This window comes from Oncorhynchus keta, chromosome 1 (genome assembly GCF_023373465.1).
Source record: "Oncorhynchus keta strain PuntledgeMale-10-30-2019 chromosome 1, Oket_V2, whole genome shotgun sequence".
Classification (NCBI taxonomy): Eukaryota; Metazoa; Chordata; class Actinopteri; order Salmoniformes; family Salmonidae; genus Oncorhynchus; species Oncorhynchus keta.
Window position 1 is genome coordinate 37,974,676 of NC_068421.1, and position 61,734 is coordinate 38,036,409.

At 46.6% G+C, this 61,734-nt stretch overlaps 1 protein-coding gene across 1 annotated transcript; it reads left to right on the plus strand.

Annotated features, from left to right (window-relative positions):
* The first annotated feature begins 5,556 nt into the window (after nt 1–5,556).
* LOC118396334 (zinc finger protein neuro-d4-like) lies at nt 5,557–59,655 on the plus strand. The gene is made up of 12 exons (XM_052524042.1): nt 5,557–5,681; nt 21,952–21,981; nt 22,588–22,748; nt 23,629–23,736; nt 24,037–24,164; nt 27,050–27,145; nt 29,877–29,955; nt 30,517–30,648; nt 53,704–53,823; nt 54,108–54,220; nt 55,689–55,770; nt 56,129–59,655. The coding sequence occupies exons 1-12, from the start codon at nt 5,569–5,571 to the stop codon at nt 56,197–56,199; spliced, it is 1,233 nt and encodes a 410-aa protein (XP_052380002.1). The 5' UTR covers nt 5,557–5,568; the 3' UTR covers nt 56,200–59,655.
* The last annotated feature ends 2,079 nt before the right edge of the window (nt 59,656–61,734 follow it).

A 61,734-nucleotide genomic window follows, 5' to 3' on the forward strand; every position in this document is an offset into this window, starting at 1 on the left:
TTCAGGCCAAGTAGTTCAATCTTGGTTTCATAAGACCAGAGAATCTTGTTTCTTATGGTTTGAGAATCCTTTAGGTGCTTTTTGGCTAACTCCAACTGGGCTGTCATGTGCGTTTTACTAAGGAGTGGCTTTCGTCTGACCACTCTACCATAAAGGCCTGATTGGTGAAGTGCTGCAGAGATGGTTGTCCTTCTGGATGGTTCTCCCATCTCACAGAGCTCTGGAGCTCTGTCAGAGTGACCATCGGGTTCTTGGTCACCTTCCTGACCAAGGCCCTTCTCCCTGGATTGCTCAGTTTAGCCGGGCAGCCAGCTCTAGGAAGTGTCTTGGTGGTTCCAAACTTCTTCAATTTAAGAATGATGGAGGCCACTGTGTTCGTGGGGACCTTCAATGCTGCAGAAATGTTTTGGTACCCTTCCCCAGATCTGTACCTCGGCACAATTGCGGTGGATGGCAGCAGCCAGGAACCACCGGCCTGAGGAGGGAAACATAAAAGGAGGGTGAGATCCGGTAGTTGGTGGGGAGTTCCAAATGATAAGTTACCTCATTGACCCTCGGGAGGACCTTGAAGGGTCCCACAAACCGGGGGCTCAGCTTCCGGAGGTTCCTGGTGGAGAGCCAGATGCGGGGGATCAGCCTCATGTGGGCGGCGGTCCGGGATAGTCTTTGGAACACTGGACACAGTGGATGGGAGTCATGGCCTTCCGCCCGGAAGGCCATGGCAGAGTAGGACCTCTCCACCTGCCCGTTAGACTGAAGACCTGCTGGAATAGTGCCTCTGCGACCTGGAGAGCGGTAGGTAGACCAGAGAGAGGGATAAAGCACCAGGATTTGGAGAATCTGTCAACAACAACCAGAATAGTGGTAAAACCATCAGAAAGGGGAGATCCATTACAAAGTCTATGGACAGATGTGACCAAGGCCACTGAGCTACGGGAAGCAATTTACCTGCTGGAGCGTGCCGGGGAGATTGGATTGAGTACATATGGAACTTGAGTTGACATAGTGGGCGACGTCCTGCGCCAAAGTGGGACACCAGTATTTATCGGAGGGGGATTGGATGGTGAAGGTGATACATGGGTGTCTTTGTGTACAGGTGCAGTGATGAAGAAGGGACGGCTTTCCTGGTGCTTGGGTGCTGTGACGTGAGTAATTGTACCGGATCCCAATGGTCACATATCCAGGATTTGGACAGGAAAAGGAGAGGAGAGCGGGTATGAGGATAAGTTCAGGGAGGAGGCTAGGGCCTGGTTGATAAAGTTCCCTGGGGCGCCAGAGTCAACTATAGCTATAGAGACAACTCTTGAGGGACAGCCAGCCAGTGAAATGGGAGAAAGGGGTTGGCGGGAAACGATGATAATGGAATACTCACGCCTACCCTGGGAGACAGAAGGTCACGGATCCACCCCCCTTCTCTAGTGGACCCCGGGTTGGGATGCACCGGACACCACTGGACACAGCCCCAGCTGTCTCCGGCGACACCACTCTACCACAGAGTCATACCTCCATGGGTTCAAACTCTGCCTCAGGACAGCCAAAGGAGGGAGGTGAGTGGCGAGATGCACGCTGACGCTGCGGAGAAGGTTATCGAGACGGATGGCCATCGCGATGAGAGCGTCTAAGGATATGTTGTCATCCCGACATGCCAACTCCGTTTGCACCTCTTCGCGCAGTCCACTGCGGAATAGAGTGAGGAGCGCCGGCTCATTCCATCTACTGGAGGCTGCCACAGTCCGAAAGGTGAGGGCGTACTCCGCAGCGGTCTGGTACCCTGCCGGGGTTGGAAAAGTAATTTGCCACCCTCTGTGCCCTCTGGAGGATGGTCGAAGACCGCCCTGAACAGAGCCATGAATGAACATCTCGTAGGAACCCAGCTCTTCTTCTCCCAGACGGCCGTAGCCCACTCCAATGCCCGTCCAGTCAACAAGAAATGACCGTGGCAACCTTGGACCTCTCGTGTAGGGGGCTCCCGTCTGATAGGCAAAATAGAGGGAGCTCTGGAGTAGGAAGCCATGGCATTTTGATGGAGTTCCGTCATACGGGACAGTCGGGCACCGCTGACATGGGAGGACGGTTGGGTATGCTGGGGGACTGGCTCACTGTGACCACCCGTGGTAGGAGACCCTCCATCAGAGGTATGGAGAAGCTCGCTGGTGGTGTCGAGACGGTGGAGAACGCGGAGGACCACCTTCATGGTTGTACCCAGTAGAGTCAGCTGGTCGTGGTGTGGGTGGAGTAGATGACCCTGTTCCTCGACCTTCTGGAAGATGGGTTTTATCATCTGCTACTTCCATAATTACTTGGGCAGTATTCTATAACGAAGACGCGGGGAGTCAGGAAGCAGGTGCAGATGGTGAGTTTAATAATAATGAACATAGAGAGTTACAAAACAAGAGAAGCGTCTGGACATGGAATCAAAACTAATGGTTGCCAGGTGTACAAATGTGGGTTGCCAGGACTGGTGGTTCGTAGACCGATGACGTCGAGTGCCGGAGGGAGGGAGCAGGAGTAGACGTGACACAATTTTAGAATAAGGCAAAATGTAGAAAAAGGTACGGTGTCTGAATACTTTCCAAATGCACTGTATGCATGCATCTCGTGCATGTATTTTGTATCTTGTGCGCATGTTTTCGGTGGTAGCAATCTGAACAAACTACCAGTGATTTTGAAAAGTTGACTATACTAGTAACTATACTTTCCTGTGAATATATCGTCTCACAATCCTACCTCCAAAAGGACCGACCGCACAAACAACAGGTAAAGTACATTAAAATATAATTTGATTAAACATTCTGGCTTGCTGAGGTCGTGAGAGGAAACTTTCCTGCTTTTTGCCCGACCTAGAATTCAATGCAATTCCACATCGGGTTTCCAGACAATGCCCTACCAAAAGAACAGTAACTACTAATTGAGTAGAACTGAGGGATCATTTTTTATTGTCCAGCCAAATAAGTTGTAGGCATCTGTTATCTTCTGTCATTTTTTATTCATTTTGACCCTGACCTTTGAGCCAAAATGGTAGTTACTGCCTTCTTTCTTGGTACACCCACTGGAATATGTTTCCATGACAACATTTTTTTTAACACAAACTTGTGTTCATAGATTTATTTGTACATGGCTGTCAGTTTCATATACACTATATATACAAAAGTATGTGGACACCCCTTCAAATGGGTGGATTTGGGTAATTCAGCCACACCTGTTGCTAACAAGTTTCCGGTCAACTGTAAATGCTGTCATTGTGAAGTGGAAATGTCTAGGAGCAACAACGGCTCAGCTGCGAAGTGGTAAGCCACACAAGCTCACAAAGCGTGATTACCGTGTGCTGAAGCGCGTATAAATCGTCTGTCCTCAGTTGCAATACTCATTACCAAGTACCAAACTGCCTCTGGAAGAAACATCCAGCACAATAACTGTTCGCCAGGAGCTTCATAAAATAAAAAGCAGCCGCACACAAGCCTAAGATAACCAATGCGCAAAGCCAAACGTTACCTGGAGTGGTGTAAAGCTCACTGCCATTGGACTCTGGAGCAGTGGAAAGGCGTTCTCCGATAGTCCGCTTCACCATCTGGCAGTCCGACGGTTGAACCTAGGTTTGGTGGAGGCCAGGAGAACGCTACCTGCCCCAATGCATAGTGCCAACTGTAATGTTTGGAGGAGGATGATGGTCTGGGGTTGTCTTTCACGGTTCGGGCTTGGCCCATTAGTTCCAGTGAAGGGAAATCTTAACGCTACAGCATACGTTCATACATTCTGGACGATTCTGTGCTTCCAACTTTGTGGCAACAGTTTGGGGACGGCCATTTCCTGTTTCAGCATGACAATGCCCCAATGCACAAAGCAAGGTCCATACAGAAATGGTTTGTCTAAATCGGTGTGGAAAAACTTGACTAGCATGCACAGAGCCCTGACCTGAACCCCATCGAACACATTTGGGATGAATTGGAATGCCGACTAGTGAGCCAGGCCTAATCGCCCAACATCAGTGCCCGACCTCACTAATGCTCTTGTGGCTGAATGGAAGCAAGTCTCCACAGCAATGTTTCAACATCTAGTGGAACGTCTTCCCAGAAGAGTGGAGGCTGTTATAGCAGCAAAGGGGGGGACCAACTCCATATTAATGGTCATGATTTTGGAATGAGATGTTCGACGAGCAGGTGTCCACATACTTCTGGTAATGTGGTGTAGTTTGATACTTGTATCAGCAAAGAACAATCAATAATACCAAGTTAAACCGTAGACACTGCAGCCCAAAGATCGGTGAAAACCAAGGTAAAAGGCAGTAACTGATGTGAGTAACGGCTGTTGCTGCTTTTTTGCCCTTGGTTTCATTGTAACTTTTTTTTGCAGTTAGTGCAAACATGACCCCACATTTTCTCCATAACACAACACAATATTAGGCAGGATATTTGTCTGCATGTATTGAATTGTGTGAAAAATGCCAGTACCATATTTTTGACCAAATGTGCAGTTACTGCACTTTTGCTTGTTATGTATGACATGCACTTTTCAGTAAATTCTGAACATTTTCTGCCTGGGTATATTCTATTGGAATAATCCTTCCATAGAATGAGCTTGCTAATATTCATTAAATATTTGTGAGCAGAGATTTATAGAGAGTGGCTTCAGTGGCACCACTGCTGCTAAAATGACATGGAGAGAAATTCCATCACTGCTGTGGCCACTGTCTCGGTTCAACAGATGAAGAGGCAATTCCTAAAATAATCAATTATCCTCCCTACTCCACTGTCCCCCAAAATGATAAATTATTCAACCTCTTTGGCATCGGCTCACCTAGAATAGATTATATCATTATCAATTGGCCTATCAACACATCTGAGTTATCTGAAGCCCCCCTCTGTCTATATGAAATCTAACAAGATAAAGTAAAGGACCCTTTAGTGTATTCGAAAGTCATTCAAAAAGTACTACTCAAAATGATCTTGGATTCAAATTCTTGGAACATTTGGGGAGTGAAGATTATCACTGATGTTATTGTGGGAATGAGCCCAGCTAGTATAACCTTGCACAATAGATTTAAGAGAAAGAAAAAAACGTGAATACACAAACAGGTAATTCACCTTTACATTCCTACATGGGCACTGTCCAAGACAGGATGCAATTCTGATTTTGGTGAAACATAAATCTACAATTTAACATCCTATATTTGAAACAGTGTATCAAAAAAGTTGCTCTTGTTACATTGAAACACAGAACAGAAACTCTTTGTAGCATCCTCACTGGGAGATGGTGCGCGTACAGCCTCGCCCTTAAAATGTATTTCTATATCTGCAAGACAAGCAAACAATGCATCAGTTGGAATGGCACCTACAGACTGACAGTCCAGTAGCACACCAACCTTGACATTACAGTAGACGGTTTGGTTTACCCATAGAAGTCCAAGGCGGGACCGTTATACAGTTGACCGCGATACATACTGGTAGTTGTAGTGCATTGACTCTCAGCATGTTACATATTGACATGTGCAAAAACTACATTTCCCCAGACCTGTCACTGAACGTTCCCGCTCCTATTGGCTGGCAGCCCAGCCGCAGCCCCAGAGAATGAATGAAATTGAAATTGCTGGTATATTACATGTGCAATACCGGGATCTGCAGTGTTACATTGTATCTATCATACTATATCAAAATGGCCACAGTGGTACAGAACCCCCTGAAATCGTAAGTGCATACATTTGATATTTTACATTTTTAGGGATACATTTGTGGATGCTGTCAGTCCATGTAGCCTAGGTAATCGTTGACAATGTTATGCATCGTAAAGAAGTATCCTGCCTATAGGCTACATAGCAAGCATATAGCAAGCTACATATATTTCAATGGTAGTGTAGTAGCGATGGAAAGGTAAATATGAAACGGCTTCATTTTCTGCCGGGTTATGTTCCAAAATGCAGAGCTGCCTATGCATGCCTAGAAACAATTTCACTGAGCCATCAATTGCATGAGGACGCTATGGTGGAATGTTGAGGTACAATCTATAACCCGGTATCCTTAGTCAATAGACAAGATCGCGGCCAACTTGCATGGCAGATCGGGTAGCGCTTTTCTCTCCAAGCAGACTCTATAATAATAGCGAATAATAGCGAGTGGCAGCGGTTTTGTGAAAAGTTTGTGCTTGATACCTGTTCACATTATTGTGGTTGGCATAACCAAGCCGGGGGTAGCCTGCGACGGCTGAAACCTAATACCTTTAGGATATAATTTTCTTGTAGACAGACCTCTTGGCAAAATAGCCTACGTGCTTTCGGTTATCATGGCAGCAGTGTTTACAGGCAGCGCATCTTCGCTCCGACACCTGATAAAATAATGTGCAGCCTTGCATCATATAAAATGGTTAACTTATGTGCCGGGAGTGGTTGCTTTTATTGGACTGGTGTTGTCTCTGCCAGTCGCGTTGAACACTCCGTCAAGTTTCCATTCGATTCCTTTGTGCAGAATTGACACAAGAACATGTCAACGTGCAGAATGCAGCCTGGGCTGGTGTCCAAAAGGTGGCTGTGCGTCTGTCAGCTTGGTCAAATGTACCCGAGAGACCTTTTCAATTAGAAATCATGGAAAACATAATACGTTGACTCTCGAAAATGTATTTCAGTGTTCTTAGGTTAAATGTAGGCATTTGCAGCCTGTCTAACAAAGAACGTGGTAGCTTACTGTAGCGCGGAACACATTGGATGTTACCTGAGCGGGAATGTAGTTGCGATGCTGTGCTGTCAGCGCTATCTGAAATCCAGACAGGCGACATTTCATGTAATTCATAACGAACTACCCTAAGTATACGAATAGCCTATTACAAGAAACAGTGAACTGCTTTAATTAATGTATTTGTCTATAACACAATTTATTTGACTCAGTCGATGCGCGGCAGTGATGGCATTCTACGTATTGGGGAAACTAACACAAGTTAGGCTATTTCTTGCCATAGGATATGGCCAACTAGCCTAAAGTATGCATAAATAAAATGGCAAATCGTGTGTGAGTTTTAGTAAGGCAAAACTGCACCTCTTAAAATGTAATTAAATCAGCCTATTGCCTACCGATAGTGATCGTGCACAGCACAGAGACCTGTGAGGTGAACGGTGGCGCTGGAGGCATCACCTATGCCGCTCATTTTCTCATTATAATATTCTCTGTTTAGGCTACCCCGTTGTTGTAGGAGAGCTAGAACGTTTTTATATGAATTTGTTGCTTTTGTGTTGCTGTTTTTAAATACATTTTAAGATGCCCAGTTTCATCTGGTTCTGAAAGCAGATAGAATACACAGTCACAAACTGTTTAGGCCAACCAGCCATTTAGTAATTTATCAGTTATTCTTTGGGATTTAGCAACCCTCTGCATATTCTGTGCTCCCAGTGATGGGAGCGGCCGAGTGTCTTGCTGCTGTCCTCCTTGTCTCTGGTTCCTCAATTACTGGGAACAAGTGGGGACATAGATGCTCCCAGAGGCCTTTGCAAGGCCATGTCAAGGAGATTCGTTTGACTTATTTGCATGAAAATTAGAAATGCAAGGAACAAAGGGAATTGCATAGGATAGGAGCCATCAGTGGACTAGGAACTGATTAATACTGACTTGAATGTTTCTCAGTAAGGGTCTAGTTAATACCCTCTACCACTGCTCCCGCTGCTTATATAATGCCATCTAGCCTACTGATTTGGAGTATTCGGAGCTCACCACTCAACTGTTGTCCCATGCATCTCAGAGGTTCAAAGAGTTCAGTGTATGGAGGCAAATCCTCAGAGAACCAACACTCTACTGGGCATTCCCCTAACTTCTCCACTAGTCCGCCTTTAATCTCTCTCTCTCTCTCTCTCTCTCTCTCTCTCTCTCTCTCTCTCTCTCTCTCTCTCTCTCTCTCTCTCTCTCTCTATCCTTCCATCCATCCATCCACAAACCTACCTCTCTCTACCCCTTGCCCTTATCATGTCTCTTGGATTTGAACTCTTTCTCTCTTCCTCCACTGACTACCTTTTTCCTTCTGTCCCCCCATCCTTTCCTTCTGTCCCCCATCCTTTCCTTCTGTCCCCCCATCCTTTCCTTCTGCCCCCATCCTTTCCTTCTGTCCCCCATCCTTTCCTTCTGTCCCCCATCCTTTCCTTCTGCCCCCCATCCTTTTCTTCTGTCCCCCATCCTTTCCTTCTGCCCCCATCCTTTCCTTCTGTCCCCCATCCTTTCCTTCTGTCCCCCATCCTTTCCTTCTGTCCCCCCCCATCCTTTCCTTCTGTCCCCCCATCCTTTCCCCCATCCTTTCCTTCTGTCCCCCCATCCTTTCCTTCTGTCCCCCATCCTTTCCTTCTGTCCCCCATCCTTTCCTTCTGTCCCCCATCCTTTCCTTCTGTCCCCCATCCTTTCCTTCTGTCCCCCCATCCTTTCCTTCTGTCCCCCCCATCCTTTCCTTCTGCCCCCCCATCCTTTCCTTCTGTCCCCCCATCCTTTCCTTCTGTCCCCCCATCCTTTCCTTCTGTCCCCCCATCCTTTCCTTCTGTCCCCCCATCCTTTCCTTCTGTCCCCCCATCCTTTCCTTCTGCCCCCCATCCTTTCCTTCTGTCCCCCATCCTTTCCTTCTGTCCCCCATCCTTTCCTTCTGTCCCCCATCCTTTCCTTCTGTCCCCCATCCTTTCCTTCTGTCCCCCATCCTTTCCTTCTGTCCTCCCATCCTTTCCTTCTGTCCCCCATCCTTTCCTTCTGACCCCCATCCTTTCCTTCTGTCCCCCCATCCTTTCCTTCTGTCCCCCATCCTTTCCTTCTGTCCCCCATCCTTTCCTTCTGTCCCCCATCCTTTCCTTCTGTCCCCCCCCATCCTTTCCTTCTGCCCCCCATCCTTTCCTTCTGCCCCCCATCCTTTCCTTCTGTCCCCCCCATCCTTTCCTTCTGCCCCCCCATCCTTTCCTTCTGTCCCCCCATCCTTTCCTTCTGCCCCCCATTCTTTCCTTCTCCCCCCCTCCTTTCCTTCTGGCTCCCCCATCCTTTCCTTCTGTCCCCCCATCCTTTCCTTCTGCCCCCCCATCCTTTCCTTCTGTCCCCCCATCCTTTCCTTCTGTCCCCCATCCTTTCCTTCTGTCCCCCCATCCTTTCCTTCTGTCCCCCATCCTTTCCTTCTGTCCTCCCATCCTTTCCTTCTGTCCCCCCATCCTTTCCTTCTGCCCCCCATCCTTTCCTTCTGCCCCCCCATCCTTTCCTTCTGTCCCCCCATCCTTTCCTTCTGCCCCCCATCCTTTCCTTCTGTCCCCCCATCCTTTCCTTCTGTCCCCCATCCTTTCCTTCTGTCCCCTCATCCTTTCCTTCTGCCCCCCATCCTTTCCTTCTGTCCCCCCATCCTTTCCTTCTGTCCCCCTATCCTTTCCTTCTGTCCCTCTACTTGGAGGAAGAGGCCATAAGCTGACTGACTGTTGTGATAGTTATTTTGCCATGCCTGACTGATCCGAGGGACATTAATTCCACATAATTCTGTGTTCAGGCACTGTTTAAACGAACAGCCAGGCCTACCGAGTTCACTGAAGCCTGAGCATCCTCTCTCTAGCTCGCTCTCCCCTCTCTCTTTTCACTGTCTTTTTGTGAGGGCATTTCTTTTCTGGTTTATTGCCATCATTCCCCCTTTTTTTTACACATAGACCTTCTTCTCTTTGTCTTCATGGGAAGACGAGAGAGAGACACATAAGTATTTTTAGCTCTATGACCTATTTCTCCATTGCTACCTAACCGACTGTCAGTCACTTCCCTGTGCTTTGGGATCCAATATGGTCGCCAGCTGTAGTCTCGAGTTGTAGTTCAGGACAGGGAGAATAGGAACTACAACAGCCCTTTACAGTAGTGGCCAAGTAGGCTATTTGAATAATTCACTCTGGAAACCTCCATAGAATGTGCAAGAAATACACAGGAAGTAGGCCTAGTATGCCATCCACAGCAATGAGGGCGCTATGAGTCATCAGCCATGTGTTCCAACATAGTTTGACTGGTGCTGGAGTAGTAGGGCCATTTGGATAGGGCATACGACCGTGGGGGACGGTTGGGACATGGACCTAGCTGTGTGACTGGGAACATTCAGAAGAGCCCCTTAAGGAATCTGATTCAGGCTGACTGAAAGGAAGACAGACGTGTAATAATGAGGGTAATGAAGGGTAATGAAAGGGTTGAATGAAGAATAGAGGGGAGCGAGGACGTCATTCCAAACATACATGTATTTGGATGGATGCCTATGGGCAGCTTTTGTTTTGTGTGCATAAAATGCTTTTGGGGATATAAACGTGGTACCTTTGCTTTGAATGTTATTGCCTGTGACTCTGACAATGGCAGGTAGGGATGGAACGAACAGGGCGATGCAAGGTGTCCGCTGACAGAAGATGGGCTTGGTGCAGTGCATGCACTGCAACTGACTGCACAGAATAGGCTGCAGCAATAAACATGCTTGAATTGCATTGCACAGTTGCATGGCACAGACAGAAGGTCCCAGCTCGCATTCATTATACATCACAGGGAAAGAAAATCCATTGGAAGAAAGAATGTCACATAAGGTTTTGAGTCCGTGGCAAAGGGAGTGTTGTGTACATCCACATGGCATAACAATCTACTTCTACCGGCATCCTTAACAGTCCTACTCTGTAATAATCTATAATAATCTCCAAATATTCCTGCTCTTCCTCTCCAGAAACATTCCTCTAATCCCACTCTCTGGACATTACTACAATCCTATTCTCTGGCAGACACACGTGCCACGTGCCATGTGCACACACACACACACACACACACACACACACACACACACACACACACACACACACACACACACACACACACACACACACACACACACACACACACACACACACACACACACACACACACACACACACACACACACACATAGGCACGCGCCCACACCGACACGCGCGCTCACACAAACAAGTCTATACATTCTGCAGTACACTTCCCTCTGAGGTAATTCCTCTGGTACCATTGTCTCGGGCCAATGGTATGGATTTCTGCTAGAAATTGGTGGGTGGAGTCATGTAAAGCAAATTAGTATTTCCTCGTGCAGCAAGTTAATAACGTTAGAGAGAAAAAGGGAGAGGGAGAGAGAGAGGGAGAGAGAGAGAGAAGGGAGGAAGGAAGGATCCATCCACATAATAACAGCAAAAGTGCAGAGTCAATAATCTTACCTGAAGGACCAGTGTTCAGCCACGCCAGTTGGATTGCCATGCACTGATGTACTGCCCGAAATGCACACTCAGACTCCTGGAACACATACACAGAATATACAAACACATACACTACCGTTCAAAAGTTTGGGGTCACTTAAAAACTTCCTTGTTTTTGAAAGAAAATTTAATTTTTTTCCCCATTAAAATAACTTAAAATTGATCAGAAATACAGTTTAGACATTGTTAATGTTGTAAATTACTATTGTAGCTGGAAACGGCAGATTTTTTATGGAAAATCTACATAACCGTAGCCGTGCAGAGGCCCATTATCAGCAACCATCACTCTATTCTGGTTAGAGCCAGTTTGCGCTGTTCTGTGAAGGGAGTAGTACACAGCGTTGTACGAAATCTTCAGTTTCTTGACAATGTCTCGCATGGAATAGCCTGCATTTCTCAGAACAAGAATAGACTGACAAGTTTCAAAAGAAAGTTATTTGTTTCTGGCCATTTTGAGCCTGTAATCGAACCCACAAATGCTAATGCTCCAGATACTCAATCAGTACAACAGTTTTCAGATGCGCTAACATAATTGCAAAAGGGTTTTCTAATGATCAATTGGCCTTTTAAAATTATAAACTTGGATTAGCTAACACAATGTGCCGTTGGAACACGGGAGTGATGGTTGCTGATAATGGGCCTCTGCACGAGCTACAGTAATGTAGATATTCCATAAAAAATCAGCCGTTTCCAGCTACAATCGTCATTTACGACATTAACCTCTTAACAATGTCTACACTGTATTTATGATAAATTTTATGTGATTTTAATGGACAAAAGGTGTGCTTTTCTTTCAAAAACACGGAAATGTGTAAGTGACCCCCAAACTTTTAAACAGCAGTGGATATGTAGAAGCTCCAGACACACACAGGAGTAATAGGTATTGTGCATAAACAGACTCCTAGCATCAGCTACACCCATGTATAGCAGTGTTTCCCATCTCCATCCCTTGGCTACCCCCAACAACACACGTTTTTGTTGTGGCCCCAGACAAACTAACTTGATTCAACTCATCGAGGTCTGGATGATTAGTTGACAAGTTGAATCATATGTGTGCTGGTTCAGGGCTACAATAAAAATGTGTACTGTTGTGGGTACTGTGGGACTGAAGTCGGGAAACACTGTCCTATAGAATACAGTCATATAGGCAGACACACAGACATATGACACTTTATGCAAAGCCAGAGGCCTGTAACATGGCAACAAGGTAGTTACGGTAACATGTAAACTCAGCAAAAAAAGAAATGTCCCTTTTTCAGGACGCTCTCTTTCAAAGAATATTCATAAAAATCCAAATAACTTCACAGATCTACATTGTAAAGGGTTTAAACACTGTCCCATGCTTGTTCAATGAACCATAAACAATTAATGAACATACACCTGTGGAACGGTCGTTAAGACACTAACAGCTTATAGATGGTTGGCAATTAAGGTCACAGCTATGAAAACTTAGGACACTAAAGAGGCCTTTGTACTTACTCTGAAAAACACCAAAAGAAAGATGCCCAGGGTCCCTGCTCAACTGCGTGAACGTGCCTTAGGCATGTTGCGAGGAGGCATGAGGACTGCAGATGTGGCTAGGGCAATAAATTGCCATGTCCGTACTGTGAGACGCCTAAGACAGCTCTACAGGGAGACAGGACGGACAGCTGATCGTCCTCGCAGTAGCAGACCACGTGTAACAACACCTGCACAGGATTGGTACATCTGAACATCACACCTGCGGGACAGGTACAGGATGGCAACAACAACTGCCCGAGTTACACCAGGAACGCACAATCCCTTCATCAGTGCTCAAACTGTCCGCAATAGGCTGAGAGAGGCTGGACTGACGGCTTGTAGGCCTGTTGTAAGGCAGGTACTCACCAGACATCACCGGCAACAACATCGCTTATGGGCACAAACCCACCGTCGCTGGACCAGACAGGATTGGCAAAAAGTGCTCTTCACTGACGAGTCGCGGTTTTGTCTCACCAGAGGTGATGGTTGGATTCGCGTTTATCGTCAAAGGAATGAGTGTTACACCCAGGCCTGTACTCTGGAGTGGGATGGATTTGGAGGTGGAGGGTCCATCATGGTCTGGGGCGGTGTGTCACAGCATCATCAAACTGAGCTTGTTGTCATTGCAGGCAATCTCAATGCTGTGTGTTACAGGGAAGACATCCCCCTCCCTCATGTGGTACCCTTCCTGCAGGCTCATCCTGACATGACCCTCCAGCATGACAATGCCACCAGCCATACTGCTCGTTCTGTGTGTGATTTCCTGCAAGACAAGAATGTCAGTGTTCTGCCATGGCCAGTGAAGAGCCCGGATCTCAATCCCATTGAGCACGTCTGTGACCTGTTGGATCGGAGGGTGAGGCCTAGGGCCATTCCCCCCAGAAATGTGCAGGAACTTGCAGGTGCCTTGGTGGAAGAGTGGGGTAACATCTCACAGTGAGAACTGGCACATCTGGTGCAGTCCATGAGGAAGAGATGCACTGCAGTACTTAATGCAGCTGGTGGCCACACCAGATACTGACTGTTACTTTTGATTTTGACCCCCCGTTTGTTCAGGGACACATTATTCCATTTCTGTTAGTCACATGTCTGTGGAATTTGTTCAGTTTATGTCTCAGTTGTTGAGTCTTGTTATGTTCATACAAATATTTACACATGTTAAGTTTGCTGAAAATAATCGCAGTTGACAGTGAGAGGACGTTTCTTTTTTAGATGAATGCAACATAGGTAACACAGACAGAGAGAGACACCTACTGTACAGATGCATTCTCTCTCTCCACTTCATTCACATGCACTCACTCACTCACTCACTCACTCACTCACTCACTCACTCACTCACTCACTCACTCACACACACACACACACACACACACACACACACACACACACATAGTGATGGGGGAAAAATCGATACAGTTACATTTCACAATCATTTCTTTGTGTTAGTTGGCTGTACCTGCACCAAAACTCCAGTATTTTTCTTTCATAGCTCGTTCTCCATCTTCTTTATAAATAGGGAGCCAATTTCAGCACTTTTATTTCCATGACTGATCAAAACTCATTTTCTCATGGCTCGCTTTTGTCCCTCTGCAGCAGACATGTGAGCAAAATGTTTGGAACATCAAATCGCAATAAAATCACAGTATCAAATCGCAATATATATATAGAATCATGAGAATCGCAATGCATATGGTATCGGCACCTAAGTATGGTGATAATATTGTATTGTGAGGTCCCTGGGGATTCCCAGCTCTACAAACACACTATGCCAAGCTGTATTTGTCTCAGGGACATGGTACTTTAACAGATGAGCTGGTCGATAGTCCTACAGTGGTGCAGCTCTCTGTGTTGCTGTCTGTTGATGTGTCAGCATCAGCTCAACATCAGCACTGTGTGTGTGTGTGTGTGTGTGTGTGTGTGTGTGTGTGTGTGTGTGTGTGTGTGTGTGTGTGTGTGTGTGTGTGTGTGTGTGTGTGTGTGTGTGTGTGTGTGTGTGTGTGTGACCACTCTAGGTGAACAATGCCACAGCCCCTCAACAGCCCAACGTGTTCCAGCTGTTAGACTGGCAGATGCTAGCTGCCACACTTTACTGTACACACACACACACACACACACACACACACACACACACACACACACACACACACACACACACACACACACACACACACACACACACACACACACACACACACACACACACACACACACACACACACACACACAGGCCTGCATGCACTACCACACGAACACCCACACATACGCACCCCTGTCATCACAGCCTAGTCACTGACGGGCATCCTAGCCATGAATACACTTATGTTCCACGCTACATGGCTCCGTCAAAGCCGTCTCCCAAAGTGACAAGAAGTTGGTGTACTTGTCTGTGAACGGTTCTTTATTATGAACAAAGTTCACTGTCAACAGTTGGAGAAATGAAACATAAACAACAAAACATTGGGGAATTTGTGTGGATGCAATACATACAGGCTATAATAGATTATGTTTGGACGGAATGATTATCTTTCCTGGACCACGTATTACATTTCTTTGCCCTCATCTGGTTTGATAATACTGCTAGTATGTATTTTCTAGAGTGTGTACATGTCTGCCCTCATTTTCAGGGTCTGGTTGGGCGTGTGAGGCAGTAGCTGGGTTTGGTCTCTGTGCTGTTCAGTTCTGGGCTGTTCTGCTCACTCTACCAGGCCTTATAGCTTTACATCTCCTAGTCTTCAGCTGCACTGCAATCTACTGAGAGTACTGGGAGACCAAGAAAAGGCAGTCACATCTGTAGAGGGGGAAAAAAACAAAAAAGATAAATCATTTCTCTGGGTACTGAGAAAGAGAGGGGGGGGGGAGTGATGGAGGGGGAGAGGAGGAGGGGGTTGAATGGTTAAGGGTATTATTGCATAGTGTGTGGGGGGATGGGTACACAGATTGCCTTTCCTCCACCAAGCGAGGCAGAGCTGCCTCACACTGCTGTGCTGTGTGGGCCAGAGCAGTAAAGCATCAGTACTGAAGGCCTATGGCCATGGTCAGATGGCTAGTCTATGGAGGCTGTTCACCACACTGCTGACTTCACACACACACACAGGTCTACACATAGGTCTGCATACCTGCCTGGCACACCTGGCCAACTCAGCGTAGGCCATCTGCACACACACACACACACACACACACACACACACACACACACACACACACACACACACACACACACACACACACACACACACACACACACACACACACACACACACACACACACACACACACACACACACACACACACACACACACACACACACACACACACACACACACATGCATATGTCTCAGTCATAGAATATGCATAAAGAGCAGACAGACCCTCCACACAACCCACTACCCCATGTGTGTGTGTGTGTGTGTGTGGGGGATATATTGGGACTACTATACTGGATGATACCAGGTTCGAACCTCATAGATATAGTGCTTTTAGGAAAATATGATTTAGTGTACGTAGCGGTCTCCTAAAGGCCTACTCCTTGATAATCCATTAGTTAAATACCATATAATTTATCTTGCAGGGTCATTATGTACACATCCCCTTGTTAAACAAGTTAGAAATCACCATTCGAAAGTAATCCCTTTTCCTAATTGCATTTTGTAATTGTAGCTTTGTTTTTTTTATGGTGAGGATTCATTTTCCAATGACCCGACTTTCCCTCTAGGTGGAGCCCTCTGTTTCTCTTTCATTCAAGCCACTGCTAATTGAGGCTAATTGGAGAGTGGTCAGGGGTTGGAGGTTTTGGTCCTGTAGTTAGGAAATTGCAGTCGTGGCATGTACCGTGTGTAGATTTGTCATTCTGTGGACTGCAGTTTATTGCGATTGCTTCCAATGCATTAGATAGGGGGTTAGGGTGGGGGTTGTGCTATCTTGGAGGGTTGTCTGTCTGTCTGTCTGTCTGTCTGTCTGTCTGTCTGTCTGTCTGTCTGTCTGTCTGTCTGTCTGTCTGTCTGTCTGTCTGTCTGTCTGTCTGTCTGTCTGTGTGTGTGTGTGTGTGTGTGTGTGTGTGTGTGTGTGTGTGTGTGTGTGTGTGTGTGTGTGTGTGTGTGTGTGTGTGTGTGTGTGTGTGTGTGTGTGTGTGTGTGTGTGTGTGTGTGTGTGTTTGTGTGTGTGTGTGTTTTAGTGGGTGTGCTCCCAGCCATATGCTTTCTCTTTGCTCTGCTTTTGTTTGGACCAATCACTCCCCTCTGTTTGCCTGGTGTCGAGACGCTCTGTGGGTTTAAGACTGTTAAAAAGGCACTTGATGCTCCAGGCTTTTTCCTATTTTCTCCTCCTTTGTGTGTTTTTGTGCATGTTTGTATCTGTTTTGTATTTCTGGCTTTATCTGGGGCTCTGATTGTGAAGGGCTGCTGCTGTATGATCATCTCACACTGTCCACCTTATCTAGTGGCGCTGTACTCCGCCTGTTTATAATATCACACTGTCCACCTTATCTAGTGGCGCTGTACTCCGCCTGTTTATAATATCACACTGTCCACCTTATCTAGTGGCGCTGTACTCCGCCTGTTTAGAATCACACTGTCCACCTTATCTAGTGGCGCTGTACTCCGCCTGTTTAGAATCACACTGTCCACCTTATCTAGTGGCGCTGTACTCCGCCTGTTTAGAATCACACTGTCCACCTTATCTAGTGGCGCTGTACTCCGCCTGTTTAGAATCACACTGTCCACCTTATCTAGTGGCGCTGTACTCTGCCTGTTTAGAATCACACTGTCCACCTTATCTAGTGGCGCTGTACTCCGCCTGTTTAGAATCACACTGGCCGCAGAGTTATGCTGCTGAAATAGGTTCCCTCTTCCCCACTATCTGAAACATAGCCTGGCCTTCCCTGTCCACCTTTGACTGCCTCATAGAGTCCCTGCTAAGACCCTGGAGCTGAAAGCAGGCCAGACCACCAGTAGAGTCCCTCAGCTCCTCCAGGTTGTAGTAGGCCACAAGTAGAGGCCCTCAGCTCCTCCAGGTTGTAGTAGGCCACTTGTATAGACCCTCAGCTCCTCCAGGTTGTAGTAAGCCACAAGTAGAAGCCCTCAGCTCCTCCATGTTGTAGTAGGCCACAAGTAGAGGCCCTCAGCTCCTCCATGTTGTAGTAGGCCACCAGTAGAGTCCCACAGCTCCTCCATGTTATAGTAGGCCACTAGTAGAAACCCTCAGCTCCTTCAGGTTGTAGTAGGCCACTAGTAGATGCCCTCAGCTCATCCGTGTTGTAGTAGGTCACTAGTAGAGGCCCTCAGCTTCTCCGTGTTGTAGTAGGTCACTAGTAGAGGCCCTCAGCTCCTTCATGTTGTAGTAGGTCACTAGTAGAAGCCCTCAGCTCCTCCAGGTTGTAGTAGGCCACTAGTAGAGGCCCTCAGCTCCTCCATGTTGTAGTAGGCCTCTAGTAGAGGCCCTCAGGTCCTCCATGTTGTAGTAGGCCACTAGTAGAGGCCCTCAGCTCCTCCATGTTGTAGTAGGCCACTAGTAGAGGCCCTCAGCTCCTCCATGTTGTAGTAGGCCTCTAGTAGAAGCCCTCAGCTCCTCCAGGTTGTAGTAGGCCACTAGTAGAGGCCCTCAGCTCCTCCATGTTGTAGTAGGCCTCTAGTAGAGGCCCTCAGCTCCTCCATGTTGTATTAAGCCACAAGTAGAGGCCCTCAGCTCCTCCATGTTGTATTAGGCCACAAGTAGAGGCCCTCAGCTCCTCCATGTTGTAGTAGGCCACAAGTAGAGGGACTCTGGATGCTGACGGTGGTCAGGATAGAGAAGCTTGGTCATGTCTGTCTCTGTCTGGTTTCCCTGGTGATGTGGTATATACTCAGCTCTCCCAGCCTAGCATCCACTAACCCAAAATTGTTCTTTTTTAAGCCTTCAAGGGCAAACAGCCGCAGAGTAATGTAATGAGATTTCAGGCAGAAGCAACCAAACCGAAAGCAGCCATTTTCTACAGCTGTCAACTTATTTTTGAAAGGGGGCGACTTATTCTGATAGCTCGAATGGCAGCACCGGGGTGACTGGTGGGGGAGGGGCTGAATTTGGGAGTGTGGGGGGGGGGTTGAGGCGGATGGGCATGAGTGCAGTGGAGGGAGGGACGTAAGTGGGAGGGGAGAGGGGGGAACCTCCGGGGTCATAGCTGCTGTGCATTTTGAATGTGTTCTTCTCCTTTTACCCCGTTGCATCACCATACCTCTGCAGCCTCGAGCCTATTTCCAAATCACACACTTAATATTTGAAAAGCTGGGTGTATAGGTTTGCGTGCGTGTGCCGGTCCTTCTGCCTCTCTGCATTTAGGAGTATCTATTATTCTCCCCAGCCAGCTTATCCACGAGGTTCGTCTAAAGGTGAGGATGGGAAACATTGTCTGTGTTGTCATCTTCAAGATTGACACGTATCTGGTGATTACACCAATACTTCCACTACACTTTCCACCGTCATCAAAGCTATGCTGTAGAATGCCAACAGTACAGTAGAACTCCCAGTATGTCAAGAGTATAATACTTCCATACACAGCCACATTTCTAGCCTTGTTCCTCACAACCCCACGACCCCACCCGTCCAACACCACTCAGCCTCAGTTGAAATGATTTCCCTGCCACCGCCGCCACAGCTAACCTTCGTCCTAAATGTCACGCTATTCCCTATACTGTATAGTGTACTACTTGGCTCTGGTCGAACGCAGTGCACTGTTATGCAATAGGGGATTGGGATATAGTCTAAGTCCCTCGGCCTTGTTCCAGTTCCTCCCTGCTGTGTGTCACATTTGGTTTCTCTGGTATCCAGGCCTCCTCTCATCCCATAGAAAGCACTGGTGGGTGACCATAGGTTGGACTGCCAGGGAGGCAAGGGGGTCACAACATATCCCTTTTAATGCCCAGCCAGAAAATCTCTAATCCCCAGTGCAGAGGTCGGGTGTGATGGTATTGTATGGAGTGTGAGGTGTAGCCAGTCCCAATATTCTGTCTGGTATGTTACAATGACATTTTTGATATATTTACTACTGTATGGATGGCAAATGTATGTACTTTATCGCAGTATACTGTATGGTTAGGATTGGATGTACTGTATACAGTATACTGTATGGTTAGGATTGGATGTACAGTATACAGTATACTGTATGGTTGCGAATCTACAGTTGAAGTCGGAAGTTAACATTACACCTTAGCCAAATACATTTAAACTCAGTTTTTCACAATTCCTGACATTTAATCCTAGTAAAAATTCCCTGTCTTAGGTCAGTTAGGATCACCACTTTATTTTAAGAATGTGAAATGTCAGAACAATAGTAGATAGAGAATTATTTATTTCAGCTTCTATTTCTTTCATCACATTCCCAGGGGGTCAGAAGTTTACATACACTCAATTAGTATTTGGTAGCATTGCCTTTAAATTGTTTAACTTGGGTCAAACTTTTCGGGTAGCCTTCCACAAGCTTCCCACAATAAGTTGGGTGAATTGGCCCATTCTTCCCGACAGAGCTGGTGTAACTGAGTCAGGTTTGTAGGCCTCCTTGCTCTCACACCCTTTTTCAGTTCTGCCCACAATTTTTCTATGGGATTGAGGTCAGGGCTTTGTGATGGCCACTCCAATACCTTGACTTTGTTGTCCTTAAGTCATTTTGCCACAACTTTGGAGGTATGCTTGGGGTCGTTGTCCATTTGGAAGACTCATTTGCGACCAAGCTTTAACTTCCTGACTGATGTCTTGAGGTGTTGCTTCATTATATCCTGCAGCAAAGCACCCCCACAACATGATGCTGCCACCCCCGTGCTTCACGGTTGGGATGGTGTTCTTCGGCTTGCAAGCATCCCCCTTTTTCCTCCAAACATAATGATGGTCATTATGGCCAAACAGTTCTATTTTTGTTTCGTCAGACCAGAGGACATTTCTCCAAAAAGTATGATATTTGTCCCCATGTGCAGTTGCAAACCGCAGTCTGGTTTTTTTATGGCGCTTTTGGAGCAGTGGCTTCTGGAGCAGTGGCTTCTTCCTTGCTGAGCAGCCTTTTAGGTTATGTCGAAATATAGGACTCGTTTTACTGTGGATATAGATACTTTTGTACCTGTTTCCTCCAGCATCTTCACAAGGTCCTTTGCTGTTGTTCTGGGATTGATTTGCACTTTTCGCACCAAAGTACATTCATCTCTAGGAGACAGAAAGCGTCTCCTTCCTGAGCGGTATGACGGCTGTGTGGTCCCATGGTGTTCATACTTGCGTACTATTGTTTGTACAGATGAATGTGGTACCTTCAGGCATTTGGAAATTGCTCCCAAGGCTGAACCAGACTTGTGGAGGTCTACAATCATTTTTCTGAGATCTTGGCTGATTTCTTTTGATTTTCCCATGATGTCAAGCAAAGAGGCACTGAGTTTGAAGGTAGGTCTTGAAATACATCCACAGGTACACCTCCAATTTACTCAAAGGATGTCAATTAGCCTATCAGAAGCTTCTAAAGCCATGACATGATTTTCTGGAATTTTCCAAGCTGTTTAAAGGCAAGTCAACTTAGTGTATGTAAACTTCTGACCCACCGGAATTGTGATACAGTGAATTATGAAATAATCTGTCAGTAAACAATTGTTGGAAAAATTACTTGCGTCATGCACAAAATAGATGTCCTAACCGACTGTGGTTGAAAAACTAGTTTTAATGACTCCAACCTAAGTGTATGTACTCTATAGCTGCAATTTTATATATTGTACAGGTGTAGCATCTTAATTTGATCACTCTTTTGTTGCTGAGAATTATAGACAAGCTTCGTGATTTACATACATTCACTGAAAACCCTCACGTACACACGGTTATATTAACAGTATTGCACTTTTCATGTCGCATCATTTTAACCGGTTAATAGCCTAACCACCAATCAAGCAACATTCTGGATTTACACGTTCAAATCCTGTTGTTGAAGAATTATTTTGCTGCTACATTATAGGTCAAATTAAGATCCTACATCTGTATAGTATACTGTATGGATAATGAGCCTATGTTCTACAGTACATATACTGTGATCTTATATGCTTTCTACTGTCAAATGTATGGTCGTGATCCTATATACTGTGTAGTCTATGAACAATATGCTTTATGTCTGCCATGGCTGGCAACCTTGGTGTTGTGACTGTGTTAGAGAAGCACCGGGAATGAAATAGAATGATGAGGAGGAGGAGGAGGAGAGGAGAAGAGGAAGGCAATGACTCACAGTGTCCCTCTATCTCTCTGTTCACAGGCAATCTGGAGGAACAGTCATTAAGAACAGGTAGGGAGGGGAGGAGGGAGGGAGGGGGAGGGAGGGGGGGAGGGGGAGGGAGGGAGGGAGGGAGGGGGAGGGAGGGAGGGGGGGGGTGCACAAGATAACAAACTAAATAAACTTTACAGGATACACTCTGACCCACGTTCACATCTACTACATAGACTTGCATTCATGTACAGTACAGATATACACATATTACTCTAGCACTAAGTACCCACACGTATAACTATACACACACACACACAGACAGGAGGGAGGGAACAGTCTATTCTACCTCATCTGGCGATGCTGATAGCCTCTCTGTCCACACATTCAGAGCACTGTGCCTCACAGTTCATCTGTCGCTACATCCACTGTGTGTGCGCGCGCGTGCGTGCCTGCGTGTGTCACTACTGATGCGTCTCTACATGCCCTGGCACAACACATCCCAGGCCCTCTGAGAAAACCACGGCCAGACACACAGAGAGAGACCGAGGAATGATACTGTACTTTGGCAAAACATGTATTTTCTCACTGTAGAGTGGGCATTATGCAATGTTGATCTGCGGGTCCTCAAATGACCTAGGTTAACAGGGCTCTCTCTCTTGCCTCCCTGTACCCGCTGTGTGCCAGTTTGGGCGAGGAGTTCTACAGAGAGGCCATCGAGCACTGCCGCAGCTACAATGCCCGCCTGTGTGCTGAGCGCTCCATGCGCCTGCCCTTCCTGGACTCCCAGACCGGCGTGGCACAGAGCAACTGCTACATCTGGATGGAGAAGAACCACCGTGGCCCAGGTGTGTGGGTGTGTGTGTGTGTTCCAATGCATGCAGCCCTGTAATAAAACACAGGGTAAGAGGCAGCATGAAGAGGTATGAGGCCTGGGGTAGGGAGGTCTGGAACACATCTTTGGTTCTCCTCTGCTCTCAGCCCTTTGTCCTCGATGTTGTTCCTCCCTCTCCTCCCTCTCTCTTCCTTTCTCTCTCCCCCCTCTCTCACACCCCTGTATAGTATCAGTGTGTCTGTGTGTTTCACAGGAGGTTGGTGGCACCTTATTAGAGGAGGACGGCTTCGTGGTAATGGCTGGAGCCCTAATCAGTGGAACGGTATCAAAATACATTAAACACATGGTTACCATGGTTACCAGGTGTTTGATGCCATTCCATTTGCGCCGTTCCAGACGTTAGTATGAGCCGTCCTCCCCTCAGCAGCCTCCACTGGTGTGTGTGTGTGTGTGTGTGTGTGTGTGTGTGTGTGTGTGTGTGTGTGTGTGTGTGTGTGTGTGTGTGTGTGTGTGTGTGTGTGTGTGTGTGTGTGTGTGTGTGTGTGTGTGTGTGTGTGTGTGTGTGTGTGTGTGTGTGTGTGTGTGCGTGTGCGTGTGCGTGTGTACAGTATACCTGAGTTTTGAGTTACTTGTGTGTTTGAGTGTGGATGAGTGAGACTGTGTTGTTTTTACTGACATAAAAGGCCGATAGAGGTATTGCTTTGTCAAGCAAATAAACCTCAACCGAAGAATTATGTTTGCACAAAAAAACAAACCTATTTTTGAAGTGGATATAAAATGTTATTCACCTACAGAATCATTGCAAGTAGACAACACCATGGCCTTAACGCCTTCACCATAGCTGTGTCTGCTTTTCACATGACTTCATTCCTCTGGCGTTGTTTGGCCCCCAGGTTTGGCCCCAGGACAGCTGTATACTTACCCTGCCCGCTGCTGGCGCAAGAAGAGACGGTTAAACATTCTGGAGGACCCGCGCCTCGGACCCATTGAGTTTAAGATCGGTACGAGACAGACAGGAAAACCTGGAATGGAGGATGAGGAGGATGGGGGGGCAGAGGAGGCTGGTGGCACCTTAATTAGGGAGGACTGCCTCATGGTCATGGCTGGAGTGGGATATGTGGAATGGTATCAAATACATCAGTGGTTTCCAGACAGTGTTAGGAGCTGTTGTGTTAGTCTGTCAGGGCAAAGTGATAGCTGGGGATGAAGTCTAACATGTATTAGCAGGGGGAGTGTTACTGTTATGTGTGTATTGGTGGGGGGATACTAACGTACGGTATGGTGTGTGTGTGTGTGTTCAGACTACGAGGCGTCTCTGAAGAAGGAAGGGGGCTTGCCGGAGGGGCCGGTGTTGGAATCACTGCTCAGTGGGGAGACTCTGGACAAGAAGGTGGAGGCGAAGGAAGAGGAACCTATGAGCGAGTGCCAGGTAGGAGGAGCTTAGAATCACTCATGGTGGCCTGCACACACACACACGTACGCAAGTTCCAGTCTCCGTCTCTTATGCTCTCTCCGAGCCTGCTGACGTGTTCCTCTACATCTTCACCTTGGAGTTGCTGTGTAGTTTCTTTCTTCTCCTCCCCCTCTCACTCTCACTCTTTATGCCTCTCTTGCTCCCTTTCTCTCCTCTCTCTCTCCTCCCTCCTCTCTCTCCTCTCTCTCTCCTCCCTCCTCTCTCTCCTTTCTCCTCTCTCCTCTCTCCTCTTTCTCCTTTCTCCTGTCTCCTCTCTCTCTCTCTCCTCTCTCTCCTCCCTATCTCTTCTTTCTCTCCTCTCTCTCTCCTCTCTCTCTTTCCTCTCTCCTTTCTCCTCTCTCCTCTCTCTCCTCTCTTCTCTTTCTCCTTTCTCCTCTCACCACTCTCTCCATCTCTCGCTCTCTCTCTTCTCTCTCTCTCTCTCTCTCTCTCTCTCCCTCCCTCTTCTCTCTCTCTCGCTCTCTCTCTCTCCACTCTCCACTCTCTTCTCTCTCTCCCTCTCTCCCCTCTCTGCTCTCCCTCTCCCTCTCCCTCTCCCTCTCCCTCTCCCTCTCCCTCATGGCTCCGTCTGTAGTATCAGTGACTCTGGTTGGCAGTGACACATCCCCTGCATCCATGACACTCCCCCACTGGCACAGTTCCTCTCCTCCTCCCCAGATGAAGTGTGTATTTTGGACAGAGACTGTATGAGTGTGTGTTTAGGAGGGAGAGAGAGAGCGCTGATGTGTGTGTTTCTGAATCTGTGTGTGCCTGCTTCCTCTTCCGGATGAGCTGTCATCTCCTCTGTGAGCTCCGTGTCTCCAGTCCCTACCCCACCTGCTCCAGACGTCTTCCTTCCCTAAGGTCGACGATTAGCGCTTCAATAAATGGTCCACACAGCAAGCCCTGGGCTCCGTTGGGGCTAGGCCTCTGACCCTTGGCCTTGCCTAGCTCCTGTACCCAGCAGGAAGCTAACAGAGGAGGGCTTTGGTTTCCTCCTCCATTACAGCTTCTCTGGGCCTTGCCTAGCTCCTGTACCCAGCAGGAAGCTAACAGAGGAGGGCTTTGGTTTCCTCCTCCATTACAGCTTCTCTCCATATGCTCATTTTAGAGTTTGTTCTTTTGTCACTTGTGACACTTGTTTTTTTGTCACCTCTCTTTGTTATTTGTCAAGGATACTTTCACAGGCCCATGTGTTGTACTTTCTATTTGCAGAATATGTTGATACTTTTTGCCAATGAGAGGAAGTGTTTCTTTCACTCCTACATGAATAACAGCATAGTGTTCTCCTGGTCACTAGTAGTTTAAGGGGGGGGGGGTTGTGTTAAAAGGAGGGGAGGCCACCCTTACTGGTCTAATTTATTGATTGTCCTCTGGACTTACTGTCTCTGTGTCTTTCTCTGTCTCTGTGTCTCTCAATTCAATTTTCAATTCAATTCAATTCAAGGGGCTTTATTGGCATGGGAAACATGTGTTAACATTGCCAAAGCAAGTGAGGTAGATAATAGATAAAGTGAAATAAACAATAAAAATTAACAGTAGACATCACACATACAGAAGTTTCAAAACAATAAAGACATTGCAAATGTCATATTATATATACAGTGTTTTAACAATGTACAAATGGTAAAGGACACACGATCAAATAAATAAGCATAAATATGGGTTGTATTTACAATGGTGTGTGTTCTTCACTGGTTGCCCTTTTCTCGTGGCAACAGGCAACTCTCTCTCTGTACCTCTCCCTCTCTCTCTGTGTGTATCTTTCTCCCTCTCTTTCTCTCTTTGTATCTCTCTCTCTTTCTCTCTCTCTGTATCTCTCTCTCTTTCTCTGTGTGTATCCCTCTCTCTCTCTCTCTGTGTATCTCTCGTTGTCTCTGTATCTCCCTCTCTGTATATCTTTCTCCCTCTCTCTTTCACTCTGTACCTCTCCCTCTCTCTCTGTGTGTATCTTTCTCCCTATCTCTCTCTCTCTGTATCTCTCTCTCTCTCTGTGTCTCTCTCTCTCTCTGTCTCTCTCTCTCTCTCTATCTCTCTCTCTCTCTCTCTCTCTCTCTCTCTCTCTCTCTCTCTCTCTCTCTCTCTCTTTCTCTCTGTATCTCTCTCTCTCTGTATCTCTCTCTCTCTGTGTATCTCTCTCTCTCTCTGTATCTCTCTCTCTCTCGTTGTGTGTATCTCTCTTTCTCTTTCTCTCTCTGTATATCTTTCTCCCTCTCTCTTTCTCTCTGTATCTCTCCATCTCTCTCTGTGTATCTTTCTCCCTCTCTCTTTCTCTCTGTATCTCTCCATCTCTCTATCTGTGTATCTTTCTCTCTCTCTCTCTCTCTCTCTCTCTCTCTCTCTCTCTGTGTATCTCTCTCTCTCTCTCTCTCTCTCTCTCTCTCTCTCTCTCGGTGTGTCTCTCTCTCTCTCTGTATCTCTCTCTCTCTCACTGTGTGTATCTCTCTTTCTCTCTTTATCTTTCTCTCTCTGTATATCTTTCTCCCTCTCTTTTTCTCTCTGTATATCTCCATCTCTCTCTCTGTGTATCTTTCTCCCTCTCTTTCTCTCTGTGTATCTCTCCATCTCTCTCTCTGTGTATCTTTCTCTCTGTGTATCTTTCCCCCTCTCTTTCTCTCTGTGTATCTCTCTATTTGTTTTTGTCCCATGTATTACCTGGTCTCTGTTTTATTGTACTGTTATCCAGTAGCAGCACCAGGAATTCACTGGGGTAGCTGCACATTCTTTATTGGGGAGCTCGTGGAGATACTAGGCTTATTTTGAGGGTGCTTCAGCACCGGCAAGCCCCTCCCTGGAGCGCCTCCCTGCTGATATCTCGTCTGAGCTGCTCCTCTGATGTTCTGGTGTGTCTTCTGCTTCAGAAGTTGCTGGTCGGTGATTTCCCCCATGAACTGGAAGCGGAGGAGATGGAAGAGGACGTCCCCAAACGCAAGAACCGCAAGAACCGCGAAGGACGGGTAAGACGAGTGAAACACACAGGACGATACAGCCATCTACTGTACCTGTATGTTGTCACTGCATAGGGCAACATTTTCCTCTCGCAAATACACAAGAAATCAAATCAAATCAAATCAAATCTTATTTGTCACATACACATGGTTAGCAGATGTTAATGCGAGTGTAGCAAAATGCTTGTGCTTCTAGTTCCGACAATGCAGTGATAACCAACAAGTAATCTAACTAACAATTCCAAAACTACTGTCTTATACACAGTGTAAGGGGATAAAGAATATGTACATAAGGATATATGAATGAGTGATGGTACAGAGCAGCATAAAGTAGATGGTATCGAGTACAGTATATACATATGAGATGAGTATGTAGACAAAGTAAACAAAGTGGCATAGTTAAAGTGGCTAGTGATACATGTATTACATAAGGATGCAGTCGATGATGTAGAGTACAGTATATACGTATGCATATGAGATGAATAATGTAGGGTAAGTAACATTATATAAGGTAGCATTGTTTAAAGTGGCTAGTGATATATTTACATAATTTCCCATAAATTCCCATAGCACTCCCACAAGAGTGCTATGAGTTAAAGCACCGCAACATTTTACATAAATGGGAGATCTGAAACTTCCACTTCCAATTGCATCGCATGTAGTGTGTATCCATGTGTATACCAAAACTGCTTCAACTAAACTTCCTTCTCACATTTTGCTCATATTGTAATTTCACTCCTCCTGTCTATTTGAAATGTTACTGTATTTGAAATGTTACTTGAATTTGAACTGTTAATTTAATTTCACTCATCCTCTCTTTTCTCTTTCAACTTCCCGTTAACACTTTGCTATTTATCAAGAGAAGTAACTTATAGAAAAACCATTAATGGAGGTAAAACAGCCGGTCAACTCATCCATTGCCCTGAATGAGACAGTTACAGGCTTCCTCCCTCCATCCAGTTCCCTTCACATTTCAGAGAGCTAGCTGACTCTCTTGTCTAGTACGTAGGACCCACTGGGAGTTGTGCAAACTCCAGCCTCTCAAGTGGTGCTATCAAATCCTCGTGGAAGCCCTCTCCCTCTCCTCCTGCTGTACTGAGAGGGTGAGGGGAAGCAGCTCCTTAATCCATTCTAGCTCCTCTGCTCTGGCTGGCTCTCTTCTCTCCTCTTCTCTCCTCTTCACTCCTCTTCTGTTCTCTTCTCCTTCCGGCTCCTCTCTCCTGCCCGCTCCTCTTCTCTGCTCTTCTGTTCTCTTCTCCTTCCGGCTCCTCTCTCCTGCCCGCTCCTCTTCTCTGCTCTTCTGTTCTCTTCTCCTTCCGGCTCCTCTCTCCTGCCCGCTCCTCTTCTCTGCTCTTCTCTTCTCCTTCCGGCTCCTCTCTCCTGCCCGCTTCTCTTCTCTGCTCTTCTCTTCTCTTCTCCTTCTGGCTCCTCTCTCCCGCCTGCTTCTCTTCTCTTCTCTGCTCTTCTCTTCTCTTCTCCTTCCGGCTTCTCTCTCCTGCCCGCTCCTCTTCCCTGCTCTTCTCTTCTCCTTCCAGCTCCTCTCTCCTGCCCGCTCCTCTTCTCTGCTCTTCTCTTCTCCTTCCGGCTCCTCTCTCCTGCCCGCTCCTCTTCTCTGCTCTTCTCTTCTCCTTCCGGCTCCTCTCTCCTGCCCGCTTCTCTTCTCTGCTCTTCTCTTCTCTTCTCCTTCCGGCTCCTCTCTCCTGCCCGCTCCTCTTCTCTGCTCTTCTCCTTCCGGCTCCTCTCTCCTGCCCGCTCCTCTTCTCTGCTCTTCTCTTCTCTTCTCCTTCCGGCTCCTCTCTCCTGCCCGCTTCTCTTCTCTGCTCTTCTCTTCTCTTCTCCTTCCGGCTCCTCTCTCCTACCCGCTCCTCTTCTCTGCTCTTCTCTTCTCCTTCCGGCTCCTCTCTCCTGCCCGCTCCTCTTCTCTGCTCTTCTCTTCTCCTTCCGGCTCCTCTCTCCTGCCCGCTCCTCTTCTCTGCTCTTCTCTTCTCTTCTCCTTCCGGCTCCTCTTTCCTGCCTGCTTCTCATCTCTTCTCTTCTCTTCTCTTCTCTTCTCTTCTCTTCTCTTCTCTTCTCTTTCTTCTCTTTCCGGCTCCTCTCTCCTGCCCGCTCCTCTTCTCTCAGGCAGTCAGACGTACAGTAGCAGCCGTGCACTGAGTACCAAGAAGCCCCCCTCTCAGCTTTAAAGATAAAACATATACATATTCATATCTCAGTTCACTATACTCAATTCGTACATTTTGGGAGGGAGGTTGGAAACAAGTCATTATTGCAAGTGTATTAGTAGTGTATGAATGGTCGTGTGGGCATTAGATACAGGGCATTGTATGCACAGTATTTTGACATGCAGTGAGTTATCAGATCACGTACGTGGATGCATTCTAAAGAACTCTTATTAGACGAGAAAGGCATCTCTCTCTCTCCGTCCTGTGTGAAGCCTCGCTGCGGGCTGTAAGACTGTATCTGTCATCCAAACAGCCATGTTGTTAATTGGAGCTTGAAGTTCCCTGGTAGGTGTCATCAACCCCGCCTGTCTGAGGAAAGAGTGATTAGAGTGAAGGGGGGGGCACCTGTTAAAGTAGCAGATGTGTGTGTGTGTGTGTGTGTGTGTGTGTGTGTGTGTGTGTGTGTGTGTGTGTGTGTGTGTGTGTGTGTGTGTGTGTGTGTGTGTGTGTGTGTGTGTGTGTGTGTGTGTGTGTGTGTGTGTGTGAACTCCGTTCACCCGTCTGTGTTCTCGTTGCAGGCCTGTGGTGTAGGGGGTATGAGGAAGAGACAAGAACCCAGCACCATTGAGGACAGGGACAAGCCGTACGTCTGTGACAGTGAGTATCACACGAGCGCACGTGAACGCACACACACATGCGCGCATGCACGCACAGACACACACACACACACACACACACACACACACACACACACACACACACACACACACACACACACACACACACACACACACACACACACACACACACACACACACACACACACACACACACACACACACACACCATGTCTAAGAACCATAGACAACATTCTTACTGCAGGCTAAACTACGCTGGCAAGCATATGGCTGCTGTCTCCACTCTGCACAAAGCAAGCAATTCTCTCACTGCCAATGTTAAGGGGACAACTCCTCTGGTGGGAATGAGAGCGCTGTTAAGGCTGCTAGAACAACAAGCGTATAACGGGAACACTATCGAGCAATATTCCAACTGAAACGGTGACATGGCATTAGCTCGCGATGGATCAGCATTCATTCATTGTGAGTGTATCTATTTTCAGTGCCGCACGATTGATAGATATGGTATAAGTATGTCATGCTGATTGTATTGGGCTACATTTAGTTATGTATCTTGATTTTGTGTGTGTGTGTGTTCCAGTCTGTGGGAAGCGCTATAAAAACCGCCCGGGCCTGAGCTACCACTACACTCACACACACCTAGCGGACGAGGAGGGAGAGGAGGACTCTGAGCGACACACCCTGCCCTTCCAGCGCAAGAACAACCACAAGCGTGAGTCCATGTGTTACAGCAGGCTCTGCGCTCTACCCTGAGGCTGGCTACTGCACTATGTCATGTGTTACAGCGGGCTCTACACTCTACCCTGAGGCTGGCTACTGCACTATGTCATGTGTTACAGCAGGTTCTACACTCTACCCTGAGGCTGGCTACTGCACTATGTCATGTGTTACAGCGGGCTCTACGCTCTACCCTGATGCTGGCTGCTACACTATGTCATGTGTTACAGCGGGCTCTACGCTCTACCCTGAGGCTAGCTACTGCACTATGTCATGTGTTACAGCGGGCTCTACCCTGAGGCTGGCTACTGCACTATGTCATGTGTTTCAGCGGCCTCTACGCTCTATCCTGAGGCTGGCTGCTGCACAATGTCATGTGTTACAGCGGGCTCTGCGCTCTACCCTGAGGCTGGCTGCTGCACTATGTCATGTGTTACAGCGGCCTCTACGCTCTACCCTGAGGCTGGCTGCTACACTATGTCATGTGTTACAGCGGGCTCTACGCTCTACCCTGAAGCTGGCTGATGCACTATGTCATGTGTTACAGCGGGCTCTGCGCTCTACCCTGAGGATGGCTACTGCACTATGTCACGTGTTACAGCGGGCTCTGCGCTCTACCCTGAGGCTGGCTGCTACACTATGTCATGTGTTTCAGCGGGCTCTACTCTGAGGCTGGCTGCTGCACTATGTCATGTGTTACAGCGGGCTCTGCGCTCTACCCTGAGGCTGGCTACTGCACTATGTCATGTGTTACAGCGGGCTCTATGCTCTACCTTGAGACTGGCTACTGCACTATGTCATGTGTTACAGCGGGCTCTACTCTGAGGCTGGCTACTGCACTATGTCATGTGTTACAGCGGGCTCTACCCTGAGGCTGGCTACTGCACTATGTCACGTGTTACAGCGGGCTCTACGCTCTACCCTGAGGCTGGCTGCTACACTATGTCACGTGTTACAGCGGGCTCTACGCTCTACCCTGAGGCTGGCTGCTGCACTATGTCATGTGTTACAGCGGGCTCTGCGCTCTACCCTGAGGATGGCTACTGCACTATGTCACGTGTTACAGCGGGCTCTACGCTCTACCCTGAGGCTGGCTGCTGCACTATGTCATGTGTTACAGCGGGCTCTGCGCTCTACCCTGAGGCTGGCTACTGCACTATGTCATGTGTTACAGCGGGCTCTATGCTCTACCTTGAGACTGGCTACTGCACTATGTCATGTGTTACAGCGGGCTCTACTCTGAGGCTGGCTACTGCACTATGTCATGTGTTACAGCGGGCTCTACCCTGAGGCTGGCTACTGCACTATGTCACGTGTTACAGCGGGCTCTACGCTCTACCCTGAGGCTGGCTGCTACACTATGTCATGTGTTTCAGCGGGCTCTACGCTCTACCCTGAGGCTGGCTGCTACACTATGTCATGTGTTTCAGCGGGCTCTATGCTCTACCTTGAGGCTGGCTGCTACACTATGTCATGTGTTTCAGCGGGCTCTACTCTGAGGCTGGCTGCTACACTATGTCATGTGTTACAGCGGGCTCTACGCTCTACCCTGAGGCTGGCTGCTACACTATGTCATGTGTTTCAGCGGGCTCTATGCTCTACCTTGAGGCTGGCTGCTACACTATGTCATGTACCCTCCACTCTCATGTCACGTCAGAGTAACCCACGCTGGACGCAGTATCCTACAGAATGTTCAATGTAGTAGCATTTCTGTCTGTCTGCATGTCTGTGATGCTGTTTCTCTAGCCCGGCCCTGAATTGGACGGTGTTAATTGGCTGAGCAGGGACATTGAGAGGAAGTGTGTCGGGAGGGGTGGGGGGGGGGCTTTTTGTTCCCCTCTCTCCCCCGGCCCGTTCCATGTCCGAGGTTGGTCATTTACACTGAGCACGTCTGCATCCCAAATGGCACTTTGTAGGGAATAGGGTGTCATTTGGGACGCGGGCAGAAACACAGCTGTAGTCGTCCCCACATCAATGTCCTTGTAGAAAAATACCCATTTACCTCCTGGAGTTAATTGGCTGAGTGCTGGTTTAGATTGGCCTGTCTTAGTGGATTGTCCGTCACTGGGTCCTGGTGCTGAGGCTTGTGTGTTCTGTGTTGTGTCGTGTGTGTGCTGCAGTTTCAGGACTCCGCAGGGTGAATGAGAAGACATTGGTTGCATTTGAGAGGTTTATTATCCTCCTCTCTTCTCCTCCTGCTACACACACGCACGCACTCACACACGCACGCACGCACGCACTCACTCACTCACAAACTCACACACGCGCGCACGCATGCACTCACACACTCACTCACTCACTCACTCACTCACTCACTCACTCACTCACTCACACACACACTCACCAATACATGCACAAAACTCAATCCTCTTGTGAAATGAAAATAGAAGCCTATTGTTTGTGTGGGTGTTTCTATCTTATGGTTTTCCCAATATGCTAAGTGTCAAGTTGCAGATGCACCCCCTCCTTTATATTACACCATATATAATGATATTACTATTAATGGTTATAATGAAACTGGTCCATACATTATTCATGTAATATTCTCCCTAAAATGTGGCTAGACTAGAGTCTGTAAGCCTGGTTCAGGCAAAGTTAAAGGAACACTCCAACCAAAAAACTATATTTTAGTATTTGTTGCATTAGTCCATTGTTGATATAGTCCCAGAATATTTTGCATGTCCGCAATCAAGTTTTCAAGACATATTTTGAAATGCAGAACTTTCAAAATGCAGAAATCCAAATGGAGTAGAAGATTTGCTGAAATCCAAAGTCTCTTTCTGCTTTTTTAAAATGTAGTTATTTTACCCCCCCATCATCCTCTCCCTCTTCTCTCTGACTCTCTCTCCCCCTCTTCTCTCTGACTCTCTCTCCCCCTCTTCTCTCTGACCCTCTCTCCCTCTCTTCTCTCTGACCCTCTCTCCCTCTCTTCTCTCTGACCCTCTCTCCCTCTCTTCTCTCTGACCCTCTCTCCCTCTCTTCTCTCTGACCCTCTCTCCCTCTCTTCTCTCTGACCCTCTCTCCCTCTCTTCTCTCTGACCCTCTCTCCCTCTCTTCTCTCTGACCCTCTCTCCCTCTCTTCTCTCTGACCCTCTCTCCCTCTCTTCTCTCTGACCCTCTCTCCCTCTCTTCTCTCTGACCCTCTCTCCCTCTCTTCTCTCTGACCCTCTCTCCCTCTCTTCTCTCTGACCCTCTCTCCCTCTCTTCTCTCTGACCCTCTCTCCCTCTCTCCGTTTCCCATCAGTTTGATGAATGACAGATTATTCCACAAGGAGATGAGATTCTCTCTTTCCCTCTCCTCTCTCTCACGGTTCACCATGCCTTCTTTCCTCTCCCTCTTCTCTCTGACTCTCTCTCTCTCTCTCTCTCTCTCTCTCTCTCTCTCTCACGGTTCACCATGCCTTCTTTCCTCTCCCTCTTCTCTCTGACTCTCTCTCTCTCTCTCTCTCACGGTTCACCATGCCTTCTTTCTCTCCCTCTTCTCTCTGACTCCTCTCTCTCTCTCTCTCTCTCACGGTTCACCATGCCTTCTTTCCTCTCCCTCTTCTCTCTGACTCTCTCTCTCTCTCTCTCTCTCTCACGGTTCACCATGCCTTCTTTCCCTCTCCCCCTCTTCTCTCTGACCCTCTCTCTCTCTCTCTCTCTCTCTCTCTCAGTTTGATGAATGACAGGTTCACCATGCCTTCTTTCCTCTCCCTCTTCTCTCTGACGGTTCATGCCTTCTTTCCTCTCCCTCTTCTCTCTCTCTCTCTCTCTCTCTCTCTCTCTCTCTCACGGTTCACCATGCCTTCTTTCCTCTCCCTCTTCTCTCTGACTCTCTCTCTCTCTCCCTCTCTCTCTTTCACGGTTCACCATGCCTTCTTTCCTCTCCCTCTTCTCTCTGACTCTCTCTCTCTCTCTCTCTCTCTCTCTCACGGTTCACCATGCCTTCTTTCCTCTCCCTCTTCTCTCTGTCTCTCTCTCTCTCTCTCTCTCTCTCTCTCTCTCACGGTTCACCATGCCTTCTTTCCTCTCCCTCTTCTCTCTGACTCTCTCTCTCTCTCTCCCTCTCTCTCTTTCACGGTTCACCATGCCTTCTTTCCTCTCCCTCTTCTCTCTGACTCTCTCTCTCTCTCTCTCTCTCTCTCTCTCACGGTTCACTCATGCCTCTCTTTCCTCTCTCCTCGGTTCACCATGCCTTCTTTCCTCTCCCTCTCTCTGACTCTCTCTCTCTCTCTCCCTCTCTCTTTCACGGTTCACCATGCCTTCTTTCCTCTCCCTCTTCTCTCTGACTCTCTCTCTCTCTCTCTCCCTCTCTCTCTTTCACGGTTCACCATGCCTTCTTTCCTCTCCCTCTTCTCTCTGACTCTCTCTCTCTCTCTCTCTCTCTCACGGTTCACCATGCCTTCTTTCCTCTCCCTCTTCTCTCTGACTCTCTCTCTCTCTCTCCCTCTCTCTCTTTCACGGTTCACCATGCCTTCTTTCCTCTCCCTCTTCTCTCTCTCTCTCTCTCTTTCTCTCTCTCTCTCTCTCTCTCTCTCTCTCTCTCTCTCTCTCTCTCTCTCTCTCTCACGGTTCACCATGCCTTCTTTCCTCTCCCTCTTCTCTCTGACTCTCTCTCTCTCTCTCTCTCTCACGGTTCACCATGCTTTCTTTCCTCTCCCTCTTCTCTCTGACTCTCTCTCTCTCTCTCTCCCTCTCTCTCTCTCACGGTTCACCATGCCTTCTTTCCTCTCCCTCTTCTCTCTCTCTCTCTCTCTCTCTCTCTCTCTCTCTCTCTCTCTCTCTCTCTCTCTCTCTCTCTCTCTCTCTCTCTCACGGTTCACCATGCCTTCTTTCCTCTCCCTCTTCTCTCTTACTCTCTCTCTCTCTCTCTCTCACGGTTCACCATGCCTTATTTCCTCTCCCTCTTCTCTCTGACTCTCTCTCTCTCTCTCTCTCTCACGGTTCACCATGCTTTCTTTCCTCTCCCTCTTCTCTCTGACTCTCTCTGACTCTCTCTCTCTCCATTTCTTTCTCTCTGCTTTTGTCTTGTGATTTATCCATCGCTTGTTTTTTTCCTTCATTTTCTTTCTATATTTATTTCCATTGCAGGATTTGAAGCCGATTGTTCAATTGAACTGCAGCATAGAAATTCATGGCTGCCTCTCGATTTTTTTTTTCTTCATGAAGTGACAGAGGCAGGGGGGGTGGGGGGTGGGGGCTGGTTTTGGGCATTGATGTGACGGGGGATTGAGGAGGGGGAGAGGGGGGGGGGTGTTTACTTTAGAGGTCGGCCCTCTGGTGTGCACCTGAAAATTGGTTTTGTGAGCAGAAAGAGTCAAGCCAGTACTCGTTAAGTCCTCTCCCCAAAACAGAATTGAGATTCCGAGTCTGGTTTATCTGGACGGACAGACGGTCGGAGGAGTGAGAGCAGGAGGGGGGGATGGAGGGAGGGAGGGGGGAATGGAGGGACGGAGAGGTGTAACATGTAATTGAGCCCTTTTTGAAGGTCAGCGTCCTTTTGTTCCTGTTTTTCTTTTTGAATATATTTATTTCTTTTAAATTCTTTCCCAGTTTCACCTCGCTCACAAAATGGCTTCGCTCACCTTGCTCCGCCACTGTGAGAAGGAATCCTTGTGATCAGCTATAAGGACTAAATGAATTATGTATCAACCCTAAAATGGCGTCCTGGCTGTCTCTGTTCTCTTTCTCTTTTTCTCGCTCTCTCTGTCTGTCTGTGGGGTAGAATACTATATGTGGAATGAGATCTATGGAGTCTGGTGGTTGGTTCTGTTCCAGCATATTCACATGTGATGAAAGTCCTGCAGGAAGAGAGAGCGAGTGGTCTTTTTAATGAGAGTCTAGTGACAGTGACAGTGGAGGGCCTGTGTCACTGTGTCATTGTAGGGACCTCGAACGTTCAGGCAGCTTCACAGACACTATAGAAGCTCCAGTCTAGAGCGCCCAGTTCAATTGTATGTAGTTGTTACAATATTTTGTGAGTGGGCAACATATACTATCATCCAAAATGGACAAGTTGAATTATTTTGCCATGTTAAATGATTTTATAATGCGCTAATGTGGACAGTTTGTGTTACTGCCTTACACAAACTCGCAGTTACAATTGAGTGATTTTGACCTCAGATTGTTGATGTTAATATAACAGTTTATGGTCATCAAGATAAAACTAAATAAATTTCTTTAAACAGATAACTATACTGAACAAATATATAAACACAACATGTAAAGTGTTGGTTCCATGTTTCATGAGCTGAAATAATAAGATCCCATATCTTTTCCATTCGCACAAAAAGCTTATTTCTCTCACATTTTGTGCACAAATGTAACATCCTCGTTAGTGAGCATTTCTCCTTTACCAAGATAATCCATCCACCTGACAGGTGTGGCATATCAAGAAGCTGATTAAACAGCATGATCATTACACAGGTGCACCTTGTGCTGGGGACCATACACGGCTACTCTAAAATGTGCAATTCTATCACAAAACAATGCCACAGATGTCTCAAGTTTTGAGGGAGTGTGCAATTGACATGCTGACTGCCGGAATGTCCACCAGAGGTGTTGACAGATAATTGAATGTTCATTTCTCTACCATAAGCCGCATCCAATGTCATTTTAGAAAATTTGGCAGTACATCCAACCGGCCTGACAACATTTACATTACATTTTACATTTAAGTCATTTAGCAGACGCTCTTATCCAGAGCGACTTACAAATTGGTGCATTCACCTTATGACATCCAGTAGAATAGTAACTTACAATAGTGCATCTAAATCTTAAAGGGGGGTGAGAAGAAATACTTATCCTATCCTAGGTATTCCTTAAAGAGGTGGGGTTTCAGGTGTCTCCGGAAGGTGGTGATTGACTCCGCTGTCCTGGCGTCGTGAGGGAGTTTGTTCCACCATTGGGGGGCCAGAACAGCGAACAGTTTTGACTGGGCTGAGCGGGAACTGTACTTCCTCAGTGGTAGGGAGGCGAGCAGGCCAGAGGTGGATGAACGCAGTGCCCTTGTTTGGGTGTAGGGCCTGATCAGAGCCTGGAGGTACTGAGGTGCTGTTCCCCTCACAGCTCCGTAGGCAAGCACCATGGTCTTGTAGCAGATGCGAGCTTCAACTGGAAGCCAGTGGAGAGAGCGGAGGAGCGGGGTGACGTGAGAGAACTTGGGAAGGTTGAACACCAGACGGGCTGCGGCGTTCTGGATGAGTTGTAGGGGTTTAATGGCACAGGCAGGGAGCCCAGCCAACAGCGAGTTGCAGTAGTCCAGACGGGAGATGACAAGTGCCTGGATTAGGACCTGCGCCGCTTCCTGTGTGAGGCAGGGTCGTACTCTGCGGATGTTGTAGAGCATGAACCTACAGGAACGGGCCACCGCCTTGATGTTAGTTGAGAACGACAGGGTGTTGTCCAGGATCACGCCAAGGTTCTTAGCGCTCTGGGAGGAGGACACAATGGAGTTGTCAACCGTGATGGCGAGATCATGGAACGGGCAGTCCTTCCCCGGGAGGAAGAGCAGCTCCGTCTTGCCGAGGTTCAGCTTGAGGTGGTGATCCGTCATCCACACTGATATGTCTGCCAGACATGCAGAGATGCGATTCGCCACCTGGTCATCAGAAGGGGGAAAGGAGAAGATTAATTGTGTGTCGTCTGCATAGCAATGATAGGAGAGACCATGTGAGGTTATGACAGAGCCAAGTGACTTGGTGTATAGCGAGAATAGGAGAGGGCCTAGAACAGAGCCCTGGGGACACCAGTGGTGAGAGCGCGTGGTGAGGAGACAGATTCTCGCCACGCCACCTGGTAGGAGCGACCTGTCAGGTAGGACGCAATCCAAGCGTGGGCCGCGCCGGAGATGCCCAACTCGGAGAGGGTGGAGAGGAGGATCTGATGGTTCACAGTATCGAAGGCAGCCGATAGGTCTAGAAGGATGAGAGCAGAGGAGAGAGAGTTAGCTTTAGCAGTGCGGAGCGCCTCCGTCATACAGAGAAGAGCAGTCTCAGTTGAATGACTAGTCTTGAAACCTGACTGATTTGGATCAAGAAGGTCATTCAGAGAGAGATAGCGGGAGAGCTGGCCAAGGACGGCACGTTCAAGAGTTTTGGAGAGAAAAGAAAGAAGGGATACTGGTCTGTAGTTGTTGACATCGGAGGGATTGAGTGTAGGTTTTTTCAGAAGGGGTGCAACTCTCGCTCTCTTGAGGACGGAAGGGACGTAGCCAGCGGTCAGGGATGAGTTGATGAGCGAGGTGAGGTAGGGGAGAAGGTCTCCGGAAATGGTCTGGAGAAGAGAGGAGGGGATAGGGTCAAGCGGGCAGGTTGTTGGGCGGCCGGCCGTCACAAGACGCGAGATTTCATCTGGAGAGAGAGGGGAGAAAGAGGTCAGAGCACAGGGTAGGGCAGTGTGAGCAGAACCAGCGGTGCCGTTTGACTTAGCAAACGAGGATCGGATGTCGTCGACCTTCTTTTCAAAATGGTTGACGAAGTCATCTGCAGAGAGGGAGGAGGGGGAGGGGGAGGAGGATTCAGGAGTGAGGAGAAGGTGGCAAAGAGCTTCCTAGGGTTAGAGGCAGATGCTTGGAATTTAGAGTGGTAGAAAATGGCTTTAGCAGCAGAGACAGAGGAGGAGAATGTAGAGAGGAGGGAGTGAAAGAATGCCAGGTCCGCAGGGAGGCGAGTTTTCCTCCATTTCCGCTCAGCTGCCCGGAGCCCTGTTCTGTGAGCTCGCAATGAGTCGTCGAGCCACGGGGCGGGAGGGGAGGACCGCGCCGGCCTGGAGGATAGGGGACATAGAGAGTCAAAGGATGCAGAAAGGGAGGAGAGGAGGGTTGAGGAGGCAGAATCAGGAGAGGTTGGAGAAGGTTTGAGCAGAGGGAAGAGATGATAGGATGGAAGAGGAGAGAGTAGCGGGGGAGAGGGAGCGAAGGTTGGGACGGCGCGATACCATCCGAGTAGGGGCCGTGTGGGAGGTGTTAGATGAGAGCGAGAGGGAAAAGGATACGAGGTAGTGGTCGGAGACTTGGAGGGGAGTTGCAATGAGGTTAGTGGAAGAACAGCATCTAGTAAAGATGAGGTCGAGCGTATTGCCTGCCTTGTGAGTAGGGGGGGGAGGTGAGAGGGTGAGGTCAAAAGAGGAGAGGAGTGGAAAGAAGGAGGCAGAGAGGAATGAGTCAAAGGTAGACGTGGGGAGGTTAAAGTCGCCCAGCACTGTGAGAGGTGAGCCGTCCTCAGGAAAGGAGCTTATCAAGGTATCAAGCTCATTGATGAACTCTCCGAGGGAACCTGGAGGGCGATAAATGATAAGGATGTTAAGCTTGAAAGGGCTGGTAACTGTGACAGCATGGAATTCAAAGGAGGCGATAGACAGATGGGTGAGGGGAGAAAGAGAGAATGACCACTTGGGAGAGATGAGGATCCCGGTGCCACCACCCCGCTGACCAGAAGCTCTCGGGTGTGCGAGAACACGTGGGCGGACGAAGAGAGAGCAGTAGGAGTAGCAGTGTTGTCTGTGGTGATCCATGTTTCCGTCAGTGCCAAGAAGTCGAGGGACTGGAGGGAGGCATAGGCTGAGATGAACTCTGCCTTGTTGGCCGCAGATCGGCAGTTCCAGAGGCTACCGGAGACCTGGAACTACACGTGGGTCGTGCGCGCTGGGACCACCAGATTAGGGTGGCCGCGGCCACGCGGTGTGGAGCGTTTGTATGGTCTGTGCAGAGAGGAGAGAACAGGGATAGACAGACACATAGTTGACAGGCTACAGAAGAGGCTACGCTAATGCAAAGGAGATTGGAATGACAAGTGGACTACACGTCTCGAATGTTCAGAAAGTTAAGCTTACGTAGCAAGAAACTTATTGACTAAAATGATTAAAATGATACAGTACTGCTGAAGTAGGCTAGCTGGCAGTAGCTGCGTTGTTGACACTACACTAATCAAGTCGTTCCGTTGAGTGTAATAGTTTCTGCAGTGCTGCTATTCGGGGGCTAGCTGGCTAGCTAGCAGTGTTGTTTACGTTACGTTGCGTTAAAAGAACGACAATAGCTGGCTAGCTAACCTAGAAAATCGCTCTAGACTACACAATTATCTTTGATACAAAGACGGCTATGTAGCTAGCTATGTAGCTAGCTACGATCAAACAAATCAAACCGTTGTACTGTAATGAAATGAAATGAAAATGTGATACTACCTGTGACTGCGACCGGGTTGTTGAGTGCTATTCAGTAGACGTTGGCTAGCTGTTAGCTGTTAGCTGTTGGCTTGCTAGCAGAGTCTCCTACGTTAAGGACGACAAATAGCTGGCTAGCGAACCTCGGTAAGTTAAGATAATCACTCCAAGACTACACACTCTAAACTACACAATTATCTTGGATACAAAGACAGCTATGTAGCTAGCTAACACTAAACTAATCAAGTCGTTCAGTTGAGTGTAATAGTGTAATAGCACTACAGTGATGCTAATCTGTGGGCGTTTGCTAGCTGCTGGGCGAATAGCAGTGAAGGCTACGTTAGGGCGACGAAATACGATAATTATGCAATTATCTCTGATACAAGGACGGCTATGTAGCTAGCTAAGAAGCAATTGCTAAGATTAGACAAATCAACCGTTGTACTATAATGAAATGTAATGAAATGTAATGAAAAAGTTATACTACCTGCGGAGCGAAGTGCGATGCGACCGCTCGCTCCAACCCGGAGTCCACGTGTAATCACGCCATCCCAGGACCTCCACATCCGGCTTCTTCACCTGCGGGATCATCTGAGACCAGCCACCTGGACAGTTGATGAAACTAAAGAGTATTTCTGTCTATAATAAAGTCCTTTTGTAGGGAAAAACTCATTTTGATTGGCTGCACTCCTGCCCAGTCATGTGAAATCCATAGATTAGGGCCTAATTAATTTATTCCAATTGACTGATTTCCTCATACGAACTGTAACTCAGTAGAATCTTTGAAATTGTTGCATGTTGCGTTTTATGTTTTTGTTCAGTATATATTTGGTTTGGTACCATTAATTAACTCGTCCACCTGTCCATCGCATTATTTAAACCGCAGTTGTGAAATTCAAACTCACAAATGGCGAGGGAAAATGGGGGCGCTCTCTTTATAAAATCCGCCGGCCACAAACAAATACGTGTATTTGACATTCAAGCGATCACTCAAAGAGTCTATTTAGACCTACCCATGGAGAGATGATTCTGTGAAATTTTCCAGTCCAAAAAGTGTTGTATTTCCTTCTGTGTATTGGCCAGCTACTGTAAACATTGTCCCACAAGGAAGTGAGTTGATAAAAACAGGTTCTCATCCATCGACAGGTATATCTAGTGTACCCAGAGCACAAATGACACATGTAGTGGCAGTGAATTGTCCCAGTACCATTGATTTCCATACAATATTGACGTGAGTGATTCATCTGCGTATTTATTACAGTAGAACAAGCGAATCAATTTTAGTCTGGAATGACCACTTGGTAAATTTGATGCGTGAGAAGGTAAGGTACTAATTTAGCAATTTGCAAGTTATCTGAACAAGTGTGTGTGTGTGTGTGTGTGTGTGTGTGTGTGTGTGTGTGTGTGTGTGTGTGTGTGTGTGTGTGTGTGTGTGTGTGTGTGTGTGTGTGTGTGTGTGTGTGTGCGTGTGTGTATAGGGAGTAATTGTATGTATGTATTAGTCTTGAACATATCACAACTTTTTTCAGCATATTGATTATGAATTTATTTTAAAACTGCAGTTTTGACACTTGGCTATATAGAGTTGAAATCGGAAGTTTACATACACCTTTACATACAGCCAATGACATTTAAACTCAGTTTTTCACAATTCCTGACATTTAATCCTAGTAAAAATTCCCTGTTTTAGGTCAGTTAAGATCACCACTTTATTTTAAGAATGTGAAATGTCAGAATAATAATAGAGAGAATGATTTATTTCAGCTTTTATTTCTTTCATCACATTCCCAGTGGGTCAGAAGTTTACATACAATCAATTAGTATTTGGTAGCATTGCTTTTCAATTGTTTAACTTGGATCAAATGTTTCAGGTAGCCTTCCACAAGCTTCCCACAATAAGTTGGGTGAATTTTGGCCCATTCCTCCTGACAGCGCTGGTGTAACTGAGTCAGGTTTGCAGGCTTCCTTGCTCACACACACTTTTAAGTTCTGCCCACACATTTTCTATGGGATTGAGGTCAGGTATTACTGACCACTCCAATACCTTGACTTTGTTGTCCTTAAGCCATTTTGCCACAACTTTGGAAGTATGCTTGGGGTCATTGTCCATTTGGAAGACCCATTTGCGACCAAGCTTTAACTTCCTGACTGATGTCTTGAGATATTGCTTCAATATATCCATGTACTTTTCCTACTTCATGATGCCATCTATTTTGTGAAGTTAACCAGTCCCTCCTGCAGCAAAGCACCCCCACAACATGATGCTGCCACCCCCGTGCTTCACGGTTGGGATGGTGTTCTTTGGCTTCCAAGCATCCCCCTTTTCCTCCAAACATAACGATGGTCATTATGGCCAAACAGTTCTATTTTTGTTTCCTCAGACCAGAGGACATTTCTCAAAAAAGTACCATCTTTATCCCCATGTGCAGTTGCAAACCGTAGTCTGGCTTTTTTTATGGCGATTTTGGAGCAGTGGCTTCTTCCCTGCTGAGCGGCCTTTCAGGTTATGTCGATATAGGACTCGTTTTACTGTGGATATAGATACTTTTGTACCTGTTTCCTCCAGCATCTTCACAAGGTCCTTTGCTGTTGTTCTGGAATTGATTTGCACTTTTCGCACCAAAGTACGTTCATCTCTAGGACACAGAACGCGTCTCCTTCCTGAGTGGTATGACGGCTGTGTGGTCCCATGGTGTTCATACTTGCGTACTATTGTTTGTACAGATGAACGTGGTACCTTCAGGTGTTTGAATATTGCTCCCAAGGATGAACCAGACTTGTGGAGGTCTACATTTTTCTTCTGAGGTCTTGGCTGATTTCTTTAGATTATCCCATGATGTCAAGCAAAGAGGCACTGAGTTTGAAGGTAGGCCTTGAAATACATGCACAGTTAAACCTCCAATTGACTCAAATTATGTCAATTAGCGTATCAGAAGCTTCTAAAGCCATGACATCATTTTCTGGAATTTTCCAAGCTGTTTAAAGGCACAGTCAACTTAGTGTATGTAAACTTCTGACCCACTGGAATTGTGATACAGTGAGTTATAAGTGAAATAATCTGTCTGTAAACAATTGTTGGAAAAATGACTTGTATCATGCACACAGTAGATGTCCTAACCGACTTGCCAAAACTATAGTTTGTTAACAAGAAATGTGTGGAGTGGTTGAAAAACAAGTTTTAATGACTCCAACCTAAGTGTATGTAAACTTCCCAACTGTATAAAAAACAGGAAGCAGCAACAGTATAATTTTCAACTAATGTTTGAGGAATCTATAATCGTACTTTTATCATTTTTTTTCCGACATGAATCAACTTAATCAGGTAAAAACTACTGAATGAACCCAAAACCTTGCTCTGATTTATTGATGTTGATGCTATAAGTGAAATACTGAAAAATGAGTTTGTCCTGGCAAGTCATTGTGTCCGTACTGTAGCAGACAGGTACAGGACATGGTAGCCTATAGAGGAGACTGAGTAGTGATGCAGGCTGAGAGAGGACATGGGTGGTGGGGGCAGGGCAGTACCGTCAGGAACATACAAAACTCACCACCTGAACACACTACATGATCAGCATAGTCAGTCCCAGTTGCTCAGTCCTTTGCTTGCTGTAAACGGGGCTGGGACTTTGTCTACCAGATTGCCCCACCTTGGTAAGGAATGCCTCTTATTAGAGCGAAGACCATTCTGGGCTTTACCAAGTTACTTCCTCAACCTCGACCGTCACCTTTAGCTGTAATTCTGGTCTGGTTTCCTCCTGAACTTTCCACATGCTGGTGCCAGTGCCGGTACAGTAGCTTCCTACATAGCCAGACCAGCTCACGCTGCCTGCCGCCCAGCCACTGCACTGCCTCCTCTACTGCAACAAAGCAGGAAGAGAAAACGTCTGTTGCCTAGCAATCCGGTTGCTATAGTGACAGGCTGGGTTCCCTCCTAAAGAGTATGTTGTTATGTACATTGAGTAGGGAGGGGAAGAGGGGAGGGAGTGAAATTTTGGCTTTGGAGGGGTTGAAACGGAGGGGGCAGAGGAGTTCATTAAATGCAACAGAAAGAAGAAAGCGAGAGAGAGAGAGTGAAAGAAGGAGAGTGAGAGTAAAGAATTCTCTTTATGATTTATCATATATATTACCCCAGACAGGGAGAAGGCAGGCTGATATTGCACTGCTTCATTTGGTATTCTGTATTAACAGAGGAGAGGCTTGCCAGGTTAGGATTGGATCCTCAGTCATTTGGCCATCTTAGTATAACCCCCCCATCCTGCTCATGAAAACATGTCTGTCTGTCGGAGCCTAGACACACACACAAACAAACAACCTATATCTTACTAGGATATCTTATATGTACTGTACTGTATACCTATGTTGCTGTCTAAATTCCAGCGTTTCCTCAGTATTGATTGGGCGGGTCAGACAATGGGACCTAACTGCGGCTAAGAGTCTGAGTTTAGGGGCTTTTTAAACAGGATTTTACATTGTAGAATAATAGTGAAGACATCAAAACTATGACGAAAAAAGTGTTAAACAAATCAAAATATATCTTGTATTTGAGATTCTTCAAAGTAGCCACCCTTTGCCTTGATGATAGCTTTGCACACTCTTGGCATTCTCTCAACCAGCTTCACCTGGCATGCTTTTCCAACAGTCTTGAAGGAGTTCCCACATATGCTGAGCACTTGTTGACTGCTTTTCTTTCACTCTGCGGTCCAACTCACCCAAAACCATCTCAATTGAGTTGAGGTCGGGTGATTGTGGAGGCCAGGTCATCTGATGCAGCACTCTATCACTCTCCTTCTTGGTCAAACAGCCCTTACACAGTCTGGAGGTGTGTTTTGGGTCATTGTCCTGTTTAAAAACAAATGATAGTCCCACTAAGCACAAACCAGATGGGATGGCGTATCACTGTAGAATGCTATGGTAGTCATGCTGGTTAAGTGTGCCTTGAATTCTAAATAAATCACTGATAGTATCACCAGCAAAGCACACATCATATAATCACACCACCTCCTCCATGCTTCACGGTGGTAACCGAATGAGAAGGTGTGTACAAACTTTTGACTGGTACTGTGTATATATATAAATAAATACATGTGTATGTACTGTTTGTGTATTTGCTACAGACAGAGTGAGCCTCTTATGCTGCCATTTTATTTCAAATGAAAAAAAAAAAAACTTTATTTAACTTGGCAAGTCAGTTAAGAACAAATTATTTTTTACAATGACAGCCTAGTAACTGCCTTGTTCAGGGGCAGAACGACAGATTTTTACCTTGTCATCTCAGGGATTCGATCTTGCAACCTTTCGGTTACTAGTCCAACGCTCTAACCACTAGGCTACCTGCCGCCCCATAGTGTGTGCAGGTCAGTGTGATTACAGTGCAGCCAAAGATCAAGTTTTATTATGCACCAAAATCTCCACCGTCCTCTCGCTTTACAATGTCATTCTGTTTCAGACCCACAATGCACTGGGACTTACGCAACCTACTGACTGGACAGGGAAGAGAAACGAGCATGTTATTGCATTGCGTCTTGCTGGTGTGTTTGTGTGTGCGTGCATGTGTGTTTAATAGCGAGGAAGAGATAGGGAATGGGAAAAGGAGGTGGAGACAGATGGTGTAGGTATTTGTGTGACAATAGACGATTGCAGGGGGGGGAAAAATCTAATTTCCTCTGTGAAAGAGAGAAGCACAGACAGGATGAGAAAGAGGAAACGTTCCTCATGAGATATCTCATCTGTGACTGACACTCTTCGTCTGACTGACTCGGTCTCTCTCCCTGCATAATACTGGATCCATTGTCTATGTGTGTGTGTGTGTGTGTGTGTGTGTGTGTGTGTGTGTGTGTGTGTGTGTGTGTGTGTGTGTGTGTGTGTGTGTGTGTGTGTGTGTGTGTGTGTGTGTGTGTGTGTGTGTGTGTGTGTGTGTGTGTGTGTGTGTGTGTGTGTGTGTTAGCGCCACAGTTATGGATGAAGATCATCATGAATATAAAGGAACCGTCATAACCTTTTCTTTCTTTTTAACTGCTTGCTGAAGACTGGACGCCCATTTCTGCTGTAACATGGACTACAACGTGATGAAACTTTGTTGCTCCTTGCTGAAATAAGCGAGGTGTTGTATCAAACAAGTCTTCGGTTGCCTAGGCAACGCCCTCCCAGCTCAAGCTTATATCATCAAATTCATGAAAACGTAGCCACTACACTACCGTTCAAAAGTTTGGGGTCACTTAGAAATGTCCTTGTTTTTGAAAGAAAAGCACATTTTATTTGTCCATTTAAAATAACATCAAATTGATCAGAATTACAGTGTAGACATTATTGATGTTGTAAATGACTGACTATTGTAGCTGGAAATGGCTGATTTTTTTATGGAATATCTACACAGGTGTACAGAGGCCCATTATCAGCAACCATCACTCCTGTGTTCCAATGGCACTTTGTGTTAGCTAATCCAAGTATATAATTTTAAAAGGCTAATTGATCATTAGAAAACCCTTTTGCAATTGTTAGCACAGCTGAATACTGTTGTCCTGATTTAAAGAAGCAATAAAACTGTTCTTGTTCTGAGAAATGAAGGCTACACCATGTGAGAAATTGCCAAGAAACTGAAGATCTTGTACAACGCTGTATATTACTCCCTTCTCAGAACAGCGCAAATGAAATAGTGCCCTCAAAACACCAGTCTCAACGTCTACAGTGAAGAGGCGACTCCGAGTTCCTCTGTCCAATGTCTGTGTTCTTTTGCCCATTTTAATATTTTCTTTTTATTGGCCAGTCTGAGATATGGCTTTTTCTTTGCAACTCTGCCTAGAAGGCCAGCATCCCGGAGTCGCCGCTTCACTGTGGACGTTGAGACTGGTGTTTTGAGGGTACTATTTAATGAAGCTGCCAGTTGAGGACTTGTGAGGCATTTGTTTCTGAAACTAGACACTCTAATGTACTTGTCCTCTTATTCAGTTGTGCACCGGGGCCTCCCACTCCTCTTTCTGTTCTGGTTAGAGCCAGTTTGCACTGTTCTGTGAAGGGAGTAGTACACAGCATTGTACGAGATCTTCAGTTTCTTGGCAATTCTCCGCATGGAATAGCCTTCATTTCTCAGAACAAGAATAGACTGACGAGTTTCAGAAGAAAGTTATTTGTTTCTGGCCATTTTGAGCCTGTAATCGAACCCACAAATGCTGATGCTCCAGATACTCAACTGGTCTATAGAAGGCCAGTTTTATTGCTTCTTTAATCAGAACAACAGTGTTCAGCTGTGCTAACATAATTACAAAAGGGTTTTCTAACGATCAATTAGCCTTTTAAAATGATAAACTTGGATGAGCTAACACAACTTGCTATTGAAACACAGGAGTGATGGTTACTGATAATGGGCCTCTGCACAGCCATTTCCAGCTACAATAGTCATTTACAACATTAACAATGTCTATCTACACTGTATTTCTGATCAATTTGATGTTATTTTAATTAACAGAAAATGTGCTTTTCTTTCAAAAACAAGGTCATTTCTAAGTGACCCCAAACTTGAACTGTAGTGTATATGGACAATTATATTCATACTCGTGTATTAATTTACTTCTACCTGATGCCCTTCATGAAGGTTTTTGATTGCGTTATTATTATTATTTTCTCATAATCGAAAACCTTAATCGATGAATACAAATATAATTGTACGGGGTCTTAAATGACCCCGTTTGCATGAATTTGATGCTATAAGCTTGACGCCCATTCAAAAACAGCACGGGGCTTTCACATGGTGTAGCAGAGGAGAGGAGAAAATGTGTGGAAAACAAAAACACTATAACTGTCATCCAAAATTCCATGACCGTCACAGCCCTAGTGTGTGTATGCATTGGATGAGAGCTGATACTGAAGGATGGATTGGGGGCAGAGGGACTCCCATTCGTCACGTTAAAGAGAGAGGGTGGGGGTTGGGAGTGGAACAAGCCTTTAAAAGTTATTATGCAAAGACATGCTGGCTATAAATCTTGTGTGTTTGTGCGCGCGTTTGTCTCGGTGTGCTTGTGCGTGTGTGCGTGTATTGTCTGTGAATGTGAGTGTATGGATACGTTATATTAGTGTGTATCTGTATGTGTGTCCTGGTGTGGTGCTCCCCTCATTAACCAGCCTGGCGACAGGAGTGCAGAGTGTGTGTTTGACACAGGAGCAGCCACGTCTTCACTTCCCCTCTTCTCTTCGTGTTCTGCCCTTCCTCTCTCCTCTTCCTAAGCATCTTCCTCTCCTCTTCCTCTCTCATCTTCCTCCTCATCTTCCTCTCCTCTTCCTCTCTCCCATCTTCCTCCTCTTCCTCCTCATCGTCCTCTCCTCTTTCTCCTCATCTTCCTCTCTCCTCTTCCTCCTCCTTTCCCCTTCCTCTTCCTCTCCCCTCTTCCTCATCATATTTCTCTCTCCTCTTCCTCCTCATCTTCCTCATCTTCCTCTCCCCACTTCCTCTCCCCTCTTCCTGTCCCCTCTTCCTCTCCTCCTCCTCCTCCTCCTCCTCTCTCCTCTTCTGTTCTATTTGCTCCCCTGCCATGCTGGAATGTGTTTTGTGTTGTGGGGACGGCAGTGTGTAGGTGAGACTAGGAGCTGATCTGTGTCCCAGGATCATCACTGGTTAACCCTAGACTCGTAGGATTGCTTTAGTAAAACCCTGTTTTATTGTCAGTTGCAAAACCACACTAACTAAGCTAAGCTATCTAATAGTTGGCCCTGTGTATGAGTTTCAGCTCAATGTGCTGTATGTTTGGACCTGTGTGAAAAGGTTGATGTTCATTGTGCTGTATGTTTGGACCTGTGTGAAAAGGTTTATGTTCATTGTGCTGTATGTTTGGACCTGTGTGAAAAGGTTGATGTTCATTGTGCTGTATGTTTGGACCTGTGTGAAAAGGTTTATGTTCATTGTGCTGTATGTTTGGACCTGTGTGAAAAGGTTTATGTTCATTGTATGTTCAGAAAACAGAGTGAATAGACATGGGTGAGAGAGCAAAAGAAGGAATGAAAGTGTGGAGGAGAGTGAGAAACAGAGAAAGTGAGAGCAGGCAACAGGTGCTTGTGGGTATTCCTGCGGAAGTGCTAATTCGATAAGGCTGTGGCCACTTTATCGACCAGCCAGTGCGGTATGGCTCTTAGGCTAGAGATTGTGCTAGAATGAGATTGTGAAAACTCCAGGAGCAGGCTGTATTGAGAATGAGGGAGTGAGAAAGGGAGAGTGAGTTGGAGAGAAAAAGGAGAGCACGGAGAGAGAGAGAGGGCTGGAGAGAGACCGGGAGAGTGAGAGATTGGAAAAGAGGAAGAGAGAGGGGATAGAGAGTGTGAGAGAAGCAGAGGGGAGAGGAAGAGAGGTAGAGAAGCTTATACTTAGAGAGAGAGATAGGTAGGCGAAGAGAGGACAGAGATAGGAGGAGAGAAAGCGAGAGAAGGGAATGGAAGGGAAGGGGGAGATATGAGAGGGGTGTTTGAGGATTCATCTCTCTCCCCTAATTCCCAGTGGGTTCCCAAGACACACTTAAAAGCTGTGAAGTGTGCTGTTCTGCCTGTATTCTCCCAGTAATTGGAGGGGTGTTACAGGAAAGGTGGAGCTGGAGTTGAGATGGAGGGAGGTGTGTATCACCCTTGACAACCTCAGGAACGTGCTACCTCTCTGGCACATGTTCTTTGTCTGTCTGTCTGTCTGTCTGTCTGTCTGTCTGTCTGTCTGTCTGTCTGTTTGTTTGTTTGTTTGTTTGTTTGGTCTGTCTGGTTTGGTCTGTATGTCTCTGTCTGGTTTGGTCTGTATGTCTCTGTCTCTCTGTCTGGTTTGGTCTGTATGTCTGGTTTGGTCTGTATGTCTCTGTCTGGTTTGGTCTGTATGTCTCTGTCTCTCTGTCTGGTTTGGTCTGTATGTCTCTGTCTCTCTGTCTGGTTTGGTCTGTATGTCTCTGTCTCTCTGTCTGGTTTGGTCTGTATGTCTCTGTCTCTCTGTCTGGTTTGGTCTGTATGTCTCTGTCTCTCTGTCTGGTTTGGTCTGTATGTCTCTGTCGCTCTGTCTGGTTTGGTCTGTATGTCTCTGTCGCTCTGTCTGGTTTGGTCTGTATGTCTGGTTTGGTCTGTATGTCTCTGTCTGGTTTGGTCTGTATGTCTCTGTCTCTCTGTCTGGTTTGGTCTGTATGTCTCTGTCTCTCTGTCTGGTTTGGTCTGTATGTCTCTGTCTCTCTGTCTGGTTTGGTCTGTATGTCTCTGTCTCTCTGTCTGGTTTGGTCTGTATGTCTCTGTCTGGTTTGGTCTGTATGTCTCTGTCTCTCTGTCTGGTTTGGTCTGTATGTCTCTGTCTCTCTGTCTGGTTTGGTCTGTATGTCTCTGTCTCTCTGTCTGGTTTGGTCTGTATGTCTCTGTCTCTCTGTCTGGTTTGGTCTGTATGTCTCTGTCTCTCTGTCTGGTTTGGTCTGTATGTCTCTGTCTCTCTGTCTGGTTTGGTCTGTATGTCTCTGTCGCTCTGTCTGGTTTGGTCTGTATGTCTCTGTCGCTCTGTCTGGTTTGGTCTGTATGTCTGGTTTGGTCTGTATGTCTCTGTCTGGTTTGGTCTGTATGTCTCTGTCTCTCTGTCTGGTTTGGTCTGTATGTCTCTGTCTGGTTTGGTCTGTATGTCTCTGTCTCTCTGTCTGGTTTGGTCTGTATGTCTCTGTCTCTCTGTCTGGTTTGGTCTGTATGTCTCTGTCTGGTTTGGTCTGTATGTCTCTGTCTCTCTGTCTGGTTTGGTCTGTATGTCTCTGTCTGGTTTGGTCTGTATGTCTCTGTCTCTCTGTCTGGTTTGGTCTGTATGTCTCTGTCTGGTTTGGTCTGTATGTCTCTGTCTCTCTGTCTGGTTTGGTCTGTATGTCTCTTGTCTCTCTGTCTGGTTTGGTCTGTATGTCTCTGTCTCTCTGTCTGGTTTGGTCTGTATGTCTCTTGTCTCTTAGTCTGGTTTGGTCTATATGTATCTCTCTCTCTGTCTGGTTTGGTCTGTATGTCTCTTGTCTCTTAGTCTGGTTTGGTCTATATGTCTCTCTCTCTCTGTCTGGTTTGGTCTGTATGTCTCTTGTCTCTTAGTCTGGTTTGGTCTATATGTCTCTCTCTCTGTCTGGTTTGGTCTGTATGTCTCTGTCTCGTTCTCCCTCCCACCCTCGCTTTCATCCGTCTCCCTCCGCTCTCTCGCTCTCTTTTTCAATCCCTCTCTCTCTTTCTCTGTCCGTCTCAAGGATGTACTACCTCAGGTTAGCATCTCAGACTTTAAGCAAGGCCTCAGGCATTTAATCATCGATGGGCTTTCCTTTCTGAGCAGGCAGGCCAGCGGTCAGCCTGCTCACTCACAGATGTGTCAGGGCCTGCTGATTCACTCTCAAGGGTCCTCACAGCCTCACGGTCCGCAGAGCCCGAGAGCAGCACTGTTTGTAGTATGTGCCGTCTGGCATATATTTTTATGTAACTGTGTGTGTATATACAGTTTTGCCCATCAGGGACTGTGGTAAAGCAGAGTCAGCGGTAGTCTGTTGAAATAAAAGACATAGAGAGCCAAGGGCTTTTTCTTTTTTCTTCAACTCAAAGTGACATATTTAATGAATGAACCTACATGCATAAAATATGTACATATTGTATGTAGACCATACATACCTCTGTGCCCAAGTGGCAAGTGTTGTAGACGAACGTGGGGATAGTGGTATGTTTGCCACAGTCCCCTGATTGTACGTAATGTTCCACTCCACTGTACATTACTGCTCATCATTATACAATCCAGTACAGAGCTGGCTGCTGCGCTGGTACCATGGACAGCTCCTCTCTTCTTTTCTGCTACCCCCCCATCCTGATCAGAGTTTTTTAAATTTTTTCGCTAGGGATTACAGACCAGCCCTCTGGAGTAGAAAACTCAATCTCCTCTCCACCCCTCCCCCAGCCACAATCCACCCTGGGCTGGATTAATGAGGGTCCTGGCTCTCCAAATCACACACCACACAGCAGCTGATTACTCCACCATGAACACTGCTGTGTGTGCGTGTGGGTTTATGTATTCGAGATGAATTCCTGTGTGTGTTGTCTGGTATACTGTATGTCGGTTTGTCTTCATCTGTCTTACGTGCGCCACTGGTGAGTCATTGTGACGTTCCTCTGTCCATTGCATTACATCTTAATACAGGAAAAAAGGACATATACAAATAGACTGTCCTGGTTACGTGATCAGATCTATTAAAGGTATTATGCAATCGACTGCAGTCAGTGAGACTGAGAGGATGCATGCAGGGAGACTTTCCTCTCCTTTTAATGGTTATTCTAAAATGGCTTCCCACCGCGCACCTGCCGCTTGACGCACAGCAGGTCTGTACCAGCCCCCCCACCACTCCTTTGACAATATTAAACAGACCCCTGGGCCTCCCAATGGATTTTCCTCCCCGTCTTCCTCCTCCCATCCCTGGCTGAGCACGAGCTGGCGAGTCCCAGGCTTCAGCGGGCCTGCTGCTTGCTTTACCAAAACCAACATATGGAGGAGGGAGAGTCTTATCCAGCTGGGATGCTCTGCAGTCTGGCTGGCTGGAAGTCTCATATTTGCCATTTCACTCAATGTTTCCTGTCTCTGCCTCTTTCCCTCGTTATTGCTTTCTCTCTCTCTCTCTCTCTCTATCTATCTTCCTCTTTCCCTCTCCAAACCAGCGATGTTCTTCCTACATCAGTCTAGTTCTAAGATTGTTGAGTCCTCAGCTCTACACCAGCTTCGGTAGCAGGTCATCAGTAACCACAGACCACAGCTTTAGACTCAGTGCTCTGGGTCTGTGCTCAATGGTGCTTCATACAAATGCTGGATCCCGAAAAATAGAGCATAGAATATAGGAGTAATATGCAGCTTTTCTGTAGGAGAGCGTTTATTATGGAAAGAGCTCTATCGTATGTAACCTTTCCACCTGTGTGATTTCAGCTAAGAAAGCTGCAGATGGGTCGGTCATCCCTAACGGCTACTGTGACTTCTGCCTGGGCGGCTCCAAGAAGACCGGCTGTCCCGAGGACCTCATCTCCTGTGCCGACTGTGGACGCTCAGGTGCGGACAGACAGACACTCCTATGGACTCCAGTTTTAGTTGGTTTTAAATGTGTCATTATTACACAGCCGTTATTAAGTTTTAGAGTTATGGAAATAAGCATAACATGATGATGATGATGATAAGGAGCAACATGAAGTGTGTGTGTGTGTGTGTGTGTGTGTGTGTGTGTGTGTGTGTGTGTGTGTGTGTGTGTGTGTGTGTGTGTGTGTGTGTGTGTGTGTGTGTGTGTGTGTGTGTGTGTGTGTGTGTGTGTGTGTGTGTGTTGTTCTCTGTGTCCCCAGGCCACCCGTCCTGCCTGCAGTTTACAGTCAACATGACGGCAGCCGTACGGACCTACCGCTGGCAGTGTATCGAGTGCAAGTCCTGCAGCTTGTGTGGCACCTCTGAGAATGACGTGAGCGCCACACGCGCACACACACACACGCCCCTTCACACTCCCAAAACATCTATACTGAACAAAAATATAAATGCAACATGCAACAATTTCCAAGACTTAACTGAGTTACAGTTCATATAAGGAAATCAGTCAATTGAAATAAATTCATTAGGCCCTAATCTATAGATTTCATATGACTGGGAATAAATATATGCATCTGTTGGTCACAGATACCATGAAAAAAGGGAGGGGCGTGGATCAGAAAATCACCATTTGTCTCATGCAGCGTGACACATCTCCTTCGCATAGAGTTGATCAGGCTGTTGATTGTGGCCTGTGGAATGTTGTCCCACTCCTCTTCAATGGCTGTGTGAAGTTGCTGGATGTTGGTGGAACTGGAACACGCTGTTGTACACAACGCTCCAGAGCATCCCAAACATGCTTGTTGGGTGACAAGTCTGGTGAGTATGCAGGCCATGGAAGAACTGGGACATTTTCCAGGAATTGTGTACAGATTCTTGCGACATGGTGCCGTGCATTATCATGCTGAAACATGAGGTGATGGCGGCGGATGAGTGGCACGATAATGGGCCTCAGGATCTTGTCACGGTAACCCTGTGCATTCAAATTGCCATCGATAAAATGCAATTCTGTTTGTAGCTTATGCCTGCCCATACCATAACCCCACCGCCGCCATGGGGCACTCTGTTCACAACGTTGACATCAGCAAACCGCTCACCAACACGACGCCATACACGTGGTCCACGGATGTGAGGCCGGCTGGATGTACTGCCCAAAAGAACGACGTTGGAGGCGGCTTATGGTAGAAATGAAAATGTTAGTCTCCCCGACAACAGCTCTGGTCAACATTCCTACATTCAACATGCCAACTGCTGTGGCAGTGTGTTGGGACAAACCGGCACATTTTAGAGCGGCTTTTTTTTATTGTCCCCGGCACAAGGTGCACCTGTGTAATGATCATGCTGTTTAATCAGCTTCTTGATATGTCACACCTGTCAGGTGGATGGATTATCTTGGCAAAGGAGAAATGCTCACTGACAGGGATGTAAACCAATTTGTGCACAGAATTTGGAGAAATAAGCTTCTTGTGCATATGGAACATTTCTGGAATCTTTTATTTCAGCTCGTGAAACATGGGACCGGCACTTTATATTTTTGTTTAGTGTATATCCCAACCTCCATTTACCCCAACACACGCTCGCCTGGACTCTCCTCCTCCAGTAGGATTAACACCCAATGGCACTTGTTTTTACAACAGGGAATTCAATATTGGGGATAGATCAAACGGGTAAAGGGAAGGTTACTACCACACTGAAAAAAAATGGGCGCAAACACGCAGCAAATCTGGGCCTGTGTGGTAGGTGTAGTGTGTTAATCTGGTTAAACATTACAGATACATATTTGCTCCTATATTTGATTGATAATGACATAACGTTATTTGTGTTTGTGTGTTCCCTTGTTCCAGGATCAGTTACTATTCTGTGATGACTGTGACAGAGGCTACCATATGTATTGCCTGAGCCCCCCTATGGCGGAGCCCCCAGAGGGTAGGTACACTACAGGATATGTGGAGGATATAGGCAGTAGTCCTATAGAATACTGTATAGGATACCTAGGCCGGCATATTGCCGGTAATTGATGACCATGCAATGACTGGGTTCATAATGTCACTTATACAGTTGGTGAATTATAGGGGAAAGTGCATGTGCTGAATGCGTGTGTCATCAGCATGTCCACTTGACATGGCTAAGAGATTGCAAATCTCCCACGCTGTTTGACCACAGTACGTGGGGTTGCACTCGCAACAGTCAGCCAGTGTTCAATTTACAGTGTTCATTTATCCTGCTAGGATTAACCCTTGGGCTTTTCAGTAACCAGTGAACTTGTGAACTGTTGATCTTCCAGGGAGCTGGAGTTGCCATCTGTGTCTGCGGCAGCTTAAAGAGAAGGCCTCGGCCTACATCACCCTGACCTAATCTACCACGCTACACCGCCCCCCACACCCACCCACCCCAAACATGGCAAACGGACCTACTACAATGTGAGAAGACTCCCCCAAGCCCCTGCAGTTTTTCCTCCTCTATGAAACGACAACAGACGTCCGTCCATCTCTCCTGTCGTCAGGTCTCCCAGCCCCAGCTGTTTTAACGTCAATGGAAGCACCTACTTCCCAGGGTGCACCATGCTCCATCCAGGTCTCCCCCTGTCTGTCCCTGCTGAGTCCCAGCCACCTGCCGCTGGAGTCCCCTCCACCTCTGGCCCAGGATGAACCACCTTTTACCCCAGCAGCATCAGGGAGAGCATCTGATTATCAATAGTCTAACTGGCCCTTCACCTTCTGTCTCCGAAGAGCCGTTTATCAACAGCCCACAAGGGCACTTTCTCTCCTGTGAAGGGTCCTTAGAGGAGCCCTAATGAGCATCAGCTGCCACTGTGGCCCTATACTCCCATAGCTCGGCTGTGGCCCTGGCAGTGGAGTACACACGGAGAGGGAGAGGCAGGCCGTAGTGACGCCTAGACTCCTCGTTAGGTTTAAAGCAGCTGCAGCCCCGCCCCCTTCCTCCCACATGGCGCCTCCACTCAAAGCCTTTGACGGTGAAGTACTCTGGGATTGATACCATCGCCCGGAGCTATTGTTGCTTGATGACATTTGCAGAGGAGAGGGAGTGGAGAGGTTGTCACTCTGCCATCAGCCACTTAGATCAAATTGTGTGTCCAAAAAAAAATTATGAATTAGAGCAAATGTTTTCCCCAACTCTTGTTACCTTCATTTCCTTAAAAAAAAAAAACTGAAAAAGCCAACATGAGACTGCTATGACTTTGGTGGAGCTTGGTGTATTTTGGCTGTGTGTGTAGCAAGAATGTAGGTATGTTTTAAGTGTGGACAATGCAGATTTTAATGTCTGGCCTTGTCAAAAATACAGGGCCCAAATTTTTTTTTTTTTTAACTTTATTTGCATGGTGTTAACATTATAGTTTTTAAAAATATTTTAAGGATAAAATGTATTTAAGAAAGCACACTTAATTCGCAATAATGTGTTTGTTGACCCATTTGGGTAAAGTTGAGTGTGTGTGTGTCCATTTGTATTTGTATGTGTGTGTGTGTGTGTGTGTGTGTGTGCGTGTGTGAGTGAGTGAGGGTAAATGTGCCCTCCTAAAACTGTGTGGAAGTGAGAGCCAACCGTAGCCAACCAGGTGCTAGGCAGGACCTATGGCAGGGTCGGGGAGCAGGAAGGGGAGGGGCTTCTGATTCCTAGAAACACCACCATGACTTACTGTATTATGTTTTCTGTTGGACCAAACGAATTCAAGCCAGCTTGCGCCGTTTCTCTCTTCCGAGCCCTTGTTTTTTCTCGAAGGATAACTAATTTTTGTGAAAAGTCATCAAAACTAGTAGAATGAGCGCTTTACTATCTGCAAGACTGCTTTGCGTGCTAGGACCTTGTAATATAATGTGCTTTCAAAGAGTAAGCTAAAAGCAGAGGACTTCTACTAACTGGGACGCCAGCATGTGTTTGTGAGCTTGCACTGAGACAAGTCTTTTTTTCAATCCAAAGTCCCCTCCCCCAGTGGCCTATCTGACTGGACTATTGCATCACGCTGCAACTTTGATTGGTCCAATGATTCCTCTTCCTAGAGCTTTAAGTTGGGAGGCATTTTGCTGTAAATAGATTGTCACTCTCTCCATCTATCAAAAAGACTAATTGCAATTTCATAATTCACCGTCTCTCAGTGCACATCGAAATATGAACTCAAAAATACAATTTCTGTCTATTTTAATGCACTTAAAAGTGGTTATCATATTTGCCTCCATATTTGTAATGTCTCTACTCCTCAAATGTATGTGTTTATATTCTACTATGGTATGATCCAACACACACAGCCATGTTGGGGAAAAGGTCACTACCTGCGCTACCCAAAATGTATGTACCATCATTTTAGCCATGTGATACCAGAAATTATCTTGATTTCATATTTTGATATTTACTTTATTTATTTTTCTCTCGAATAACTAGGGATGTTTTTACCTCTTCTCTCTCAGAATTGTTCTCTTGTTTGTTTATGTTGGTGTTTTTGTACTTCAAACATTTTGCACAGTGTGTTTGTTTGGCATGTGTGTGTACGTGTGTGTGTCTATGTGTGTGACAGAGAGAGGGGGGGACACACAGGCACACTTAAAGGCGCTGTCTGTCAGTGGTTCTGTTCCAAATTACACCCTTTCCTCTTTGTAGTGCACTATTTTGAACAGTGGCCATAAGGCTCTGGTAGAAAAATAGTGCACCACATAGGGAATAGGGTCCCATTTGGGGTGCACACATTGTCTCTTTAATCTAATAATGAGGTCATAGAAAAACAAACAGTCAGTCGACGGTTATTATTTTTCAAACTTCCTCTCCATGACACAAGCTGCATGCCGATACATCCAAGACTACAGTTAACACTAGTGTACTGTGTTAGAATGGGTACTGCTGAGGCCTCAGTCCTTGCTACTGTAGTTGGCCCTGAGTGACAATAGCCTGATCCCAGATCTGTTTGTGCTGTCGCATGACAATGACCCTTAGAGTTGGTAAGACAGCACACAGATCTAGGTTCGGCCAGAGTGACAGAATGTCATTCTACTGACTGTAGTGTCAGTAGAATGTGTCATGATAGATTGTCTTTTGAGGAGTCTGTCCATTAAAAGGACAATGTGGAAACCTTCAAAACATTACGGTTTCATCCTTTTATTTAAGTTTCCCACCAATATCCAATCAGAGTTGTGTTCAGAGCCGGTACTGAGGTAATAGCCAGGGGATGACGTGATTCTGTGTGGGTGAGGTGAACTGATCTCACTGATAATAAGCCTTTACTTCTGAATTTATTCCTGGCACTTAAGAGGATGTGGTGGAGTCAAACTACTTTGATTGTACTCTCTGAGAGGATGCAGTTGCAGAAAGAGGTAGGTAGGGGGTCACCCAGTGATCTATCCTGTTCCGTCTCAGCATCCTTCACTCCCTCCCCATCTTTAGACTGGGGGTGGGATTTGAAAGGAAAGATTATTGGCCAGTCCTCAAACGAAGCAGGATTTTGGCCCTCTTGTAAATTACCGTGCTGTGATCTTGCTTGCACTTCTTATTACCAAAATAATAAATTCCTGTGTGAGTGTGTGCACATTTTCCTTTCTTGTAACTGTCTGTTGGGAAAAAAGAACCACTGGATAAAATGAATTTGTTGGTATTTACCCTGATGGAGATCAAATCTTCCTGGACACGTGGGTTGTTTTTTCCTTCTCTACCTGGGAACGCTTTGAAATATTGACTGCAACTGCATAGCTGTCATTCATTCACTGTAAATTCATCTTGTCTTTCTCGAGGCACCCAATTTTTCCACATTTTTCTCTCCTGACTTCTTTTTTCATTTTACAAACAATCATAAATAAAAGTTGTAACCCCTGAAAACGTCTGCTGTGGTGTGTGTCTGTGTGGAGCCTCTGAACACCCACCGATCCAGCAATGTTTGTGTATTTCTGAGGAAAATGCGAGAAGCTGTAAATTCATCCCATTATGTGTTAAGTGTCATAAATATGTTATTTACAATAGATGGTTTGGAGCTTGGATCCATAAACCCACGTGTGCACTTTTCTCCCCAAAATATAATGATCTACCAAAGTATGATTGCATTACTTGAACCTCTTACAACTTGAAAGTAAACAGGTTCTCTTTGAGCTACAATGTTTGTATGTGATATATTGGAGAATAGGCATCTATCATACTGTAGTCCTGGAGACCTGGCAAGTGAAACAAATCCTGAATTCCATTCTTCACCTTCCAGAAGCCAAATAAATTTAAAAAACACACAAGAAAAAGAGGGCCACCAGAATCTTCACTATGCACACTCTTTTCCTTGGGGGAAATGTGTAGATAAAAATACATATATTCTTGGATACTGATTCTTCCATCCGTTCCTTGGCAAAATTCCCACTTCCACCTTATCCCAAATTCTGTAAATCCCTCCAACCATCCAACAGACTACCACTAGCCTATTCCCCCTCTTCCTACCCACGTTATGCTGACCCCTTGTCTCCCTCTTCCATCTCTAAGGATGTCTGTGAAGCTTTTCTGTGTGTGTGTGTGTGTGTGTGTGTGTGTGTGTGTGTGTGTGTGTGTGTGTGTGTGTGTGTGTGTGTGTGTGTGTGTGTGTGTGTGTGTGTGTGTGTGTGTGTGTGTGTGTTTATAGTACTGTATGCATGTTTTGTGTTTGTGTGTATCTGTATGTGAAAGGGGGTGGGGGGGTTGAGACTCCCAGCCAATTACCACATCTACCAGACAGGCTCAGACTGCCTCTGTGCCATCCAATCAGAGAAGAGCTGCGCATAGCTGGGCCCAGGGTGGTTGCCATGGTAACTCTGGGGCTGTTTGCATGGTGGATGATGGAACAGTGATGGATTACAGTAATGGGGTGTGGGGAGGGAGGGAGGGAGGACTCATACATAAATATATTGGAAATGTATGAATACATCTTAAATGAATTGACGTTAGGAAAGAAGAGGGAAATGAAGGGGGTGCAATTGGGTATTGGGGGTGCCTAAAATGTAGGCTACCTATTTTATTCTGTCTGTCTGGTCTAAGGCTGATAAGGCTTAAAGAATAGTCTGGAATGCCGTCTCACCTTTTGTCTCCTCAAGTCATTGGGACATTAGGAACTTAGACAGTGCTCTGAATGATTTACTCAGTCCAGATATGGCCCACTGTAGGTTCAGTAGTAACCTAGCAGACAGGTAGATATATGGGAATTTGTGGAAAGGGCTCAAGATTTGGAACCCTCAAGCAGCTCAGTTGGTAGAGCATTGGTAGAGCATGGCGCTTGCAGCCCCAGGGTTGTGGGTTTGATTCACACGGGGGAGCAGTATGAAAAAAGTATTAAAATGTATGCAGTCACTACTGTAAGTTGCTCTGGATAAGAGCATCTGCTAAATGACTCAAATGTAAAAAACTAAGCACAGTTACGGTAGAGTCAGTGGCCAGTACTGTCCTACACACACATTATTTATCCATAATCCTTGTGATTAGTGACAACAGGCAATTAAAAAGGAATGGGACAATCAATTGAGTGACCAGGATCAATGTCAATGTAGGCACGTGGGCCTGTGAGTCACGAAAAGCCTATTCACATCCAGAAAGGCAGTCTTGACAAATTAACAACTGGGTCGTTAGAAACAGTTGTCATTATTAAGCTTTAATCGCGTTCACTTGTCACCCTTGCTTTATAGCGGCAAATGAATGCCTGGCAAACATCAGCCCGTGTGTCCCGTGCACTTGCTTTCCTGGAAAACCGAATCCTCGAGACAATAAATCTACACTCTTGAGATGTAGCACATTTAAATTCTACAACAATGCCCGGTGGATAAACATGTGGGTAGAAATTGGTACGGGTACTGCCTGCATTCTGGAATGTTGTACCATGATGACCATGGGACATATAGCCAGGCCTCCCCGTTACACCCCCAAACATCTGATACAAACCTGACATCT

What these genes read in the sequence shown, in the direction of transcription:
- LOC118396334 (XM_052524042.1), top strand. Translation starts at nt 5,569, where the DNA reads ATGAAATTGAAATTGCTGGTATATTACATGTGCAATACCGGGATCTGC. An exon ending in CAAGCCGTACGTCTGTGACA is followed by an intron (nt 29,956 to 30,516) that starts GTGAGTATCACA and finishes TGTGTGTTCCAG; the next exon opens with TCTGTGGGAAGCGCTATAAA. An exon ending in TGCCGACTGTGGACGCTCAG is followed by an intron (nt 53,824 to 54,107) that starts GTGCGGACAGAC and finishes CTGTGTCCCCAG; the next exon opens with GCCACCCGTCCTGCCTGCAG.